Source organism: Salmo trutta, unplaced genomic scaffold (genome assembly GCF_901001165.1).
Source record: "Salmo trutta unplaced genomic scaffold, fSalTru1.1, whole genome shotgun sequence".
Taxonomy (NCBI): Eukaryota; Metazoa; Chordata; class Actinopteri; order Salmoniformes; family Salmonidae; genus Salmo; species Salmo trutta.
Genome location: NW_021823124.1, coordinates 1 through 56,116, shown reverse-complemented (window position 1 = coordinate 56,116; position 56,116 = coordinate 1). Strand labels below are relative to the sequence as shown.

General features: G+C 45.2%; 1 protein-coding gene across 1 annotated transcript; it reads left to right on the top strand.

Annotated features, from left to right (window-relative positions):
- The first annotated feature begins 25,884 nt into the window (after positions 1-25,884).
- LOC115189047 (tissue alpha-L-fucosidase) lies at positions 25,885-40,048 on the top strand. The gene is made up of 8 exons (XM_029747851.1): positions 25,885-26,532; positions 26,795-26,929; positions 33,706-33,843; positions 34,073-34,178; positions 34,830-35,030; positions 38,160-38,350; positions 38,905-39,010; positions 39,770-40,048. The coding sequence occupies exons 1-8, from the start codon at positions 26,171-26,173 to the stop codon at positions 39,899-39,901; spliced, it is 1,371 nt and encodes a 456-aa protein (XP_029603711.1). The 5' UTR covers positions 25,885-26,170; the 3' UTR covers positions 39,902-40,048.
- Positions 40,049-56,116: the final 16,068 nt, after the last annotated feature.

The window sequence follows — 56,116 nt, the reverse complement described above, 5'->3', positions numbered from 1 at the left end:
TTCCTCCCTCTCGTCCTCACCTCTCCTTCCTCCCTCTCCGTCCCTCCACCTCTCCTTCCCTCCCTCTCCGTCCCTCCACCTCTCCTTCCCTCCCTCTCCGTCCCTCCACCTCTCCATCTCCATCAGGTCAAGTTGCCAGGGATAGAGAGTTTGCCCACACACCAGTGGTGGTTTACACCGGGTTATATTAACCAATCAGCATTCAGGATTAGACCCAACCGTTGTATACCGGGTTATATTTAGGGTTATAAACTTGAATGGCGTTGTTATGGGGCTCCATAAATTTCATTTTCAATATGGAGGCCTGATGGACGCCTATTCAGCGGTTTCCTCAGGCCCACCACCAAGCCTTTGTGTGTGTGTGAGTGTGTGTGTGTGTGTGTGTGTATATGTGTCTGTATGTGTGTGCCTTTGTGTTCTGCCCAGTTTACCACAGGAAAATCTTTACAACAAATAAGAAGTCCCCCGCCCGTCGGGACTCGGACCCCTCGGTGTAAGACTTCAGAGGGTTTTCAGTGGATTAGGCTGAAAGGGTGCGGTCGGTGTTCCCTTGAAGGAACTACTTGTTTACTTTCGCTCTGTCCAACAAAAAGGGGGAACTAGTTTTACTCCGAAACAAAGGGCAAATAAACATGCATTCCTCAGAGGACAATGTGTGCAGGCGCATAGGAGGGTGCAAGGGAGGGCATGAGGGCTAGAGCTGTATGTGGTAGGTCCTGTCCAGAAACAACCCCTAGACCCTTGGTGTAGGTTTGAAAAGGAATTAATATACTTCAGCTTCCTAACTTATCTGAAAGGAATGGATAGAGTTTAGCTTCCTAATTTATCTGAAAGGAATGGATAGAGTTTAGCTTCCTAATTTATCTGAAAGGAATGGATTGAGTTTAGCTTCCTAACCCATAAGACAGTAAGGAGAAGCTATAATATATTACTATCTACCAACCGCTATCCAATTCCTTTGAATCTGAACAGCAGAGGGAATAGGGGAGAATAGGCCAGCTGCTCTAATTAAAAATAGTCTAGGTGCTCTACATTTGTGAACTGCAATAACTCAGTTTTCTGAATTGTAAACAATTTAAATGGAACAGACCGAATCCCTTATCCCCAAACAGGTTAGATGAAACACAGGCAAGCAACAATCCTCTCTGCACATAGAGGTTCATCACACGCCATCCTGTAGTGTAGGCAGAGGAAGAGCAGAAGTGAGAGTGATAACTTGGCCCAGAATCTGTCTTCTCCAGCAGATGGCGTTTATTTGATTTATGTTTTTGTTCAGCAGTGAGGAGTTTTGTATGATGGAGGGGGGGTCAATGAAGGTGTTGAATTTGGCTAGGAAGAAATATAATGGTTCATTTGCTACGTGTGTTTTTTTGTTGTTGTTGAGCGAATAGAAGTTTCGTAATGATTAGGTTGTTGTCAGTGTGCTGATATAATTAGGACACGTGGCATCCCGGCAGCTTTGCGAAAACCCACTTTATATCAGAGTTGTGCCTGGTCATCACTGGTTACCATAGCCACAAAGGCATAAACCCTGGCTATTTCGAAAATGTATTTTCTTAAAATGTGATTTTAATCATAAACCTAACCACACTGCTAATCTTATGCCGAACCCTAACCTTAAATGAAAACCCAAAAGCACATTTTTGTTTTCAGTAACAAAAAAATCATTTTATGATATAGACAATTTTGACTTTGTGGCTGTGGTAACTAGTGGAATCCGTTGTGACTGAAACGTCCGTATCTGCCCTCTCATTGGATATAATGGTCCCACGTGATCTGGCTTCCTTTCTGACTGCCTTCCATTTTTGAATACATTTATTTTCATTGTTTAGAGGGGCCACTGCAGTATCTGGTCAATATAATGGATAATCTGTGGTGTAGGCTTGGTGTACTTGGCTAACTCAGTGATGCCCTCTAGTGATGATAAAGAAATCTACAAGATAGAGACAAATACCAGAGGCCCACAAATAATTTGAAAACAAACCCAATTTTGATAAACTCCCATATCTATTAGGTGAAATACTACAGTGTGACATCACAGCAGCAATAATTGTGACCTGTTGCCACAAGAAAAGGGCAGCCAGTGAAGAACAAACACCATTGTAAATACAAACCATGTTTATGCTTATTTATGTTCCCTTTTATACTTTAACTATTTGCATAATGACATTTGTAATGTCTTTATTATTTTGGAACTTAATGTAAGTGTAATGTTTACTGTTCATTTGTATTGTTTATTTAACTTTTCTTTATGATCTATTTCACTTGCTTTGGCAATGTTAACATATATGTTTTCCATGCCAATAAAGCCCCTTAAATGTAATATTCCTTTAAAGGCGTGCACTAGTCTAGTTTTACATGATGTGATTGGCTCAGCGCCTCTTAGCCGCGCCCTAATATTTCTCTCGTCTCTCATTGGTCGAATCTTGTGTCTGTCACACAGAATATAGAAACGAGGAAATGGGCAGTGGTAGTTGGGTTGTCACTAGTTACCATAGCCACAACGTGATACACTCCGCCTATTTCTACAATTATCTTCTTAAATTTTTTATTTTAAACCTAACCCAAATCTTAAACACACTGCTAACCGTATGACAATCTCAAACTTTGAATTAAGACCAAAAAGATCATTTTTATTTTTATGATTTTTTCCGATAGGTAATTTTGGCTTTGTTGCTATAGTAACTAGTGAAAAGCTGGTTGTTGTTGTTAGCTAACTAGCTGCGGATGCTACAACAACATATCAACCTAGCTATGTGTTTACTTACGACAGCTCTCAACGTTTAGTCAGGTAACGTTTTTTTATACGAGTTTAAATGTGTATCTTGTATGTTCATTTGTACGGTATGTTTGGTAAATGTAATGCTAGCTATCTATCGATACGGAGGTTTTGCTCTAGCTAACGTTAGCTACATCTGTGATTCTACCAAAGAGACTGGAGTGGAGAAACACCTTTCTAGCTAGCTAGCTAGCTAGCTAGCTACTACAATATTTATATATTTAATTTAGAGCTTTTCCCCAGAGCCTTCCTATGATTATCAGTTGTGGATCTTCTCTTCAAGGCAGGGTGAGGGTAGTTGGTTGTAGACAGGGTCGCGTCTGGAGTTCTATCCTTTCTACATATCTCTGCTCACCCTCTCTCTTTCTTATCTCACGTTGCTCTCAATCCTTCACATGAGGTCCCTTACTCTCTCAATCCCTCTCACTCTCTTAATCCCTTTCATTCTGTCCCTCTTTCTCTAGTGCCCATAGAGCAGTGTTGGGAAAATGGAGGTGTCAGGTTACCAGTGCATACTGTTTTAACTCCTCCCTGGTTCCCATCCTCTCTCTCTCCCCCCAGCTCCAGAGGGGAGTTCCCATCTCATATTACTGGGGGCCTGAACCGCCCCCAACCCCCACGGACACGGGGACCATCTGATGAACCCCCTTTCCTCCTCAACCTCTGGGTTGACCTCTGAACTGGTGCTCCCCAAGATCGAGTACGACCCTGATGACGAGCCCGAGGAAGGGTCCCCCGATACCAAAGACCTGCCGTTGTTTATGGGACCCTCCCTCCACCACCACCACCACCACATCCATGAAAGACCGGCATCCTCCAGCCCTTCCCCCAACAACGAGCGTTCCTCCATGGGCTTCGGGGGCTGCCACGCCAGGCAGTTCATGGATGTGCTGTTGAGAGGTAGCTCCAGCCCCCAGAGGGACAGAGGGGAGCAGGGCCAGATGTTTGCCCAGGGAATGGGCCTCTGGGGTGGGGGAGGCAGGGTGGATGAAGGTCTGGGGATGGGTGGTTCCTCTATTATGGAGATACAGAGCAACTGGTACGGAGAGGACACAGGTAATTACAATCATTTAGTTTTAACTCTATAAGGCTTGATATTAAACTTTATTTTCATCTTGTTACTTCCTAAATATGGCATTTTTTTGTTACCACTATCAGGCTTTGACTTTTAGGGTTTTCTTTCTACTTTCAAGTATATTTGCTTTAAAAAAAAAAAAAAACATATAACATTGACTAAAGGACTAAATCATTTATCAATGCTGCCCCCTGCAGGAGATGGCTTGGTGGTGTCGGTTTGTACTGTATATTGATTGATTGATTGTTTAATTGACTTTCCTCCCCTGCAGGAGATGGCTTGGTGGTGCCGGTAAAGCTCCACAAGTGTCCGTTCTGCCGGTACACCGCCAAGCAGAAGGGCATCCTGAAGAGACACATCCGCTGTCACACTGGAGAGAGACCCTTCCCCTGTGAGACATGTGGCAAGAGGTTTACACGTCAGGAACACCTCCGCAGCCACTGACAGAGAGACAGAGAGAGAGAGAGAGAGAGAGAGAGAGAGAGAGAGAGAGAGAGAGAGAGAGAGAGAGAGAGAGAGAGAGAGAGACTCGTCTCGATCAATAATTTACTTCAGCCATAACCAGACAAATATGTAGCCACACGAAAATCATTAGAATCTGTTTATTAGGTCTGACCATCTCTCTGTCTGTCACTGGGTGTCTATTTGCTATTGGGTTCTTCATAATGAGGAATCAGACCATCATCCCCTCTGTGTTCTGCCTCTATCAGCCTGGTCCCTCTGTGTTCTGTAGTCTGCCTCTATCAGCCTGGTCCCTCTGTTCTGTAGTCTGCCTCTATCAGCCTGGTCCCTCTGTTCTGTAGTCTGTCTCTATCAGCCTGGTCCCTCTGTTCTGTAGTCTGCCTCTATCAGCCTGGTCCCTCTGTGTTCTGTAGTCTGCCTCTATCAGCCTGGTCCCTCTGTGTTCTGTAGTCTGTCTCTATCAGCCTGGTCCCTCTGTTCTGTAGTCTGTCTCTATCAGCCTGGTCCCTCTGTTCTGTAGTCTGTCTCTATCAGCCTGGTCACTCTGTGTTCTGTAGTCTGCCTCTATCAGCCTGGTCCCTCTGTGTTCTGTAGTCTGCCTCTATCAGCCTGGTCCCTCTGTGTTCTGTAGTCTGTCTCTATCAGCCTGGTCCCTCTGTTCTGTAGTCTGTCTCTATCAGCCTGGTCCCTCTGTTCTGTAGTCTGTCTCTATCAGCCTGGTCACTCTGTTCTGTAGTCTGCCTCTATCAGCCTGGTCCCTCTGTGTTCTGTAGTCTGCCTCTATCAGCCTGGTCCCTCTGTGTTCTGTAGTCTGTCTCTATCAGCCTGGTCCCTCTGTTCTGTAGTCTGTCTCTCTCAGCCTGGTCCCTCTGTGTTCTGTAGTCTGTCTCTCTCAGCCTGGTCTCTCTGTTCTGTAGTCTGCCTCTCTCAGCCTGGTCACTCTGTGTTCTGTAGTCTGTCTCTCTCAGCCTGGTCTCTCTGTTCTGTAGTCTGCCTCTCTCAGCCTGGTCACTCTGTGTTCTGTAGTCTGTCTCTCTCAGCCTGGTCTCTCTGTTCTGTAGTCTGCCTCTCTCAGCCTGGTCACTCTGTGTTCTGTAGTCTGTCTCTCTCAGCCTGGTCACTCTGTGTTCTGTAGTCTGCCTCTATCAGCCTGGTCCCTCTCTGTTCTGTAGTCTGCCTCTCTCAGCCTTGTCCCTCTGTTCTGTAGTCTGTCTCTCTCAGCCTGGTCCCTCTGTGTTCTGTAGTCTGTGTGTACTGATGGACATTGTGTGTGTATTGATGATGATGTTAACATGTGTTTGTCTATTGATACCCAGGTTCACCTCTCCAGTTGGCCCGTGGTGTGTAAAGGGTGCAGACGAAGCTTCGCCGGAGCCCTGTCCCACGGACTCAAACGCTTTGGCCTGTGTTACGACCACGGGTCACGATGACTCGCCTCCCGCCCACATCAACCTCGACGGCCAACCAGAGGCCATGGAACGCGGGGAAGGAGATGGTGATTGGCCCGTCTTCATGGATGATGCTGATGACATGTAGGCCGGGGGAGGGATTATAGAGGAACTGGGGGAGAAGGGAAAACCACACAGATGACTGTTAGAGATCCCATCCACAGTGGACACGAAGGAGAGGAGACAAGGAAAGGAAGAATTTAACTTTAGGATTAAAACTGGGTCCGATGTTTCCCTCGGTCTCCTCCCGGTGGTTTAAGAGGGGAACAATCCGAGACCGAGTTCCATGTCAACTTTGTCTTGGCTACTGTATGATCAAGAGATGGTTCTGAACTGGAGTGAATTATGTTTAGCACTAACAACAAGACGTCGTGTTGTCCCGGCGAGGAGGAAGACGTCGTGTTGTCCCGGGGAGGAGGAAGACGTCGTGTTGTCCCGGGGAGGAGGAAGACGTCGTGTTGTCCCCGGGGAGGAGGAAGACGTCGTGTTGTCCCCGGGGAGGAGGAAGACATCGTGTTGTCCCCGGGGAGGAGGAAGACGTCGTGTTGTCCCGGGGAGGAGGAAGACGTCGTGTTGTCCCGGCGGGGAGGAAGACGTCGTGTTGTCCCGGCGGGGAGGAAGACGTCGTGTTGTCCCGGCGGGGAGGAAGACGTCGTGTTTTCCCGGGGAGGAGGAAGACGTCGTGTTGTCCCCGGGGAGGAAGACGTCGTGTTGTCCCCGGGGAGGAGGAGGACGTCGTGTTGTCCCGGGGAGGAGGAAGATGTCGTGTTGTCCCCGGGGAGGAGGAAGATGTCGTGTTGTCCCCGGGGAGGAGGAAGATGTCGTGTTGTCCCCGGGGAGGAAGACGTCGTGTTGTCCCCGGGGAGGAAGACGTCGTGTTGTCCCCGGGGAGGAAGACGTCGTGTTGTCCCGGCGAGGAGGAAGACGTCGTGGTGTCCCCGGGGAGGAAGACGTCGTGTTGTCCCGGGGAGGAATACGTCGTGTTGTCCCGGCGAGGAGGAAGACGTCGTGTTGTCCCGGGGAGGAGGAAGATGTCATGTTGTCCCGGGGAGGAGGAAGACGTGGTGTTGACCCCGGGGAGGAGGAAGACGTCGTGTTGTCCCGGGGAGGAGGAAGACGTCGTGTTGTCCCTGGGGAGGAGGAAGACGTCGTGTTGTCCCGGGGAGGAGGAAGACGTCGTGTTGTCCCCAGGAGGAGGAAGACGTGGTGTTGCCCCCGGGGAGGAGGAAGACGTCGTGTTGCCCCCGGGGAGGAGGAAGACGTCGTGTTGTCCCGGGGAGGAGGAAGACGTCGTGTTGTCCCGGGGAGGAGGAAGACGTCGTGTTGCCCCCGGGGAGGAGGAAGACGTCGTGTTGCCCCCGGGGAGGAGGAAGACGTCGTGTTGTCCCGGGGAGGAGGAAGACGTCGTGTTGTCCCGGGGAGGAGGAAGACGTCGTGTTGTCCCGGCGAGGAGGAAGACGTCGTGTTGTCCCGGGGAGGAGGAAGACGTCGTGTTGTCCCGGCGAGGAGGAAGACGTCGTGTTGTCCCGGGGAGGAGGAAGACGTCGTGTTGTGCCCGGGGAGGAGGAAGACGTCGTGTTGTCCCGGCGAGGAGGAAGACGAGTACTCGGTCATGGTGGCTCAACGCACAAGGTGATTCATGCCATAACAGTCTGAAAAACTCCCAGCACTACAATATGTCCATCCGACTTTGTTGTAAAACGGAGACTGATTCTGTGTGTCGTTGTATTGTATTTGATGGCAGATTGACAAACTGCTTCATGGAAAATCTGAAAATGCAATATGAGATTATTTAATGAATTGATGTCTATGGTTTAGATAATGTTTTGTTCAGTATTAATAACAACGTGACATGTACAGTATTATTATTTACAGGCATACCGGTATGTCGTTATTGTGATAAAATCAATGTTATTTTTGCACTTTATTTTCTATATGCAACAAGCCAACAATATCTGTAGTCATACCTCTACCATGAAGACCAAATAAAAAATGATATATCTTGTGGCAGACCAGGGGGTTTGGTCAAGACGTTTACACATATCAGACACGGACAGAGATTAGCTCAGCTTCAAGGGTGTTTATTTAAATAATACATCAAAAAGAAAAGGATAGGTCTCCCCCATGAGACCCTCTCCGGGACACTGTCTTCTGGGCTCCGGGTCTTGCTGTATGTCTTCTGGGCTCCGGGGCATATATATATGTATGTATGTGTGTGTGTGTTTTAGTTCACAACAACATATATACTCTACCTGGAAATAAGTAATTAACGAGTGCTGATGATTTAGAGGCATTTCACATGCATGAGTTGGTAATAGCAGGCACCAGTGGAGGCTCCTCAGAACAGGAAGGGGAGGACCATCCTCCTCAGAACAGGAAGGGGAGGACCATCCTCCTCAGTACAGGAAGGGGAGGACCATCCTCCTCAGAACAGGAAGGGGAGGGCCATCCTCCTCAGAACAGGAAGGGGAGGACCATCCTCCCCAGAACAGGAAGGGGAGCGCCATCCTCCTCAGAACAGGAAGGGGAGGACCATCCTCCTCAGTGAATTTCATTAAAATAATAAAAGTTGTCCTTTTCAGATAAAACTACTAAATATATTCATGTCATCAAATAATTGATTAAAACACACTGTTTTGTAATGAAGGTTTACAGTAGCCTTAACAGCACTCTGTAGAGTAGCACCATGGTGTAGCTGGAGGACAGCTAGTTTCCGTCCTCCTCTGGGTACATAGACTTCAATACAAAACCTAGGAGGCTCATGGGTTTTCTCCCCCTTCCATAGACTTCCATAGTAATTTTTACAACTTGCAGAGGATGTTCTCCAACCTGTCAGAGCTCTAGCAGCATGAACTGACATGTTGTCCACCCAATCAAAGGATCAGAGAATGAATCTAGTACTGAAAGCATAAGCTACAGCTAGCTAGCACTGCAGTGCATAAAATGTGGTGAGTAGTTGACTCCGAGAAAGACAACAGTTGAACAGTTTTGAACAAATTAATGTATTTAAAAATGAAAAAGCACGCGAGAGAGAGCTAGCTATATTTCGTTGTATTTTTTTCTCACTTTCACTTAGCTAGTGAATGCAGCTAGCTAGTTTAGCCTTCTCATACACCTGGCTCAAACAGAGAGGGATGGTTATGTTAGCTAGCTGGCTATGACTATCCAACACTGGAACTCTTCCAAGTCAAGGTAAGCTTTTGGTTTTATTAATTTATTGCCACTGGGGCCTGCTAGTGTAACTGCTTGCTGAAAAAGTGAGAGGTGGAGAGCGCTTAGATGCAAGAAGAAATTATACAACGAGCAAAATGACCATGCTGTTTGTATGTGGCTGCTATGAATGGGATCATGCTGTTTGTATGTGGCTGCTATGAATGGGATCATGCTGTTTGTATGTGGCTGCTATGAATGGGATCATGCTGTTTGTATGTGGCTGCTATGAATGGGATCATGCTGTTTGTATGTGGCTGCTATGAATGGGATCATGCTGTTTGTATGTGGCTGCTATGAAAGGGATCATGCTGTTTGTACGTGGCTGCTATGGAAGTGAACAGTGTTTACATGTGATCATGGGTGTATTCATTCTGCCAATTCTGTTGAAAAACATTTCTTAAACGGAAGCAAATGGAACAAAATGGGGATAAGCACACCTGAATTTGTCCAATAGAATGTATAATTTGTAACGGTTGGTCTAATGATTACACCCTGGATCAACTCGGCTCCGGCAGGAGTGTGCAATTCAGAATTTAATGTGTCACTGTCTGTCACCTTGATTACTCCCAATGTTTCTCTCGTCCTGTGCACCTACATTGTAAAATTCATTCATAGGCTAGGTTGTAGCATCCTCAAGATGGGTATAGGGAACATGTGAGTATCGTGGAGTAGCCTAAACCTATGGATGCTACATTGAGCTGAATATTGTTGACTATCATCCAATATGCTGTAATAGAAATAAGGCCATGCTCATCTTAAACATCACCGAACCGTCACTGGTCTCCTCCCTCATGCTTGTGTACCCAAAATACCACCTCTTTTGGGTATTTTTCAGCAGGGCCTGTGGAAGGACTCCAGATAACCTGCGTTTTACAGTGAGAAAAGGGTTAGACTAAATTGATGATATGGTTTGGGAAGGTACTCTGGTCCTCAGGCTACCTTTTAACCACGTGTGTAACCCCATAACACAAACCAATTCATGTTTATGCCATGCTGAATGTGAATTTAGTTATCTTAGCTGTCAGCTTGTAAATATTTTTTGCCAAATTACCTTCACCTTTATGCAGAGTTTAGGGTTGGAATCAGATTATATACCACCTACAACAAAACACACAACACAACAATACACAATACACAACAAAACACACAACAATACACAATACACAACAATACACAACAATACACAACACACAATACACAACACAACACACAACAATACACAATACACAACAATACACAACAATACACAACACACAATACACAACAATGGGGTGGTCTGCGTATTTGTAAACAACAGCTGGTGCACGAAATCTAATGAAGATTTTGCTCGCCTGAAAGTAGAGTATCTTATGATGAGCTGTAGATCACACTATTTGCCAAGAGAGTTTCCATCTATACTTTTCGTGGCTGTTTATTTACCACCACAGATGGATGCCGGCACTAAGACCGCACTCAGTCAGCTGTATAAGGAAATAAGCAAACAGGAAACCGCTCACCCAGAGGCGGCGCTCCTAGTGGCCGGGGGATTTTAATGCAGGGAAACTTAAATCAGTTTTACCTAATTTCTATCAACGTGTTAAATGCGCAACCAGGGGGAAAACAATTCTAGATCACCTTTACTCCACACACAGAGACGAGTACAAAGCTCTCCCTCACCCTCCATTTGGTAAATCTGACCACAATTTTATCCTCCTGATTTCTGCTTACAAGCAAAGATTAAAGCAGGAAGCACCAGTGACTCGGGCTATAAAAAAGTGGTCAGATGAAGCAGATGCTAAACTTCAGGACTGTTTTGCTAGCACAGACTAGAACATGTTCCGGGATTCTTCCGATGGCATTGCGGAGTACACCACATCAGTCACTGGCTTTATCAATAAGTGCATCGAGGACGTCTTCCCCACAGTGACCGTACGTACATACCCCAACCAGAAGCCATGGATTACAGGCAACATCTGCACTGAGCTAAAGGGTAGAGCTGCTGCTTTCAAGGTGCGGGACTCCTATATTTGGTATTTTTTTTACCCCTTTTTTCTCCCCAATTTCGTGGTATCCAATTGGTAGTAGTTACAGTCTTGTCCGTACGGGAGTTGCAGCAAAGTCGCTAGTGCACGATGAGACAATGATATCCCTGCCGGCCAAACCCTCCCTAACCCGGACGACGCTAGGCCAATTGTGCGCCGCCCCATGAGTCTCCCGGTCACAGCCGGCTGCGACAGAGCCTGGACTCAAACCCAGAATCTCTGGTGGCACAGCTAGCACTGCAATGCAGTGCCTTAGACCACTGCACCAACCGGGAGGCCCCCATCGGAGCATCCTGACTGGTTGCATCACTGCCTGGTACGGCAACTGCTCGGCCTCCGACCGCAAGGCACTGCAGAGGGTAGTGCGTACGGCCCAGTGCATCTTGAACAAGTAATTAAAATGGCTACCCGGAGTATTTGCATTGTCCCCCCCAACCTATTTTTTACGCAGCTGCTACTCTCTGTTTATCATACATGCATAGTCCCTTTAACCATACCTACATGTACATACTACCTCAATCAGCCTGACTAACCGATGCCTGTATATAGCCTCGCTACTGCATATAGCCTCTCTACTGCATATAGCCTCTACTGTATATAGCCTCTACTGTATATAGCCTCGCTGCTGTTATTTTCACTGTGTTTTTACTGTTGTATTTATTTCTTTACTTATCTATTGTTCACCTAAACCTATTTTTTACTTAAAAATCGCACTGTTGGTAAGTAAGCATTTCACTGTAAGGTCTACACCTGTTGTATTCGACGCACGTGACAAACTATGATTTGATTTGAATTTAACCCCCCCACTAATTGTATTGATCTCTATTAGACTGGCTACGTTAGCATACCTAACATGGACATTTCAATATTGTCAGCTTGCTGTTAGCTAAATTGGCAGCAAGATTGCTAGCCAACTGAGAACCAACTAACCAACCATAGACAATTTATAGACATTCGTCATTACTACCCCGCACACCGATTGTGAGTAGACAATTCTATTCGTAATGGAGTGGTTTCCAGACAAGGGTGGAAAAGATGGCTACCAGATTGAGTTACTTTTATTTGCTAACGTTAGTCAAAGATAGAATGAAGAGACAAAACATGTTTACTCTGATGATGATAGCTACAAGTCTAGCAGTGACTACCATGGCATAGGCAAAATTGATTGACAGTTTGTATCTTAAAGATAGCCAGCGATATGATTTAGCTGATGGACACCACTTCAAATGATTGGATTCTGCTTTTTCTAGCCATACCGTTGTTGACAGGTGTATAAAATTGAGCACACAGCCATGCAATCTCCGTAGACACACATTGGCAGTAGAATGGTCTTAATGAAGAGCTCAGTGACTTTCAATGTGGCACCGTCATAGGATGCCACCTTTCCAACAAGTCAGTTCATCAAATTTCGGCCCTGCTAGACCTGCTCCGGTCAACTGTAAGTGCTGTTATTGTGAAGTTGAAATGTCTAGGAGCAACAACGGCTCAGCCACGAAGTGGTAGGCCACATAAGCTCACAGAACGGGACCTCAAAGTGCTGAAGCGGGTAATGCGTAACATTGTCTGTCCTCGGTGCAAAACTCGCTATCGAGTTCCAAACTGCCTCTGCAAGCAATATCAGCACAATAACTGTTCGTCAGGAACTTCAGGAAAAGGGTTTCCAAGGCCGAGCAGCCACACACAAGCCTAAGATCACCATGAGCAATGCCAAGTGTCGGTTGGAGTGGTGTAAAGCTCGCCGCCATTGGACTCTGGAGCAGTGGAAACACGTTCTCTGGAGTGATGAATCACGCTTCGCCATCTGGCAGTCTGACAGACGAATCTGGGTTTGGCTGATGCCAGGAGAACGCTACCTGCCCCAATGCATAGTGCCAACTGTAAAGTTTGGTGGAGGAGTAATAATGGTCTGGGGCTGTTTTTCATGGTTCAAGCCCCTTAGTTCCAGTGAAGGGAAATCTTAACACTACAGCATACAATGACATTATAGACGATTCTGTGCTTCCAACTATGTGGCAACAGTTTGGGTAAAGGTCTTTCCTGTTTCAGCATGACAATGCCCCCCCGTCCACAAAGCGTGGTCCATACAAAAATGGTTTGTTGAGATCAGTGTGGAAGAACTTGACTGGCCTGCGCAGAGCCCTGACCTCAACCCCATCGAGCACCTTTGGGATGAATTGGAACGCCGACTGCGAGCCAGGCCTAATCGCCCAACATCAGTGCCCGACCTCACTAATGCTCTTGTGGCTGAATGGAAGCAAGTCCCCGACAACAATGTTCCAACATCTAGTGGAAATCCTTCCCAGAAGAGTGGAGGCTGTTATAACAGCAAAGGGGGGACCAACTCCATATTAACATTTAAGTCATTAATGCCCATGATTTTGTAATGAGATGTTCGACGAGCAGGTGTCCAGCTAACGTTACGTTACTTCTAATCGAGAATCTTCCACTTTGTTGATTCCATATGTGTTATTTCATAGTTTTGATGTCTTCACTATTATTCTACAATTTAGAAAATAGTAAAAAAAAAATAAAGATAAACCCTAGAATGAATAGGTGTGTCCAAACGTTTGACTGGTACTGTAGGTATACATTCAGAATACATTTCAAAGATAAGAAAGATGCTCCCTGTCTTCCCTGTGGCGCAGTTTGTAGAGCATGGTGTTTGCAACGCCAGGGTTGTGGGTTCAATTCCCACGGGGGGCGAGTAAAAAAAAATAAAAAAATTCATGAAATGTATGCATTCACTACTGTAAGTTGCTCTGGATAAGAGCGTCTGGTAAAAAAAGATACAAAAAAATTGTATCTTAACTAAGAATGAATCAAGGATTGTTAATATTTTAGCTAGGCAAGAAAGTTTAGAAATAGGGCAATAATTATTTAGGTCACAAGGGTCACAACCTTTGTTAGGGGGGGAGTACACGGGTCGACCTTCCAAACATTGGGGATGGTACCAGATATAATCGTCAATTAAAATCAATGCATATACTCTTAAATTGTTCTGATGCCGGGGATATCCAATCCAGATTTCAAAAAGGCTAAAATGACCAACTCCAAGGACAGATATAATGCTTAACATGCTTAACACCCCGGCCATCCTACAATCTAAGCTTGATGCCCTCAATCTCACACAAATTATCAATGAACCTACCAGGTACAACCCCAAAGCCATAAACACGGGCACCCTCATAGATATCATCCTAACTAACTCGCCCTCCAAAATACACCTCTGCTGTTTTCAACCAAGATCTCAGCGATCACTGCCTCATTGCTTGCATCCGTTATGGGTCTGCGGTCAAACGACCACCCCTCATAACTATCAAATGCTCCCTAAAACACTTCAGTGAGCAGGTTTCCTTTCTAATCGACCTGGACGGGGTATCCTGGAATGACATTGACCTCATCCCGTCAGTAGATGATGCCTGGCTATTCTTTAAAAGTGCTTTCCTCACCATCTTAAATAAGCATGCCCCACTCCAAAAATATAGAACTAGGAATAGATATAGTCCTTGGTTCACTCCAGACCTGACTGCCCTTGACCAGCACAAAAACATCCTGTGGCGTTCTGCATTAGCATCGAATAGCCATCGTGATATGCAACTTTTCAGGGAAGTTAGGAACCAATATACACAGGCAGTCAGGAAAGCTAAGGCTAGCTTTTTCAAACAGAAATTTGCATCCTGTAGTACAAACTCAAAAAAGTTCTGGGACACTGTAAAGTCCATGGAGAATAAGAGCATGCATCTCTGATCAGTATGGTTATAACTCCCCGTTGACCTCTGATTAGTTATTAGCAGTATGGTTATAACTCCACCTTGACCTCTGATTAGTTATTAGCAGTGTGGTTATAACTCCACCTTGTCCTCTGATCAGTGTGGTTATAACTCCACCTTGTCCTCTGATCAGTGTGGTTATAACTCCCCCTTGACCTCTGATTAGTTATTAGCAGTGTGGTTATAACTCCACCTTGTCCTCTGATCAGTTATTAGCAATATGGTTATAACTCCACCTTGACCTCTGATTAGTTATTAGCAGTGTGGTTATAACTCCACCTTGTCCTCTGATTAGTTATAAGCAGTGTGGTTATAACTCCACCTCAACCTCTGATCAGTGTGGTTATAACTCCACCTTGTCCTCTGATCAGTGTGGTTATAACTCCAACTTGTCCTCTGATCAGTGTGGTTATAACTCCACCTTGACCTCTGATTAGTTATTAGCAGTGTGGTTATAACTCCACCTTGTCCTCTGATCAGTATGGTTATAACTCCACCTTGACCTCTGATTAGTTATTAGCAGTGCGGTTATAACTCCACCTTGACCTCTGATTAGTTATTAGCAGTGTGGTTATAACTCCACCTTGACCTCTGATCAGTATGGTTATAACTCCACCTTGACCTCTGATTAGTTATTAGCAGTGTGGTTATAACTCCACCTTGACCTCTGATTAGTTATTAGCAGTGTGGTTATAACTCCACCTTGTCCTCTGATCAGTGTGGTTATAACTCCACCTTGACCTCTGATTAGTTATTAGCAGTATGGTTATAACTCCACCTCGACCTCTGATTAGTTATTAGCAGTGTGGTTATAACTCCCCCTTGTCCTCTGATTAGTTATTAGCAGTGTGGTTATAACTCCACCTTGTCCTCTGATCAGTGTGGTTATAACTCCACCTTGTCCTCTGATCAGTGTGGTTATAACTCCCCCTTGTCCTCTGATTAGTTATTAGCAGTATGGTTATAACTCCACCTTGTCCTCTGATCAGTATGGTTATAACTCCACCTTGACCTCTGATTAGTTATTAGCAGTGTGGTTATAACTCTACCTTGACCTCTGATTAGTTATTAGCAGTGTGGTTATAACTCCACCTTGACCTCTGATTAGTTATTAGCAGTATGGTTATAACTCCACCTTGTCCTCTGATCAGTATGGTTATAACTCCACCTTGACCTCTGATTAGTTATTAGCAGTGTGGTTATAACTCCACCTTGACCTCTGATTAGTTATTAGCAGTGTGGTTATAACTCCACCTTGTCCTCTGATCAGTGTGGTTATAACTCCACCTTGACCTCTGATTAGTTATTAGCAGTGTGGTTATAACTCCACCTTGACCTCTGATCAGTTATTAGCAGTATGGTTATAACTCCACCTTGACCTCTGATCAGTTATTAGCAGTGTGGTTATAACTCCACCTTGTCCTCTGATCAGTATGGTTATAACTCCACCTTGACCTCTGATTAGTTATTAGCAGTGTGGTTATAACTCCACCTTGACCTCTGATCAGTGTGGTTATAACTCCACCTTGACCTCTGATTAGTTATTAGCAGTATGGTTATAACTCCCCTTGTCTTCTGATTAGTTATTAGCAGTGTGGTTATAACTCCCCCTTGTCCTCTGATCAGTTATTAGCAGTGTGGTTATAACTCCACCTTGACCTCTGATCAGTATGGTTATAACTCCACCTTGTCCTCTGATGAGTTATTAGCAGTGTGGTTATAACTCCACCTTGTCCTCTGATCAGTGTGGTTATAACTCCACCTTGTCCTCTGATCAGTGTGGTTATAACTCCCCCTTGACCTCTGATTAGTTATTAGCAGTGTGGTTATAACTCCACCTTGTCCTCTGATTAGTTATTAGCAGTGTGGTTATAACTCCACCTCGACCTCTGATCAGTGTGGTTATAACTCCACCTTGTCCTCTGATCAGTGTGGTTATAACTCCACCTTGACCTCTGATTACTTATTAGCAGTGTGGTTATAACTCCACCTTGACCTCTGATCAGTGTGGTTATAACTCCACCTTGACCTCTGATTAGTTATTAGCAGTGTGGTTATAACTCCACCTTGTCCTCTGATCAGTGTGGTTATAACTCCACCTTGACCTCTGATTAGTTATTAGCAGTATGGTTATAACTCCACCTCGACCTCTGATTAGTTATTAGCAGTGTGGTTATAACTCCCCCTTGTCCTCTGATTAGTTATTAGCAGTGTGGTTATAACTCCACCTTGTCCTCTGATCAGTGTGGTTATAACTCCACCTTGTCCTCTGATCAGTATGGTTATAACTCCACCTTGACCTCTGATTAGTTATTAGCAGTGTGGTTATAACTCCACCTTGACCTCTGATTAGTTATTAGCAGTGTTGTTATAACTCCACCTTGACCTCTGATTAGTTATTAGCAGTGTGGTTATAACTCCACCTTGACCTCTGATTAGTTATTAGCAGTGTGGTTATAACTCCACCTTGTCCTCTGATCAGTGTGGTTATAACCCCACCTTGTCCTCTGATCAGTGTGGTTATAACTCCACCTTGTCCTCTGATCAGTGTGGTTATAACTCTACCTTGACCTCTGATTAGTTATTAGCAGTATGGTTATAACTCCACCTTGTCCTCTGATCAGTATGGTTATAACTCCCCCTTGACCTCTGATTAGTTTTTAGCAGTGTGGTTATAACTCCACCTTGTCCTCTGATCAGTGTGGTTATAACTCCACCTTGTCCTCTGATCAGTGTGGTTATAACTCCACCTTGTCCTCTGATCAGTGTGGTTATAACTCCACCTTGTCCTCTGATCAGTTATTAGCAGTGTGGTTATAACTCCACCTCCACCTCGACCTCTGATTAGTTATTAGCAGTGTGGTTATAACTCCACCTCGACCTCTGATTAGTTATTAGCAGTGTGGTTATAACTCCACCTTGACCTCTGATTAGTTATTAGCAGTGTGGTTATAACTCCACCTTGACCTCTGATCAGTTATTAGCAGTGTGGTTATAACTTCACCTTGTCCTCTGATCAGTTATTAGCAGTGTGGTTATAACTCCACCTTGACCTCTGATCAGTGTGGTTATAACTCCACCTTGTCCTCTGATTAGTTATTAGCAGTGTGGTTATAACTCCACCTCGACCTCTGATCAGTGTGGTTATAACTCCTCCTTGTCGTCTGATCAGTTATTAGCAGTGTGGTTATAACTCCCCCTTGTCCTCTGATTAGTTATTAGCAGTGTGGTTATAACTCCACCTTGTCCTCTGATCAGTGTGGTTATAACTCCACCTTGTCCTCTGATTAGTTATTAGCAGTGTGGTTATAACTCCACCTTGTCCTCTGATTAGTTATTAGCAGTGTGGTTATAACTCCACCTTGTCCTCTGATCAGTGTGGTTATAACTCCACCTTGACCTCTGATCAGTTATTAGCAGTATGGTTATAACTCCACCTTGACCTCTGATTAGTTATTAGCAGTGTGGTTATAACTCCACCTTGTCCTCTGATTAGTTATTAGCAGTGTGGTTATAACTCCACCTTGACCTCTGATCAGTGGGGTTATAACTCCACCTTGACCTCTGATTAGTTATTAGCAGTATGGTTATAACTCCCCCTTGTCCTCTGATTAGTTATTAGCAGTGTGGTTATAACTCCCCCTTGTCCTCTGATCAGTTATTAGCAGTGTGGTTATAACTCCACCTTGACCTCTGATCAGTATGGTTATAACTCCACCTTGTCCTCTGATGAGTTATTAGCAGTATGGTTATAACTCCACCTTGTCCTCTGATCAGTGTGGTTATAACTCCACCTTGACCTGTGATCAGTGTCGTTATAACTCCACCTTGTCCTCTGATCAGTGTGGTTATAACTCCACCTTGACCTCTGATCAGTGTGGTTATAACTCCACCTTGTCCTCTGATCAGTGTGGTTATAGCTCCACCTTGTCCTCTGATGAGTTATTAGCAGTATGGTTATAACTCCACCTTGTCCTCTGATCAGTGTGGTTATAACTCCACCTTGACCTCTGATCAGTGTGGTTATAACTCCACCTTGTCCTCTGATCAGTATGGTTATAACTCCACCTTGTCCTCTGATCAGTTATTAGCAGTGTGGTTATAACTCCACCTCGACCTCTGATCAGTTATTAGCAGTGTGGTTATAACTCCACCTTGTCCTCTGATCAGTGTGGTTATAACTCCACCTTGTCCTCTGATCAGTGTGGTTATAACTCCACCTTGTCCTCTGATCAGTTATTAGCAGTGTGGTTATAACTCCACCTCCACCTCGACCTCTGATTAGTTATTAGCAGTGTGGTTATAACTCCACCTCGACCTCTGATTAGTTATTAGCAGTGTGGTTATAACTCCACCTTGACCTCTGATTAGTTATTAGCAGTGTGGTTATAACTCCACCTTGACCTCTGATCAGTTATTAGCAGTGTGGTTATAACTCCACCTTGTCCTCTGATCAGTTATTAGCAGTGTGGTTATAACTCCACCTTGAACTCTGATCAGTGTGGTTATAACTCCACCTTGTCCTCTGATTAGTTATTAGCAGTGTGGTTATAACTCCACCTCGACCTCTGATCAGTGTGGTTATAACTCCACCTTGTCCTCTGATCAGTTATTAGCAGTGTGGTTATAACTCCACCTTGTCCTCTGATTAGTTATTAGCAGTGTGGTTATAACTCCCCCTTGTCCTCTGATTAGTTATTAGCAGTGTGGTTATAACTCCACCTTGTCCTCTGATCAGTGTGGTTATAACTCCACCTTGTCCTCTGATTAGTTATTAGCAGTGTGGTTATAACTCCACCTTGACCTCTGATTAGTTATTAGCAGTGTGGTTATAACTCCACATTGACCTCTGATCAGTTATTAGCAGTGTGGTTATAACTCCACCTTGTCCTCTGATCAGTTATTAGCAGTGTGGTTATAACTCCACCTTGACCTCTGATCAGTGTGGTTATAACTCCACCTTGTCCTCTGATTAGTTATTAGCAGTGTGGTTATAACTCCACCTTGTCCACTGATCAGTGTGGTTATAACTCCACCTTGTCGTCTGATTAGTTATTAGCAGTGTGGTTATAACTCCACCTTGTCCTCTGATTAGTTATTAGCAGTGTGGTTATAACTCCACCTTGTCCTCTGATCAGTGTGGTTATAACTCCCCCTTGTCCTCTGATTAGTTATTAGCAGTGTGGTTATAACTCCACCTTGTCCTCTGATCAGTGTGGTTATAACTCCACCTTGACCTCTGATCAGTTATTAGCAGTATGGTTATAACTCCACCTTGACCTCTGATTAGTTATTAGCAGTGTGGTTATAACTCCACCTTGACCTCTGATCAGTGTGGTTATAACTCCACCTTGACCTCTGATTAGTTATTAGCAGTGTGGTTATAACTCCACCTTGACCTCTGATTAGTTATTAGCAGTGTGGTTATAACTCCACCTTGACCTCTGATTAGTTATTAGCAGTGTGGTTATAACTCCACCTTGACCTCTGATCAGTATGGTTATAACTCCACCTTGTCCTCTGATCAGTATGGTTATAACTCCACCTTGTCCTCTGATCAGTGTGGTTATAACTCCACCTTCTCCTCTGATCAGTATGGTTATAACTCCACCTTGTCCTCTGATCAGTATGGTTATAACTCCACCTTGTCCTCTGATCAGTATGGTTATAACTCCACCTTGACCTCTGATTAGTTATTAGCAGTGTGGTTATAACTCCACCTTGTCCTCTGATTAGTTATTAGCAGTGTGGTTATAACTCCACCTTGACCTCTGATCAGTATGGTTATAACTCCACCTTGACCTCTGCTCAGTATGGTTATAACTCCACCTTGTCCTCTGATTAGTTATTAGCAGTGTGGTTATAACTCCACCTTGTCCTCTGATTAGTTATTAGCAGTGTGGTTATAACTCCACCTTGTCCTCTGATCAGTGTGGTTATAACTCCCCCTTGTCCTCTGATTAGTTATTAGCAGTGTGGTTATAACTCCACCTTGTCCTCTGATCAGTGTGGTTATAACTCCACCTTGACCTCTGATCAGTTATTAGCAGTATGGTTATAACTCCACCTTGACCTCTGATCAGTTATTAGCAGTGTGGTTATAACTCCACCTTGTCCTCTGATTTGTTATTAGCAGTGTGGTTATAACTCCACCTTGACCTCTGATTAGTTATTAGCAGTGTGGTTATAACTCCACCTTGACCTCTGATTAGTTATTAGCAGTGTGGTTATAACTCCACCTTGACCTCTGATTAGTTATTAGCAGTGTGGTTATAACTCTACCTTGACCTCTGATCAGTATGGTTATAACTCCACCTTGTCCTCTGATCAGTATGGTTATAACTCCACCTTGTCCTCTGATCAGTGTGGTTATAACTCCACCTTCTCCTCTGATCAGTATGGTTATAACTCCACCTTGTCCTCTGATCAGTGTGGTTATAACTCCACCTTGACCTCTGATCAGTGTGGTTATACCTCCACCTTGACCTCTGATCAGTGTGGTTATAACTCCACCTTGTCCTCTGATCAGTATGGTTATAACTCCACCTTGTCCTCTGATCAGTGTGGTTATAACTCCACCTTGTCCTCTGATTAGTTATTAGCAGTGTGGTTATAACTCCACCTTGACCTCTGATCAGTATGGTTGTAACTCCACCTTGACCTCTGATCAGTATGGTTATAACTCCACCTTGACCTCTGCTCAGTATGGTTATAACTCCACCTTGACCTCTGATCAGTTATTAGCAGTGTGGTTATAACTCCACCTGGTAATAATGAAGGGTGACGGGACCAGACTGGTAATAATGAAGGGTGACGGGACCAGACTGGTAACAATGAAGGGTGACGGGACCAGACTGGTAATAATGAAGGGTGACGGGACCAGACTGGTAATAATGAAGGGTGACGGGACCAGACTGGTAATAATGAAGGGTGACGGGACCAGACTGGTAATAATGAAGGGTGACGGGACCAGACTGGTAATAATGAAGGGTAAAGGGACCAGACTGGTAATAATGAAGGGTGACGGGACCAGACTGGTAATAATGAAGGGTGACGGGACCAGACTGGTAATAATGAAGGGTGACGGGACCAGACTGGTAATAATGAAGGGTGAAGGGACCAGACTGGTAATAATGAAGGGTAAAGGGACCAGACTGGTAATAATGAAGGGTGACGGGACCAGACTGGTAATAATGAAGGCTGACGGGACCAGACTGGTAATAATGAAGGCTGACGGGACCAGACTGGTAATAATGAAGGGTGACGGGACCAGACTGGTAATAATGAAGGGTGACGGGACCAGACTGGTAATAATGAAGGGTGACGGGACCAGACTGGTAATAATGAAGGGTGACGGGACCAGACTGGTAATAATGAAGGGTGACGGGACCAGACTGGTGATAATGAAGGGTGACGGGACCAGACTGGTGATAATGAAGGGTGAAGGGACCAGACTGGTAATAATGAAGGGTAATGGGACCAGACTGGTAATAATGAAGGGTGACGGGACCAGACTGGTGATAATGAAGGGTGACGGGACCAGACTGGTGATAATGAAGGGTGACGGGACCAGACTGGTAATAATGAAGGGTGACGGGACCAGACTGGTAATAATGAAGGGTGACGGGACCAGACTGGTAATAATGAAGGGTAATGGGACCAGACTGGTAATAATGAAGGGTAATGGGACCAGACTGGTGATAATGAAGGGTAATGGGACCAGACTGGTAATAATGAAGGGTAATGGGACCAGACTGGTAATAATGAAGGGTGACGGGACCAGACTGGTGATAATGAAGGGTAATGGGACCAGACTGGTAATAATGAAGGGTAATGGGACCAGACTGGTAATAATGAAGGGTAAAGGGACCAGACTGGTAATGCAGTAAGGTGTGATAAGATTTCAGATGGTCATAATCTTTTATCTGTCTGATGAGAAGGCTGTAGAAATAGTATACCTAAAGCAGTCTATATTGAGATTATGGATTAAAAAAATGACCTGGGAACTAATACATTGATTTCTAAACTGAAACATGAAATAATTTATACAACTTGGAGAGGCCTGAGTCAAATGACTTCTTTATTGTAATATCTTGAATTACAACAGACTGGGCTTTTACTGCCATCTAGTGGAAAACTGTCATCCTAAATCTTAAAACAAGTCATATGACTGTATATATATCCATAGTTACACCTCGAAGAACAACACAGTCTATACCATACTGCTGGAATGGGCTTCCAAACTGCTGTTCTACCTCGCATCAGCCAAAACCTCTGAGGCCAGTAATGTAAGTATACCAGACATGATGCTATGGTTTTTAACTGTGTGTATTAATTTTATTTCTATATTGTTTTTCTTTAACCTTTTATTTAACTAGGCAAGTTAGTTAAGAACATTTAAGAACATTTTTATTTACAATGACGGCCTAATGGGGAACAGTCTTGTTCAGGGGCAGAACGATATACGGGGCAGAACGACAGATTTTTACCTTGTCAGCTCGGGGACTCAATCCAGCAACCTTTTGGTTACTAGTCCAACACTCTAACCACTAGGCTACCTGCTCTAACCACCAGGCTACCCGCTCTAACCACCAGGCTACCCGCTCTAACCACCAGGCTACCCGCTCTAACCACTAGGCTACCTGCTCTAACCACCAGGCTACCTGCTCTAACCACCAGGCTACCCGCTCTAACCACCAGGCTACCCGCTCTAACCACCAGGCTACCCGCTCTAACCACCAGGCTACCCGCTCTAACCACCAGGCTACCTGCTCTAACCACCAGGCTACCTGCTCTAACCACCAGGCTACCCGCTCTAACCACCAGGCTACCCGCTCTAACCACCAGGCTGAGGGAGATGCAGTATGTTCGACTTAGTGGTCCTGATACCAATATATTCAGCAATGTTAACATCAGAACCAGAAAAACATGGATTTTTTATAAACGGTGTAACGGATGTGAAATGGCTAGTTAGTTAGCGGTGGTGCGCGCTAATAGCGTTTCAATCGGCGACGTCACTTGCTCTGAGACCTTGAAGTAGTTGTTCCCCTTGCTCTGCAAGGGCCGCGGCTTTTGTGGAGCGATGGGTAACGATGCATCGAGGGTGGCTGTTGTCGATGTGTGCAGAGGGTCCCTGGTTCGAGCCCAGGTAGGGGCGAGGAGAGGGACGGAAGCTCAACTGTTACAATGGCACACCAAAAACAGTTATTTGTTCTCGGTAGAAATGTGCATTGCAACAGGGTATACAGAAAGCACAAAGTTGAATGTTCCACTTTTCATGACAATATCTCTGTGTTGTAGGCTACTTGTTCCTTTTTTGGTATGTGGACAATCTTTATATTGTGTAAACTGAAATGAAAATGCACTGTCATTATAGGCTATGTGAATTAATGATCATGTGTTTTGAAGTACTGTTAGCCAGTCTTTTTTTAATGCTAATTCTTCTGTAGATTGACATTGGGGAGTTGGTCTCTATAGCTATTTTTAAAGTCCTTATGTGTGACTTATCACAATAAAAAAGGTAGATCAACAATCAGTCTGCTTGTCTGCAAATCAATTATTTCTAGGATTTTTTTTGTTTTGTCTCTGCCAGATTCAGAAGGATTTCGTGATGATTCAGTAGACTAGAATGCTATTCTAAAGTTTTTCCCATGGGGCAGCGGGGCTGCGCACTTTTGAAAGAAGGTTGGAATGAGATAAGCAATGTGAATTTCATTGCCCCTTTGGCACAACCCACCCCTAGGAAAATCGTGCTGTTTTAAAGCTAATTTCCTGTAATTCTATGTATTTTTCCATGGCTTAAGCCAATGACCAGGGTGGGAAATAAAAACAATAAAAACCACAGGTCAGGTGTATACAGGATGCTTTGAACATTAAATGAACAGCAACAAAAAAAAGCTACGACTTTGAACTTTGAGGTTTTTTGGGGGGGGGGGGGGTGACATTGAAAGTTTCTTAAAAAAAAAAAAAAACACACATTTCTTTAGGTGGTTTGACACTTCATTCAGACAGTAATTAAATGAGATAGGGAGATGCTAGAGATAAGTAGGAATGTTGGAAGCAGTGACTGATACATGTTCTCAGGTGGAAAGTTGGATGTGACACATGCCAGGAGTGATACCACTGCTTAAACATGTTTTATTTAATGTTTCTTTAACTAGCCAAGTCGGTTAGGAACAAATTCTTATTTTCAACGCCGGCCAGTCTCCTTGCCCATAGACCGCAGTCTCCTTGCTATCATCTTAGAAAATATGCCTTTTATGAGTAGCCTGTCATGTGTAAATGAGAACTTGTTCTCAACTGGCCTACCTGGTTAAATAAAGGCGAAATAAATACAAATAAATGTGCATAATACTAAAATGTCAGATTATATCTGATTCCTGGAGCATTTCATACCCAACCCGTTTATTTGTATGACTTATTGAAAACTGACCACGAATGGCTGTTAAAAAAAATAAAATACATATTATCAAAGACACAAGTCGGCATTTCAGATTTCAGATGTGTTTTTACACTGGCAACTTTGAGAAGTGGAATAATAAAATACGGAAAATAACAGCAGTGTTCTTGCTGACAAGCGCAGAAATGACCCGCCAATGTTTAGCCCATTAAGAATGAGAAATGTTCCATTGATCAGAATAAAAGTAAATAGATAAAATCTCTGAATGACAACATTACAAATCTGCCCCTACACCCTAACCAACACACACACACACACACACACATATACATATACACACACACATATACATATATTCATTCCTAGAATCAAACGTACACTTTTCGGTTCACAATCTGTTTGCCAAAATTCTTTTCGTAGTTAGAAATGGCTAAAACCTAGTGTAGGTCTGTGTGCTGTTCGTTGTCAGAGCCTAAATGCCGACCACTGGGAATAATGCAAGTGTGGATTCAATGAATCGGCTTCAGTACATGCTGTCAAAAGGCTTCTGCAATAGATTCATGAACGGGAATAACATCAACCTCATTGTGTTGACAACATGTGAGATAAAACGTCACTACAGTGCTGCTCTTTATAACGTTTTCTAAACTAAGAGGAGATCGTGATGTTGAAACGCTTCTCTCACAGCTCGACCCGGAACAGTTTAACACAAGTCATATGACTACAGTCATGTGATAGTTTTACGGACCAGAGTGATCTACATTTACTGCACATAACGACATGGTCGTTTCTCCCTCCGTAATGTTTTACAGTACATTATGCCTGTAAACCGATATAAAACGTTACGGTTTAGTTTGATTGTTGATATCACCGCTTGTAGACGCAGCAGAAAGACCGCGCCGTCCCGCCCGGAATAACCTCATAGAATAACTACTTAACGTATAATTATTCTGTTAACTCTGCAACCTTCACATTGGTAAAGCCTCCGTTTGTTTCAACAGTAATGTTTGCTCAGGAAAGCTGGGTATTTCTCCTGCTCGCCGCTTGGTTCATATTAATACCAGCAAGCGGGACGCGATACCAAGCGAACTGGGAGAGTTTGGACGCAAGACCGCTTCCTACGTGGTACGATGAAGCCAAGTTCGGGATTTTCGTCCACTGGGGGGTGTTCTCCGTCCCCGGGTTCGAGAGCGAGTGGTTCTGGTGGCATTGGAAAGGCCAAAACCCACCTGATCAGAAGTGTGTTCAGTACATGCTGGATAACTACCCGCCCGGGTTCAGCTATCCAGATTTCGCGCCCCAGTTCCATGCCCAGTTCTTTGACCCGGATGACTGGGCTGACATATTCGAGGCTTCCGGTGCAAAGTAACGTCTTATTCAGTTTCTATACCTATATTTTTTATACCAATAGGCAACACAATCTGTAGTGATTAAAAAACGGTTGTAGGTATTAAACCAGCAACACTGCCTACTTAAATAAAGGTTAAATATATATTTTTAATAATAATAATTAAAATGGGGAAAGTGCACTACCGTAGTCTGGCAGAGACTGTAGTACAGTATTACAGCCTATAATTTAAAGGCTACAGGTCTTTCCCCAGTCTTTACCTGTCCCATGTATCTCCAGGTATGTGGTTCTGACAGCGAAGCACCATGAAGGATTCACTACCTGGCCCTCTTCCTACTCCTGGAATTGGAACTCTGTGGATACTGGACCACACAGAGACCTGGTGGGAGACCTGGCAGAGGCTGTACGCAACAGGTAGGCTAAACAAGGCACCCGATTGACAACAGAGAGAGAGAGAAGGGTTGAAGTTATCAATAGATGCTGATCTGAGGACAGTTTTCACCTAATTTGTATTGGATAATGTTATTGGTAGATGGGTGGTGTTCCTTTGCTCAGACTTTACATACATCAACCAATGGTTGCGTGCCACATCGTCGACCGTGTCGTTGGGCATCAGATTGCTATAACATAATGATGTGCTTAGCTAAATACGACAGGCGTTGTATGATCTAACCTGCTGTAATCTTAGGTAAGGCACCTAGAGAAGGGTTGAAACTGTCTATAGACACTGATCTGTGTTCAGTTTTGCGTAGAACTGTCCTAGTTGTTATCGGGGTGATTCTATGTGGGAGAGTAAGCTGTTATGTGCTGAAGCAAATTCTACTGAATGCAGGGATTGAATTGGAAGACATCTCTATTTGTCATAGATCTATTTTATATAGGTGTTTATAATAAGCCCAGGCTTGTAGCTGACAGCAGAAATAGTTCTGTATTCAATTAAATGTATTTTAGAAAGCCTTTTTTTTTTTTTTTTACAATAGCAGATGTCACAAATTGCTTTACAGATACCCAGCCTAAAACCCCTAAAGAGTAAGCAATGCAGATGCCCAGAGGACAGGACACACTCATAACAAGGCCATAAGGTTCAATGTTGACTTTCAACAGTTCCCTATCCCTCCCAGTATCAGCTGCTGTCTCTGGACAGTTCCCTATCCCTCCCAGTATCAGCTGCTGTCTCTGGACAGTTCCCTATCCCTCCCAGTATCAGCTGCTGTCTCCTGACAGTTCCCTATCCCTCCCAGTATCAGCTGCTGTCTCTGGACAGTTCCCTATACCTCCCAGTATCAGCTGCTGTCTCTGGACAGTTCCCTGTCCCTCCCAGTATCAGCTGCTGTCTCTGGACAGTTTCCTATCCCTCCCAGTATCAGCTGCTGTCTCTGGACAGTTCCCTATCCCTCCCAGTATCAGCTGCTGTCTCTGGACAGTTCCCTATCCCTCCCAGTATCAGCTGCTGTCTCTGGACAGTTCCCTATCCCTCCCAGTATCAGCTGCTGTATCTGGACAGTTCCCTATCCCTCCCAGTATCAGCTGCTGTCTCTGGACAGTTCCCTATCCCTCCCAGTATCAGCTGCTGTCTCTGGACAGTTCCCTATCCCTCCCAGTATCAGCTGCTGTCTCTGGACAGTTCCCTATCCCTCCCAGTATCAGCTGCTGTCTCTGGACAGTTTCCCTATCCCTCCCAGTATCAGCTGCTGTCTCTGGACAGTTCCCTATCCCTCCCAGTATCAGCTGCTGTCTCTGGACAGTTCCCTATCCCTCCCAGTATCAGCTGCTGTCTCTGGACAGTTCCCTATCCCTCCCAGTATCAGCTGCTGTCTCTGGACAGTTCCCTATCCCTCCCAGTATCAGCTGCTGTCTCTGGACAGTTCCCTATCCTCCCAGTATCAGCTGCTGTCTCCTGACAGTTCCCTATCCCTCCCAGTATCAGCTGCTGTCTCTGACAGTTCCCTAGTCCCTCCCAGTATCAGCTGCTGTCTCTGGACAGTTTCCCTATCCCTCCCAGTATCAGCTGCTGTCTCTGGACAGTTCCCTATCCCTCCCAGTATCAGCTGCTGTCTCTGACAGTTCCCTATCCCTCCCAGTATCAGCTGCTGTCTCTGGACAGTTCCTATCCCTCCCAGTATCAGCTGCTGTCTCTGGACAGTTCCCTATCCCTCCCAGTATCAGCTGCTGTCTCTGGACAGTTCCCTATCCCTCCCAGTATCAGCTGCTGTCTCTGGACAGTTCCCTATCCCTCCCAGTATCAGCTGCTGTCTCTGGACAGTTCCCTATCCCTCCCAGTATCAGCTGCTGTCTCTGGACAGTTCCCTATCCCTCGCAGTATCAGCTGCTGTCTCCTGACAGTTCCCTATCCCTCCCAGTATCAGCTGCTGTTTCCGGACAGTTCCCTATCCCTCCCAGTATCAGCTGCTGTCTCCTGACAGTTCCCTATCCCTCCCAGTATCAGCTGCTGTGTCCTGACAGTTCCCTATCCCTCCCAGTATCAGCTGCTGTATCCTGACAGTTCCCTATCCCTCCCAGTATCAGCTGCTGTCTCTGGACAGTTCCCTATCCCTCCCAGTATCAGCTGCTGTCTCTGGACAGTTCCCTATCCCTCCCAGTATCAGCTGCTGTCTCTGGACAGTTCCCTATCCCTCCCAGTATCAGCTGCTGTCTCTGGACAGTTCCCTATCCCTCCCAGTATCAGCTGCTGTCTCTGGACAGTTCCCTATCCCTCCCAGTATCAGCTGCTGTCTCTGGACAGTTCCCTATCCCTCCCAGTATCAGCTGCTGTCTCTGGACAGTTCCCTATCCCTCCCAGTATCAGCTACTGTCTCCTGACAGTTCCCTGTCCCTCCCAGTATCAGCTGCTGTCTCTGGACAGTTCCCTACCCCTCCCAGTATCAGCTGCTGTCTCCTGACAGTTCCCTATCCCTCCCAGTATCAGCTGCTGTATCCTGACAGTTCCCTATCCCTCCCAGTATCAGCTGCTGTATCCTGACAGTTCCCTATCCCTCCCAGTATCAGCTGCTGTCTCTGGACAGTTCCCTATCCCTCCCAGTATCAGCTGCTGTCTCTGGACAGTTCCCTATCCCTCCCAGTATCAGCTGCTGTCTCCTGACAGTTCCCTATCCCTCCCAGTATCAGCTGCTGTCTCTGGACAGTTCCCTATCCCTCCCAGTATCAGCTGCTGTCTCTGGACAGTTCCCTATCCCTCCCAGTATCAGCTGCTGTATCTGGACAGTTCCCTATCCCTCCCAGTATCAGCTGCTGTCTCTGGACAGTTCCCTATCCCTCCCAGTATCAGCTGCTGTCTCTGGACAGTTCCCTATCCCTCCCAGTATCAGCTGCTGTCTCTGGACAGTTCCCTATCCCTCCCAGTATCAGCTGCTGTCTCTGGACAGTTCCCTATCCCTCCCAGTATCAGCTGCTGTCTCTGGACAGTTCCCTATCCCTCCCAGTATCAGCTGCTGTCTCTGGACAGTTCCCTATCCCTCCCAGTATCAGCTGCTGTCTCTGGACAGTTCCCTATCCCTCCCAGTATCAGCTGCTGTCTCTGGACAGTTCCCTATCCCTCCCAGTATCAGCTGCTGTCTCTGGACAGTTCCCTATCCCTCCCAGTATCAGCTGCTGTCTCCTGACAGTTCCCTATCCCTCCCAGTATCAGCTGCTGTCTCTGGACAGTTCCCTGTCCCTCCCAGTATCAGCTGCTGTCTCTGGACAGTTTCCTGTCCCTCCCAGTATCAGCTGCTGTCTCTGGACAGTTCCCTATCCCTCCCAGTATCAGCTGCTGTCTCTGGACAGTTCCCTATCCCTCCCAGTATCAGCTGCTGTCTCTGGACAGTTCCCTATCCCTCCCAGTATCAGCTGCTGTCTCTGGACAGTTCCCTATCCCTCCCAGTATCAGCTGCTGTCTCTGGACAGTTCCCTATCCCTCCCAGTATCAGCTGCTGTCTCTGGACAGTTCCCTATCCCTCCCAGTATCAGCTGCTGTCTCTGGACAGTTCCCTATCCCTCCCAGTATCAGCTGCTGTCTCTGGACAGTTCCCTATCCCTCGCAGTATCAGCTGCTGTCTCCTGACAGTTCCCTATCCCTCCCAGTATCAGCTGCTGTTTCCGGACAGTTCCCTATCCCTCCCAGTATCAGCTGCTGTCTCCTGACAGTTCCCTATCCCTCCCAGTATCAGCTGCTGTGTCCTGACAGTTCCCTATCCCTCCCAGTATCAGCTGCTGTATCCTGACAGTTCCCTATCCCTCCCAGTATCAGCTGCTGTCTCTGGACAGTTCCCTATCCCTCCCAGTATCAGCTGCTGTCTCTGGACAGTTCCCTATCCCTCCCAGTATCAGCTGCTGTCTCTGGACAGTTCCCTATCCCTCCCAGTATCAGCTGCTGTCTCTGGACAGTTCCCTATCCCTCCCAGTATCAGCTGCTGTCTCTGGACAGTTCCCTATCCCTCCCAGTATCAGCTGCTGTCTCTGGACAGTTCCCTATCCCTCCCAGTATCAGCTGCTGTCTCTGGACAGTTCCCTATCCCTCCCAGTATCAGCTACTGTCTCCTGACAGTTCCCTGTCCCTCCCAGTATCAGCTGCTGTCTCTGGACAGTTCCCTACCCCTCCCAGTATCAGCTGCTGTCTCCTGACAGTTCCCTATCCCTCCCAGTATCAGCTGCTGTATCCTGACAGTTCCCTATCCCTCCCAGTATCAGCTGCTGTATCCTGACAGTTCCCTATCCCTCCCAGTATCAGCTGCTGTCTCTGGACAGTTCCCTATCCCTCCCAGTATCAGCTGCTGTCTCTGGACAGTTCCCTATCCCTCCCAGTATCAGCTGCTGTCTCCTGACAGTTCCCTATCCCTCCCAGTATCAGCTGTTGTCTCCTGACAGTTCCCTATCCCTCCCAGTATCAGCTGCTGTCTCCTGACAGTTCCCTATCCCTCCCAGTATCAGCTGCTGTCTCCTGACAGTTCCCTATCCCTCCCAGTATCAGCTGCTGTCTCTGGACAGTTCCCTATCCCTCCCAGTATCAGCTGCTGTCTCTGGACAGTTCCCTATCCCTCCCAGTATCAGCTGCTGTCTCTGGACAGTTCCCTATCCCTCCCAGTATCAGCTGCTGTCTCCTGACAGTTCCCTATCCCTCCCAGTATCAGCTGCTGTCTCTGGACAGTTCCCTATCCCTCCCAGTATTAGCTGCTGTCTCTGGACAGTTCCCTATCCCTCCCAGTATCAGCTGCTGTCTCCTGACAGTTCCCTATCCCTCCCAGTATCAGCTGCTGTCTCTCGACAGTTCCCTATCCCTCCCGGTATCAGCTGCTGTCTCTGGACAGTTCCCTATCCCTCCCGGTATCAGCTGCTGTCTCTGGACAGTTCCCTATCCCTCCCGGTATCAGCTGCTGTCTCTGGACAGTTCCCTATCCCTCCCAGTATCAGCTACTGTCTCCTGACAGTTCCCTGTCCCTCCCAGTATCAGCTGCTGTCTCTGGACAGTTCCCTTCCCCTCCCAGTATCAGCTGCTGTCTCCTGACAGTTCCCTATCCCTCCCAGTATCAGCTGCTGTATCCTGACAGTTCCCTATCCCTCCCAGTATCAGCTGCTGTATCCTGACAGTTCCCTATCCCTCCCAGTATCAGCTGCTGTCTCTGGACAGTTCCCTATCCCTCCCAGTATCAGCTGCTGTCTCTGGACAGTTCCCTATCCCTCCCAGTATCAGCTGCTGTCTCCTGACAGTTCCCTATCCCTCCCAGTATCAGCTGCTGTCTCCTGACAGTTCCCTATCCCTCCCAGTATCAGCTGCTGTCTCCTGACAGTTCCCTATCCCTCCCAGTATCAGCTGCTGTCTCCTGACAGTTCCCTATCCCTCCCAGTATCAGCTGCTGTCTCTGGACAGTTCCCTATCCCTCCCAGTATTAGCTGCTGTCTCTGGACAGTTCCCTATCCCTCCCAGTATCAGCTGCTGTCTCCTGACAGTTCCCTATCCCTCCCAGTATCAGCTGCTGTCTCTCAACAGTTCCCTATCCCTCCCGGTATCAGCTGCTGTCTCTGGACAGTTCCCTATCCCTCCCGGTATCAGCTGCTGTCTCTGGACAGTTCCCTATCCCTCCCGGTATCAGCTGCTGTCTCTGGACAGTTCCCTATCCCTCCCGGTATCAGCTGCTGTCTCTGGACAGTTCCCTATCCCTCCCAGTATCAGCTGCTGTCTCCTGACAGTTCCCTATCCCTCCCAGTATCAGCTCCTGTCTCTGGACAGTTCCCTATCCCTCCCAGTATCAGCTGCTGTCTCCTGACAGTTCCCTATCCCTCCCAGTATCAGCTGCTGTCTCCTGACAGTTCCCTATCCCTCCCAGTATCAGCTGCTGTCTCCTGACAGTTCCCTATCCCTCCCAGTATCAGCTGCTGTCTCTGGACAGTTCCCTGTCCCTCCCAGTATCAGCTGCTGTCTCTTGACAGTTCCCTATCCCTCCCAGTATCAGCTGCTGTCTCTGGACAGTTCCCTATCCCTCCCAGTATCAGCTGCTGTCTCTTGACAGTTCCCTATCCCTCCCAGGATCAGCTGCTGTCTCTGGACAGTTCCCTATCCCTCCCAGTATCAGCTGCTGTCTCTGGACAGTTCCCTATCCCTCCCAGTATCAGCTGCTGTCTCATGACAGTTCCCTATCCCTCCCAGTATCAGCTGCTGTCTCCTGACAGTTCCCTATCCCTCCCAGTATCAGCTGCTGTCTCTGGACAGTTCCCTATCCCTCCCAGTATCAGCTGCTGTCTCTGGACAGTTCCCTATCCCTCCCAGTATCAGCACTGTCTCTGGACAGTTCCCTATCCCTCTCAGTATCAGCTGCTGTTTCCTGACAGTTCCCTATCCCTCCCAGTATCAGCTGCTGTCTCTGGACAGTTCCCTATCCCTCCCAGTATCAGCTGCTGTCTCCTGACAGTTCCCTATCCCTCCCAGTATCAGCTGCTGTCTCTGGACAGTTCCCTATCCCTCCCAGTATCAGCTGCTGTCTCCTGACAGTTCCCTATCCCTCCCAGTATCAGCTGCTGTCTCTGGACAGTTCCCTATTCCTCCCAGTATCAGCTGCTGTCTCCTGACAGTTCCCTGTCCGTACCCAGTATCAGCTGTTGTTTTTGTGTTGTTTTTGTGTTGTCTGTTCGCAGGTCGCTGCACTATGGACTCTATCCCTCCCAGTATCAGCTGTTGTTTTTGTGTTGTCTGTTCACAGGTCGCTGCACTATGGACTCTATAACTCCCTGTATGAATGGTTCAACCCCCTCTACCTGGCGGACAAAAAGAACAACTTCACAACACAGGACTTTGTCTTGAAGAAACTGCTGCCTGAGCTTTATGACATGGTCCTAAGGTAATTTAGGCCAGAATAGGTCTACTGTGGATACTAAAAAACATGTTTTTTTTATTCTTATTATGGCTGAGATTGAGGTACAGTATACTAAATTGTAAGTCTATCTCCGTCATATATATTTAAAACAGGGCTAAAGGTCTTATAGCGGTGCTTAGACTACCACATGTGACACAAACATAGCTTTTGTTCAGACACCCATTTTCCCTCACCGGTCTCTCCTGTGGTCTAGCTACAAGCCAGAACTGATCTGGTCCGATGGGGATTGGGAAGCTCCTGATACCTACTGGAACTCAACAGAATTCCTGGCCTGGCTCTACAACGACAGTCCCGTTAAAGTGAGGACTTCCTACCCATCGTCACCTAGGTAGTTGCGTCCCATATGCAACCCTATTCCCTACATAGTGCACTACTATAGGGCTCTGGTCTAAAATAGTGCACTAGGACGGGAATAGGGATCCGTTTGGAACGTAGAAACCTATTGACTTCTAGGGCAGTGTTTTTTTTTTTACCAAGTCTGGACCTGGAGACCTACAGTAGTGGTGGCAGGTTTTCATTCCAACCCAGCTCATATTTCATTCAGTTAATCAAGGCTTTGATGATTAGTTGAATCAGGTATTTTAGTGTTAGACTGCTGACAAATTCATGTACACCCTGTAATTTGCAAGGGGTTACTGATATCCTGAACAAGGGTTTGGGGACTGGGAAACAACATATATTTTCAGTGTCCAGTCCAGTCTATGGATGAATTTGAATTAACAACCTCCATGAAATGTGTGTGTTATTTTACATTTACATTTTAGTCATTTAGCAGACGCGACTTACAGTAGTGAATGCATACATTTCATTTCATGCATTATTTTTTTTCTGTGCTGTTATAGTGACCGAATCTGAAAAAAGATACCAGTAAACATGCATGTGATCACTTCCTGTCTGTTCACTCATTTGTCTCTGATTGGCTGTCATTTGTATCCCCCCCCTCCCTCCAGGACGTGATTGTGACCAATGACAGGTGGGGGGCGGGGTGTTACTGTAAACACGGTGGCTACTATAACTGTGCAGACAAATACACCCCTGGGGAGCTGCCCAAACACAAGTGGGAGAAGTGTCAGTCTGTAGACACCCAGTCCTGGGGTTACCGCAGGACCATGAGGCTCTCTGAACTGATGGACCTGCCCAGTATCATACAGGTGAGAGAGAACACATACCTTACTGATTCACCCTCCTACACTAGTCAGGTAACCTGCCCAGTATCATACAGGTGAGAGAGAACACACACCTTACTGATTCACCCTCCTACACTAGTCAGGTAACCTGCCCAGTATCATACAGGTGAGAGAGAACACATACCTTACTGATTCACCCTCCTACACTAGTCAGGTAACCTGCCCAGTATCATACAGGTGAGAGAGAACACATACCTTACTGATTCACCCTCCTACACTAGTCAGGTAACCTGCCCAGTATCGTACAGGTGAGAGAGAACACATACCTTACTGATTCACCCTCCTACACTAGTCAGGTAACCTGCCCAGTATCGTACAGGTGAGAGAGAACACATACCTTACTGATTCACCCTCCTACACTAGTCAGGTAACCTGCCCAGTATCGTACAGGTGAGAGAGAACACATACCTTACTGATTCACCCTCCTACACTAGTCAGGTAACCTGCCCAGTATCGTACAGGTGAGAGAGAACACACACCTTACTGATTCACCCTCCTACACTAGTCAGGTAACCTGCCCAGTATCATACAGGTGAGAGAGAACACATACCTTACTGATTCACCCTCCTACACTAGTCAGGTAACCTGCCCAGTATCGTACAGGTGAGAGAGAACACATACCTTACTGATTCACCCTCCTACACTAGTCAGGTAACCTGCCCAGTATCATACAGGTGAGAGAGAACACATACCTTACTGATTCACCCTCCTACACTAGTCAGGTAACCTGCCCAGTATCATACAGGTGAGAGAGAACACATACCTTACTGATTCACCCTCCTACACTAGTCAGGTAACCTGCCCAGTATCATACAGGTGAGAGAGAACACATACCTTACTGATTCACCCTCCTACACTAGTCAGGTAACCTGCCCAGTATCGTACAGGTGAGAGAGAACACACACCTTACTGATTCACCCTCCTACACTAGTCAGGTAACCTGCCCAGTATCATACAGGTGAGAGAGAACACATACCTTACTGATTCACCCTCCTACACTAGTCAGGTAACCTGCCCAGTATCATACAGGTGAGAGAGAACACATACCTTACTGATTCACCCTCCTACACTAGTCAGGTAACCTGCCCAGTATCATACAGGTGAGAGAGAACACATACCTTACTGATTCACCCTCCTACACTAGTCAGGTAACCTGCCCAGTATCGTACAGGTGAGAGAGAACACATACCTTACTGATTCACCCTCCTACACTAGTCAGGTAACCTGCCCAGTATCGTACAGGTGAGAGAGAACACATACCTTACTGATTCACCCTCCTACACTAGTCAGGTAACCTGCCCAGTATCGTACAGGTGAGAGAGAACACATACCTTACTGATTCACCCTCCTACACTAGTCAGGTAACCTGCCCAGTATCATACAGGGGAGAGAGAACACATACCTTACTGATTCACCCTCCTACACTAGTCAGGTAACCTGCCCAGTATCATACAGGTGAGAGAGAACACATACCTTACTGATTCACCCTCCTACACTAGTCAGGTAACCTGCCCAGTATCATACAGGTGAGAGAGAACACATACCTTACTGATTCACCCTCCTACACTAGTCAGGTAACCTGCCCAGTATCATACAGGTTTGAGAGAACACATACCTTACTGATTCACCCTCCTACACTAGTCAGGTAACCTGCCCAGTATCATACAGGTGAGAGAGAACACATACCTTACTGATTCACCCTCCTACACTAGTCAGGTAACCTGCCCAGTATCATACAGGTGAGAGAGAACACATACCTTACTGATTCACCCTCCTACACTAGTCAGGTAACCTGCCCAGTATCATACAGGTGAGAGAGAACACACACCTTACTGATTCACCCTCCTACACTAGTCAGGTAACCTGCCCAGTATCATACAGGTGAGAGAGAACACATACCTTACTGATTCACCCTCCTACACTAGTCAGGTAACCTGCCCAGTATCATACAGGTGAGAGAGAACACATACCTTACTGATTCACCCTCCTACACTAGTCAGGTAACCTGCCCAGTATCATACAGGTGAGAGAGAACACATACCTTACTGATTCACCCTCCTACACTAGTCAGGTAACCTGCCCAGTATCATACAGGTGAGAGAGAACACATACCTTACTGATTCACCCTCCTACACTAGTCAGGTAACCTGCCCAGTATCATACAGGTGAGAGAGAACACATACCTTACTGATTCACCCTCCTACACTAGTCAGGTAACCTGCCCAGTATCGTACAGGTGAGAGAGAACACATACCTTACTGATTCACCCTCCTACACTAGTCAGGTAACCTGCCCAGTATCATACAGGTGAGAGAGAACACATACCTTACTGATTCACCCTCCTACACTAGTCAGGTAACCTGCCCAGTATCATACAGGTGAGAGAGAACACACACCTTACTGATTCACCCTCCTACACTAGTCAGGTAACCTGCCCAGTATCGTACAGGTGAGAGAGAACACACACCTTACTGATTCACCCTCCTACACTAGTCAGGTAACCTGCCCAGTATCGTACAGGTGAGAGAGAACACATACCTTACTGATTCACCCTCCTACACTAGTCAGGTAGCCTGCCCAGTATCGTACAGGTGAGAGAGAACACATACCTTACTGATTCACCCTCCTACACTAGTCAGGTAACCTGCCCAGTATCATACAGGTGAGAGAGAACACATACCTTACTGATTCACCCTCCTACACTAGTCAGGTAACCTGCCCAGTATCATACAGGTGAGAGAGAACACATACCTTACTGATTCACCCTCCTACACTAGTCAGGTAACCTGCCCAGTGAGGAAAGGACACTCATCTGTACAACTCTCTTAAAAATCCTTCTTTAACCCGTCTCGTTCCCTTCATCTACACTGATTTGAAGTGGATTTAAAATGTGACGTCAATAAGGGATCATAGATTTCACCTGGATTCACCTGGTCAGTCTATGTCATGGAAGGAGTATGTGTTCATAATGTTTTGTCCATTCTGTATGGTTGCAGTGATTTAGATATTTATAAATGATAGGACTAATATCAGTGGAACGTTCATCTGTCTGGGCCGACTGCATGTTCTGATCGTCCCTGTTCTCCTCTCCAGGACCTGGTCCAAACCGTGGCCATGGGGGGTAACTATCTGCTGAATGTGGGTCCTACCCCTGACGGTATGATCCCCCCAGTGTTTGAGGAGAGGTTGAGGGGCATTGGGGCCTGGCTGGAGGTCAACGGAGAGGCCATCTACTCCTCCAAACCCTGGAGGATCCAGACCGAGAATGCCACCGTGCCTGTCTGGTGAGGGAGGGAGGGAGGGAGGGAGGGAGGGAGAGGGAGGGAGGGGGAGAGAGAGAGAGGATGGGGCTTCTAGTGGTATTTGTTAAGGGATGCAGGATTTTGTTTCAGCCTGGCATTAACACATCTGATACACTGACTCCCAAGGTATCTCCTAAGCAGGGTTTTGAAAGTAATGTGTTGAATAGCTCCTGTCTCTCTCTCTCTCCTGTCTCTCTCTCTCCTGTCTCTCTCTCTCCTGTCTCTCTCTCTCCCGTCTCTCTCTCTCCCCTCTCTCTCTCTCCTGTCTCTCTCTCTCTCCTGTCTCTCTCTCTCTCTCCTGTCTCTCTCTCTCTCTCCTGTCTCTCTCTCTCTCCTGTCTCTCTCTCTCTCCTGTCTCTCTCTCTCCTGTCTCTCTCTCTCCCCTCTCTCTCTCCCCTCTCTCTCTCTCCTGTCTCGTTCCCCCCTTTCTCTCTCTCTCCTGTCTCTCTCTCTCCTGTCTCTCTCTCTCCTGTCTCTCTCTCTCCTGTCTCTCTCTCTCCCCTCTCTCTCGTTCCCCCCTTTCTCTCTTGTCGTAGGTACACCTCCAATTCCAAATACTCCAGTGTGTATGCTGTCTTCATGACGAAACCCACTGTGTACACATTCCACCTGTCTGAACCTGTTACAGCAGAGAGCACCACGGTGAGTGGAGTTGAGCCTATTACAGCAGAGAGCCCCACGGTGAGTGGAGTTGAACCTATTACAGTAGAGTAATAGGTTCAAAAGGCTACACTGATCCTAGATCTGCACTCCCACTGAGATCTTTCATACATATGGCCACAGACCTTATGAAGAATAATTTCAAGCGAAGCCTTAACCTAGCCACTGACTTGCGAATCTCTCTGCTCTCCTGTCCCCTGCTCTCCTTCTCTGCTCTCCTTCTCTGCTCTCCTTCTCTGCTCTCCTTCTCTGCTCTCCTTCTCTCCCCTGCTCTCCTTCTCTGCTCTCCTTCTCTCCCCTGCTCTCCTTCTCTGCTCTCCTTCTCTGCTCTCCTTCTGTCCCCTGCTCTCCTTCTCTGCTCTCCTTCTCTCCCCTGCTCTCCTTCTCTGCTCTCCTTCTCTCCCCTGCTCTCCTTCTCTGCTCTCCTTCTCTGCTCTCCTTCTGTCCCCTGCTCTCTTTCTCTGCTCTCCTTCTCTGCTCTCCTTCTCTCCCCTGCTCTCCTTCTCTGCTCTCCTTCTCTCCCCTGCTCTCCTTCTCTGCTCTCCTTCTCTCCCCTGCTCTCCTTCTCTGCTCTCCTTCTGTCCCCTGCTCTCCTTCTCTGCTCTCCTTCTGTCCCCTGCTCTCCTTCTCTGCTCTCCTTCTCTCCACTGCTCTCCTTCTCTGCTCTCCTTCTCTGCTCTCTTCTCTCCCCTGCTCTCCTTCTCTCCCCTGCTCTCCTTCTCTGCTCTCCCCTTGTCCCAGGTGACATTATTGGGGAACCCTGAGCCTCTGAGATGGGCTCCTCTCCACCCCCGGGGTCTGATCCTCCTCCTCCCTGAGTTACCCCAAACCCCGGCCCAGGCCTGGATCCTCAAACTGGATGGGGTCAAGTGATCTGGGGCGGTAACCATCCTCCTAAATAGGTCTTTAGCTACTGGTGAGCAGTAAAGATACTCCACGCGACTAGTTGGAATGAAATTTAATACATTTGCATTTTTAAAATGTTGGAAGATTTTTAGAATGACCCAGAATGACCAAAAATGACCCAGATGTGTGATGTGATATTAGTTAGGCTAAATTTGCTTGGGATTTAGAAGTGTAATTGGCGCCATGTTGGCACCAGATTTCAATGATACATTTGGGGCGGCAGGTAGCCTAGTGGTTAGAGTGTTGGACTTGTAACCGAAAGGTTGCAAGATCGAATCCCCGAGCTGACAAGGTAAAAAATCTGTCGTTCTGCCTCTGAACAAGGCAGTTAACCCACTGTTCCCCGGTAGGCCGTCATTGAAAATAAGAATTTGTTCTTAACTGACTTGCCTAGTTAAATAAAGGTTAAATTAAAAAATGAAACATTCTGTGGGGCAAAACCATTGTAAAGAATTCAGAACCTATGGGACAAGCTTTATGGATCAAACGAAACGAGTTGTCAAGGAGAAGGGAGAAAATCTGCCTATTTTTCCTGTGATTTGTATTTTGTTTCTACACGCTTTTGTGTTTGTGTTAGACTCTGCTGTTTATTGCCCTCCAGGTGATTTGATTTTAATTTATTTTTTTTATTCATTTGGACTGAATCATTGCCTTCGGAAAGTTTTCAGACCCTTTCCCTTTATCCACATTTTGTTATTCTAAAATTAATTAAATAGATTTTTTTTTGTCATCAATCTACACACAATACTCTATAATGACGAAGCGAAAAGAGGTTATTAGACATTTTCGCAAATGTATTAAAATAAAAAACAGAAATACCTTATTTACATAAGTATTCAGACCCTTTGATATGAGACTCTAAATTGAGCTCAGGTGCATCCTGTTTCCATTGATCATCCTTAAGATGTTTCTACAACTTGATTGGAGTCCACCTGTGGTAAATTAAATTGATTGGACATGATTTGGAAAGGCACACATCTGTTTATATAAGGTCCCACAGTTGACAGTGCATGTCAGAGCAAAAACCAAACCATGAGGTAGAAGGAATTGTCCGTAGAGCTCCGAGACAGGATTGTGTCGAGGCACAGATCTGGGGAAGGGTACCAAAACATTTCTGCGGCATTGAAGGTCCCCAAGAACACAGTGGCCTCCATCATTCTTAAATGGAAGAAGTTTGGAACCACCAAGACTCTTCCTAGAGCTGGCCGCCCGGCCAAACTGAGCAATTGGGGAAGAAGGACCTTGGAGAAGAGCCAGACTGGGGCGAAGGTTCACCTTCCAAAAGGACAACAACCCTAAGCACACAGCCACGACAACGCAGGAGTGGCTTCAGGACAAGTCTCAATGTCCTTGAGTGGCCCAGCCAGAGCCCGGACTTGAACCCGATCGAACATCTCTGGAGAGACCTGAAAATAGCTGTGTAGCGACGCTCCCCATCCAACCTGACAGAGCTGGAGAGGATCTGCAGAGAAGAATGGGAGAAACTCCCCAAATACAGGTGTGCCAAGCTTGTAGAGTCATTCTAAAGTACTGAGTAAAGGGTCTGAATACTTATGTAAATGTGATATCAGTTTTAAACATTTTATGCGTTTGTAAAAATGTCTAAAACCTGTTTTTGCTTTGTCAGTATTGGTTATTGTGTGTAGATTGAGGGGGAAAAACTATTTAATCATTTTTAGAATAAGGCTGTAAGTAACGTAACAAAATGTGAAAAAGTCAAGGGCTCTGAATACTTTCAGAATTAACTGTATGTTCCTCTCCTGAGGCTTGAAGATTTATTTGTGTCTGGCGAGCTTCTGTTTAAAGATGTCATATGATGATGAGGATGGAGGTGGGAAGTGAACAAAAGCCACTTTTTGTATTTTTGTATGTTTTTTATTTTATTTTTATGACTGAATAAAGAAAATAGTTGATTAACTGAAGTGTTTTCTTAACAGGAGACAAAAAGGAAGATGATTAATTAATAGCTATAATGATGATGAGAATGTTTATCTGAAGAATAAACATCTTACGTTTAAACAAATCAAAACTCACAAGAGAAGCTTGCATCCATTTTTCTAATTGAACAAACATGTTTAGTCATTTGGCGTGAACCCAACAGAGCGATTAGTAAACTCCCCAGGTTTGTTCTGATGGGGACACCTGCTAGATACTGGATGTGTTTACATCCTTGAAAAAGTATTCATCCCCCTTTGGCGTTTTTCCTATTTTGTTCCATTATAACCTGTAATTTAAATGTATTTTTATTTGGATTTCATGTAATGGACATACACAAAATAGTCCAAATTGGTGATGTGAAATGGAAAAAATTACTTGTTTAAAAAATATATATAAAAAAAAAAAATGGACAAGTGGTGCATACATCAACCCCCTTTGCTATGATGCCCTAAATAAGATCTGGTGCAACCAATTACCTTCAGAAGACACATAATTAGTTAAGTAAAGTCCACCTGTGTGCAATCTAAGTGACACATGATCTGTCACATGATCTCAGTATATATACACCTGTTCTGAAAGGCCCCAGATTCTGCAACACCACTAAGCAAGGGGCACCACCAAGCAAGCGGCAACATGAAGACCAAGGAGCTCTCCAAACAGGTCAGGGACAAAGTTGTGGAGAAATACAGATCAGGGTTGGGTTATAAAAAAAAAACATTTGAAACGTTGAACTTCCGACAGAGCATCATTAAATCCATTATTAAAACATGGAAAGAATATGGCACCATAACAAACCTACCAAGAGAGGGCCACCCTCCAAAACTCACGGACCAGGCAAGGAGGGCATTAATCAGAGAGGCAGCAAAGAGACCAAAGATGACCTTGAAGTACCTGCAAAGCTCCACAGCAGAGATTGGAGTATCTGACCATAGAACCACTTTAAGCCATAGAGCAATTGCTTAAAGAAAAAAATAAGCAAACAAGTTTGGTGTTCGCCATATGGAAGAAGGTACTCTGGTCAGATGAGAATAAAATGTAGCTTTTTGGCCATCAAGGAAAATGCTATGTCTGGCGCACACCCAACACCTCACGTCACCCCGAGAACACAATTTTCATCAGGCAGGGACTGGGAAACTGTTCAGAATTGAAGGAATGATGGATGGCGCTAAATACAGGGAAATTCTTGAGGGAAACCTGTTTCAGTCTTCCAGTGATTTGAGACTGGGACGGAGGTTCACATCCAGCAGGACAATGACCCTAAGCATAGTGCTAAAGCAACACTCGCGTGGTTTAAGGGGAAACATTTAAAAGGCTTGGAATGGCCAAGTCAAAGCCCAGACCTCAATCCAAATGAGAATCTCTGGTATGACTTTATTTATTTATTTATTTCACCTTTATTTAACCAGGTAGGCTAGTTGAGAACAAGTCCTTTATTTAACCAGGTAGGCTAGTTGAGAACAAGTCCTTTATTTAACCAGGTAGGCTAGTTGAGAACAAGTCCTTTATTTAACCAGGTAGGCTAGTTGAGAACAAGTTCTCATTTGCAACTGCGACCTGGCCAAGATAAAGGAATAAACAAAACATACACTCAATAATACAGTAGAACAAAAGAAAACAAAACGTCTATATACAGTGAGTGCAAATGAGGTAAGTTAAGGCAATAAATAGGCCATGGTGGCGAAGTAATTACAATATAGCAATCAAACACTGGAGTGATAGATGTGCAGAAGATGAATGTGCAAGTAGAGATACTGGGGTGCAAAGGAGCAAGATAAATAAATACAGTATGGGGATGAGGTAGGTAGATAGATGGGCTGTTTACAGATGGGCTATGTACAGGTGCAGTGATCTGTGAGCTGCTCTGACAGCTGGTGCTTAAAGCTAGTGAGGGAGATATGAGTCTCCAGCTTCAGAGATTACTGTACACCAGCAGGAATCCATCCAACTTGAAGGAGCTGGAGCAGTTTTGCTTTGAAGAATGGGCAAAAATTGCTGCAAAAGGTGACTCTACAAAGTATTGACTTTCGGGATGTGAATAGTTATGCACGCTGAAGTTTTCTGTTTTTTTGTCTTATTTCTTGATTGTTTCACAATAAAAAATATTTTCCATCTTCAAAGTGGTAGGCATGTTGTGCAAATCACATGATACAACCCCCCCAAAAATGTATTTTAATTCCAGGTTGTAAGGCAACAAAATAGGAAAAATGCCAAGGGGGTGACTTTCGCAAGCCTCTGTATATCTGCTGTGTGTTCCTATCTTTCCTTCTAGCCATGTGTTCTCCGCTCGCTCTCTCTTTCTCACCTGCTAGCTGTGTGTTCCTCTCTTTCTCTCTCTCACTCTCTCTCTCTCTCTCTCTCTCTCTCTCTCTCTCTCTCTCCTGCTAGCTGTGTGTTCCTCTCTCTCTCTCTCTCTCTCTCTCTCTCTCTCTCTCTCTCCTGCTAGCTGTGTTGCTTCCTTTCTTCCTCTCCTGCTAGCTGTTTCTGTCTGTTTCTCACTCTGATAACCTGAGTGTGTTCCCTTCAGAGGGAATGAGTAGAAAGAAACAGAGAGAGAGAATGGACACAGAAGTTCAACCCGGAAAACGGCATAGCCTTACATAAAGCTCCCATAGAGCCATGTACTGTATGAGGTGGAGTGTCCATGATTGGTGTCACAGGGGTGTAAAGAGATATACACACACACACAGGGATTGATTCAATCCGTATTGTGGAAGTTCAGGGCTATAGCGCAATTGAAAATGTATTTTCCATTGAGCTAACATCGTTTACTTTGAATGCGGGTCTCAGCAAACCCAGGAACATTTGCCTAGGTTAAATTTCAATCGTGCTATACCACTGAACTTCTGCGATACGGATTGAATCGAGCCCAAGGCTTAGTCTATTGGGAAGGTGAAGTCATGATGGAGACATGATCTTCGGGAAACTCACAAGACCTCACCTGGTTCTTAACAGTTCACCTGTACTTGGTCAGTAGACCTGCTCCTTTTAAAATCCACACAAAGAAAGACACAGAGACGCGTAGTTTTTTGTTATTTTTTATATATTTCACTCGCTAAAAATAGCTTTATAATAATTATAATAGTATTAATAGTATTAGCCATTAGAAAATGTTTACAAGGTGGACTGTGTTACATTCTGTGTTGGGTAAACCACTTCACAGTGTGCCATCTCTCAGGGATTAGCGCTAGGCTAGCTAGACATGTAGCTTTACACATCTGTCAGAGATCAGTTCTAGGCTAGCTAAACGTGTAGCTCTACACATCTATTAGAGATCAGCGCTAGGCTAGCTAAACGTGTAGCTCTACACATCTATCAGAGATCAGCGCTAGGCTAGCTAAACGTGTAGCTTACACATCTATCAGAGATCAGCGCTAGGCTAGCTAGACGTGTAGCTTTACACATCTATCAGAGATCAACGCTAGGCTAGCTAGACGTGTAGCTCTACACATCTATTAGAGATCAGCGCTAGGCTAGCTAAACGTGTAGCTTTACACATCTATAGAGATCAGCGCTAGGCTAGCTAGACGTGTAGCTCTACACATCTATCAGAGATCAGTGCTAGGCTAGCTAGACGTGTAGCTTTACACATCTATCTCATCTATCTATCACATCTATCTATCTATACAGTGTATTTTAAAACACAAATAAATTAAAACACAACTTAAAAAAAAAAACAAAAAAAACAACACAATCAAACAAAAACATGATTTTATAGTTATACTTTCACTGTGCAACACCCTTGCCCCATTAGTTGGTTGGCACATATTTGGCTCCACCCAATCATCTTGTCTCATCCAATTGGGGAGGGTGTTTTCATGAATCTGTGTACCCATTGGTGCGATGAACGAATGGGTGTGTGTTATTTTTCTATGGGGACGTCGCTATTGCTATTTGCTCCAGTCAGTCAAAACACACATCAATGTACAGATCAAAACCACCATCATGATTATTCGTTTGAAATGAAAACAAAATAGATTTTCAGCTCATCAGTGTATAATATTGTATGTACCATGGCACTGTATAAAACAATCGTCTGTATAAAAACAACAAAATGGAACAAGAATACAGCAGTTTAAATAAGTGGTGGAAAAGAAAGGCTGTCTGTCTGTCTGTGAGATAATCACCACCAGAGAAAGAAAGATGAAGAGAGGAGAAAAAAGGGACTTTTTTTTCCCTGCTACATTACAGAGTATAATACGTATGAAATGTCTGCATTAGATTATTAAGTACAGTAGTTTGTTCGGTCTCCTCGGAGAGAGGCGACAGAAAGAGAAAACCAAGAGTTCAAAGTAGAATATAATAATATGTTGTAGCGAATTCAGGAGGGGGGGGGGGGGGGTGGTAACCCCAACTGGGACTCGACCTTGGATCCAACGACTGTCGATCCAACATTATGACGCTAAGAGTTCTTAACCCCTTGATGAGGTTGCTAGGTGTTTGTTGCTAGGTGTTTGTTGCTAGGTGTTTGGTTAATAAGGTCGCTACAATATCCATGGAAGAGCTATGTTGGTCTTCAACAAGAACCCTCTGTCTTTATCCATTTGTTGTTTTTTTTGTCACTATCCATCCTTCTGTTTGTTCATCGGTCTATCCGTTTGTCCTTCCGTCCATTTTGGAATTTCTCAAGCAACTACCAGAGGAGACCAGATGGAGAATGAGAGAATCACTCACTTTTTTGTTCCAAAATATGTCCTCGTCTCATCTTTGTTCAGATCAGCTGCTCGGCTACGGTAGCATTAACAAGAGAATCTTCTAGATTGACAGTTTTATTTGATTTCACTTTACAAACTCGCCCTTGAATACAGAATAGTGTTACCCCCCACAGCTATAATCGAAGTAACAAACACTATTGATTATAATGACAGTGATTATAATAATCCACAGTAATGTTACAGTAATAATCATAATCATAATAATAATAATAGTAATAATCGTAATAATAATTGTAATAATAATAATAGTAATAATAATAATAATAATCATAATAATCATAATAATCATAATAATAATCGTAATAATAATAATAGTAATAATAATCGTAATAATAATTGTAATAATAATAATAGTAATAATAATAATAATTATAATTATTATAATAATCATAATTATTATACTAATAATAACCATAAAAATCATACTAATCATAATAATAATAATAATAATCGTAATAATAATAATAGTAATAATAATTGTAATAATAATAATAATAATAATAATTATTATAATAATCATAATAATCATAATTATTATAATAATAATAACCATAAAAATCATACTAATCATAATAATCATAATAATGATAATAATCATAATAATTATAATAATCATAATAATCATAATAATTATCGTAATAATAATAATAATAATAATCATCATAATTGTAATAATAATAATTATAATAATCATAATCATCATAATAGTCATTATAATAACAGTACATATAAGATTAATGAGAGTAATTGGAGAGATATTTACATGTAGTTAATGTGGTAGTGGTAGGCAGGGTATTTAACGTGGTAGGCAGGGTATTAACGTGGTAGGCAGGGTGTTAACGTGGTAGACAGGGTATTAACATGGTAGGCAGGGTATTAACGTGGTAGGCAGGGTATTAACATGGTAGGCAGGGTATTAACATGGTAGGCAGGGTATTAACGTGGTAGGCAGGGTGTTAACGTGGTAGGCAGGGTGTTAACGTGGTAGGGTGGGCAGGGTATTAATGTGGTAGGCAGGGTATTAACGTGGTAGGCAGGGTATTAACGTGGTAGTGGTAGGCAGGGTATTAACGTGGTAGGGAGGGTATTAACGTGGTAGGTATGGGTATTAACATGGTAGGGTAGGCAGGGTATTAACATGGTAGGCAGGGTATTAACGTGGTAGGTAGGGTATTAACATGGTAGGGTAGGCAGGGTATTAACATGGTAGGCAGGGTATTAACGTGGTAGGCAGGGTATTAACATGGTAGGGTAGGGAGGGTATTAATGTGGTATGCAGGGTATTAACATGGTAGGCAGGGTATTAACGTGGTAGGCAGGGTATTAACATGGTAGGCAGGGTATTAACATGGTAGGCAGGGTATTAACATGGTAGGCAGGGTATTAACATGGTAGGCAGGGTACTAACGTGGTAGGCAGGGTATTAACATGGTAGGCAGGGTACTAACGTGGTAGGCAGGGTATTAACATGGTAGGCAGGGTACCAACGTGGTAGGCAGGGTATTAACGTGGTAGGCAGGGTATAAACGTGGTAGGCTGGGTACTAACATGGTAGGGTAGGCAGGGTATTAACGTGGTAGGCAGGGTATTAACGTGGTAGGCAGGGTATTAACATGGTAGGCAGGGTATTAACGTGGTAGGCAGGGTACTAACGTGGTAGGGATATGGAGGGTACTAACGTGGTAGGGGTAGGGAGGGTATTAACATGGTAGGGGTAGGCAGGGTGTTAATGTGGTAGGCAGGGTGTTAACCTGGTAGGGTAGGCAGGGTATTTGTTACACAGTAATTGCTCAGTAATCTCTGACCCATGTCATGATGGTTTCGAGGTCATTGAGCCTGCTAGAGGTGGACGTCACACACACACACACACACACACACACACACACACACACACACACACACACACACACACACACACACACACACACACACACACACACACAGCTACAAGCTCTTCAGTGCTACCAGGACACAAACCCTCCTCCCAGGGCTGCTGTGCCATCTATCTGTCTGTGATTGTAGGGGTGGTACCTGTACTCTGAAACCAGGTGACCAGGTAGACCCAGTAGAAGGTTCCGATTCAGTTCAACAGGTAGGAACAGAACAGTCGGGTCACTGTGACCTCCCTTCTTATTGTGGAGAGCGGAACATGTTCTTGTTAACTCCTTGTTGAAAACGTTCTTCGGGCTTCACCATTGTATTTCCAGAAACTCCTAAACACGTGTGACTAAGGTCAAGGTTCAAGATACTGCTAGAAATTGAGGTACTGGTAGTTCGATCATCCGTCTGAATGATATTTGCACATTTGTAGGAGGTGAAACTGGCCACTTGTTTGTCCTTGTGCTGTATCCAGAATTGGCGATTGACCCAGTGTGAACCTGGAGGTAAGACCCAGGCCCATTGTTCAAGAGGGATTCTCAGTCTGGCTGAACTCAGGCCCATTGTTCAAAAGGGAGTCTCAGTCTGGATGAACTCAGGCCCATTGTTAAAGAGGGAGTCTCAGTCTGGTTGAACCCAGGAAGGTCCAGCAAATCAAACGTACAGTAGAGGAGTTGACTGTCTATCCCAGAGAGTAGAGGAGGTGACTGTCTATCCCACAGAGTAGAGGAGTTGACTGTCTATCCCACAGAGTAGAGGAGGTGACTGTCTATCCCAGAGTAGAGGAGTTGACTGTCTATCCCACAGAGTAGAGGAGGTGACTGTCTATCCCACAGAGTAGAGGAGTTGACTGTCTATCCCACAGAGTAGAGGAGTTGACTGTCTATCCCACAGAGTAGAGGTGACTGTCTATCCCACAGAGTAGAGGAGGTGACTGTCTATCCCACAGAGTAGAGGAGTTGACTGTCTATCCCAGAGAGTAGAGGAGGTGACTGTCTATCCCAGAGAGTAGAGGAGGTGACTGTCTATCCCACAGAGTAGAGGAGGTGACTGTCTATCCCAGAGAGTAGAGGAGGTGACTGTCTATCCCACAGAGTAGAGGAGGTGACTGTCTATCCCACAGAGTAGAGGAGTTGACTGTCTATCCCACAGAGTAGAGGAGGTGACTGTCTATCCCACAGAGTAGAGGAGGTGACTGTCTATCCCACAGAGTAGAGGAGGTGACTGTCTATCCCACAGAGTAGAGGAGGTGACTGTCTATCCCACAGAGTAGAGGAGGTGACTGTCTATCCCAGAGTAGAGGAGGTGACTGTCTATCCCAGAGAGTAGAGGAGGTGACTGTCTATCCCACAGAGTAGAGGAGGTGACTGTCTATCCCAGAGAGTAGAGGAGGTGACTGTCTATCCCAGAGAGTAGAGGAGTTGACTGTCTATCCCACAGAGTAGAGGAGGTGACTGTCTATCCCACAGAGTAGAGGAGTTGACTGTCTATCCCACAGAGTAGAGGAGTTGACTATCTATCCCAGAGAGTAGAGGAGTTGACTGTCTATCCCACAGAGTAGAGGAGTTGACTGTCTATCCCAGAGTAGAGGAGGTGACTGTCTATGGCAGTTGCACCGATCAGCAGAAAAGGTGTTTTTAACAGACCTGTTAAAAGGCAAGAAGGCCAGGTTATACTATGATTCATTTCGACGTTGTTACTTCCTTTGAAAGAATAGCCAGAGGGATGAAAGTAAGGTGGTGAAATATGATGAGGCTGTTTCGAGGCTGAGTGAAATGTCCCTCCATGTGTAGTGCTTGTGCACCTCTTACATCTACACGTTCCGCTAGCGGAACGTCTGCTCCAATATCCAATGATGGGCGGGGCGCGAAATTCAAACTCCTCTAAATCCGAAAACTTACACTTTTCAAACATATGACTATGTTACAGCTATTTAAAGACAAGACTCTCCTTTATCTAACCAAACTGTCCGATTTCAAAAAGGCTTTACAGCGAAAGCAAAACATTAGATTATGTCAGCAGAGTACCCAGCCAGGAATAATCACACAGCCATTTTTCAAGCTAGCATATCATGTCACATAAACCCAAACCATATCTAAATGCAGCACTAACCTTTGATGATCTTCATCAGATGACACACCTAGGACATTGTGTTATACAATACATGCATGTCTGTTCAATCAAGTTCATATTTATATCAAAAACCAGCTTTTTACATTAGCATGTGACGTTCAGAACTAGCATTCCCACCGAACACTTCCGGTGATTTTACTAAATTACTCACGATAAACGTTCACAAAAAGCATAACAATTATTTTAAGAATTATAGATACAGAACTCCTCTATGCACTCGATATGTCCGATTTTAAAATAGCTTTTCGGATGAAGCACATTTTGCAATAATGTAAGTACATAGCCCGGCGTTACAGGGCTAGCTATTTAGACACCCACCCAGTGTAGCCTTCACCAAAATCACATTTCCTATAAGAAAAATGTTCTTACCTTGCTTGTTCTTCATCAGAATACACTGCCAGGACTTCTACTTCAATAACAAATGTAGGTTTGGTCCCAAATAATCCATCGTTATATCCAAACAGCGACGTTTTGTTCGTGCGTTCTAGACACTATCCCAACGCTAAATCTCGGCCACGAGCATGACGCAAAATATGACAAAAAATTTCGAAATATTCCATTACCGTACTTCGAAGCATGTCAACCGCTGTTTAAAAACCAATATTTATGCAATTTATCTCGTAGAGAAGCGATAATATTCCGACCGGGAATCTGCCTGTCTGTAAACTGAGGAAAAAACCGAAAGCCGGGGGCGGGGCGTGTCACGCGCCTAAGGCTTAGTCCATTGACTGACCACTCAGCATTTGCTCTCGTGTGCTTCAGCCAGGGCTTTGAATGACATCATTCCTGTTTTTCCCGGGCTGTGAGACTCCATTGTTGACGTGAGAAGTGTCACGTAAGAGCAGAGATCCTTTGTAAACGATAGAGAGAATCAAGAAGGGCAAGAAATGTTCAGACAGGGTACTTCCTGAACAGAAGCATCTCAGGTTTTTGCCTGCCATAGGAGTTCTGTTATACTCACAGACACCATTCAAACAGTTTCAGAAACTTTGGAGTGTTTTCTCTCCAAAGCTAATAATTATATGCATATTCCAGTTTCTGGGCAGGACTAATAATCAGATTAAATCGGGTACGTTTTTTATCCAGCCGTGAAATTACTGCCCCCTAGATGTAAGAGGAGTAGATAATCCTTAGGAAAAAATTGTCTTCAGGTTTGGAGAATCGTTGACAGTGGAAAGAGGAGAGGTGATTTCTGTCTTTGTGCTTGTTTGTCTTGAGAGGTTTCAACACTAACATAATATCTTAGGATGCAGGGGAACGTTTTAAAACTCAGGTGGAATTCAATCCGCGTTTGGGGGTTACAAGCATTGCAGCTTTTTTAATAAAGGACATTTCCTATCGAGCCAACATATGCCGCATTTACTGTGAATGGAATCTCTGCGAACGTGGGATCATTGGCTTTAAAAGCCTCGATGCCTATAATCCGTGATCGGATTTGAATCCCGGCCAAAACCAGCTGTGGTAGGTTATTCAGTGGAGAAATAAAAGTATTCAATTTAATGATATTTGAAGTTTCTCCAAAATGGGAAAAAGGCCCTGAGATATATATATCAGTCTGGTTTGTGGTTAAACTAACAGGGGGAAAGAGAGACAGAGATCTGGGCGTCCTAAAAAACATGCAAGGACTTCAGCGATATCCAAAGGGAAGATAGACCTCTGCCTAACTCAACTAAACCACATACTGTTCTATAATAGATATTTTCAGTATATTTACATATTTGTGTATAAACCTTTAGTACGTTACAAGAAAAACCCCACATCTAGCTGGTTAGGCACATGGAGTTGGGAAGAGAGAGAGATAGAGAGACAGCAAGAGAGAGAGAAAGAAAGAGAAAGAGAGAGAGAGAGAGACAGAGAGACCGAGAGAGACAGAGAGAGACAGAGAGAGAGAGAGAGAGAGAGAGAGACAGATCGATCGAGAGAGAGAGAGAGAGAGATACAGACAGAGAGAGAGAGAGACAGATAGAGAGACCGAGAGAGAGAGAGAGAGAGAGAGAGAGAGAGAGAGAGAAAGAAAGAGAGAGAGAGACAGATAGAGAGACCGAGAGAGACAGAGAGAGAGGGGTTGGACTATTGATATAAAGAGCATATTTGTTAAATAACAAATACCATTTATACCCTGTGAATTGGACCATACCACTTCTACATGTTAATTAATCAGTTATACCCTGTGAATTGGACCATACCACTTCTACACGTTAATTAATCAGTTATACCCTGTGATTTGGACCATACCACTTCTACATGTTAATTAATCAGTTATACCCTGTGAATTGGACCATACCACTTCTACATGTTAATTAATCACATTTAAAAAAAGACTTCTGTATAATGCCAAATAGCCGTAATATTACACAATGCTATAGTTTATAATACTGTATTCCGCATCTTTCTATGTGTATTTTCTTTACATCTCTACTAATCTAGAAATGTAGGTAAATAACATACTAAAATATACATCTCGCATTAAATATTACATTTTCAGCTCATTACATTTTCTGATTATATAAAAAAGAAAAGCCAGGTCATGCTAACAGAATCATCTCACAATTGGGCTTCAAGTATATCGCTCAAAAACACTAGTCAACACACACACACACTGCAAAACGCAGCCCTTGTTCATCACAAAATGTCACCCATAATTGCAAGTGCAAACACACGGCTTGGAGGGAAATCATATTTTTTCTTTTTTTTGTCTCTTAAATTTAAATGTTTTTTTCAAATCCATAGTTTTCAGAGCCCCTTGAGTATTTTGTAGGGCAAAAAAACTCATAAAAAATTCCTTTGTTCCTGGAGACAGACCATGTGACCCACAGAGCATCCACCCAGCCTACTGTATGGTACTGTGCCTTCTCTCTGTTTCCGTCCCTCGTTTCCAACCCTCTTTTTAGAGGGGAAAAGAGAAGGGACATTGAATTAGGTCTTAAAAGATTCTGGAGAGGAAGGTTTTAGTTACATTAGAGTGGATTTCACTGTATAGGCAACACATGACAAGGCTTCTGAGAGACAGGGAGAGAGAGGAAGACAGGAAGAGAGAGAGAGAGAGAGAGAGAGGGGGAGAGGAAGAGAGAGAGAAAGGAGGGCAAAGAGTTAATCCCTCTCTCAGCCGGAGGGATGGGTCTTCGACACCCCTGAAGAGAACATTGGGCTGAAGTTACATAGAGGGAGGAGGAGGCTGACAGGCAGAGAAATCGTCTGGGGCCCTTGGCAGCTCTTGGATTCATTTTGTCATTTTGCTTTGGCGATCCAATCTTGAAAAAGCATTTTTGTTGGAAATTGAATAAATATATCTAAAAAAAAAGTACATGGACCTTTTTGCTACATAAGTCTCTGTTTTTATGAGGCCAAAATTCCCCAGTCCCACACACCCTTCTCCTCAGACAAAGTGATTCTGTGATTCTCCTGTGGCCACCAGGGGGTGCCATTGTCTCACAGTGAAAAAGGATCCCCATGTTGTGAAATTTCAATATTCTGCAAAACTCGACAACTCAACTCAACAACAACAACAAAAATCCTACCACCCACCCACTGCCAAACCTTTTACACTTCAGAAGGAATATCTAAAAAAAAGAAAACAGCTTCAAAAGTTTTTTGTTTGTTTGTGATGTTCTCTGGCTGTCAAGTATACCGTGCCACACTAGAAAGCTGGTGAATAGCATCGTTCAAAACGATGTACAAAAAAAAAACAAAAAACATACAAACTCTTCTTCAAACAGTACACTGCTACCCAGACAGCTGGTAGATTGATGGATGCTCGGGCCAAGAGAAAGGAGTCGTGAGAGAATGAAACCTTAGGAGAATGAGTGTTGACTGAGTCTTGTGTAGGAGGCATGTAGGTTAAATGACATCCATAGTTGAATGTTGAGTGAGTGTGTATTAAACGCAGTCTTCAGAGGATGTAGCCAACTAGCCAAATGGCGTCGAACGGTAGCTAGTTGACATTGAGATTACCTTATAGAGCGTTGGGTGATGTTGAGCGGCCATTTAGAGGGAGAATCTGCTCCATGCCCACAAGAGTGGTTGAGATTTGTGCCGGTGAAGCCCTTATTTCCTGTGAAGATGGAAGCTAGGCTAAGAAGCTGAGATGGGCTAAGAGGCTGAGATGGGCTAAGAGGCTAAGATGGGCTAAGAGGCTAAGAGGCTAAGATGGGCTAAGAAGCTGAGATGGGCTAAGAGGCTAAGATAGGCTAAGAGGCTAAGATGGGCTAAGAGGCTAAGAGGCTAAGAGGGGATAAGAGGCTAAGAGGCTAAGATGGGCTAAGAGGCTAAGAGGCTAAGAGGGGATAAGAGGCTAAGATGGGCTAAGAGGCTAAGAGGCTAAGATGGGCTAAGAGGCTAAGATGGGCTAAGATGGGCTAAGAGGCTAAGATGGGCTAAGATGGGCTAAGAGGCTAAGATAGGCTAGGCTATTCCAGGCTTGGCTAGGCTACGCTATAGGTGGACAGGCATGCACAGACATGCTTCTTTTGCATGACTGCACCCTTTCAGTGACTGTATTTAAACAACAGTGATACTTCTTTCTACTTTACAGTTCTATATCTCTCTCCGACTAAATGTGAGTGGAGCCACCTGTGATCCTGTCCCCACCAATCTGGCTCCAGATTGTTCTGTTTGTTTATTGGGGATTCAAAGTTCCAGGGCAACAAATGGCCACCACTTGCTCAGCCCTTCTGTCTTGCCTTGTCCTGGAATAGCATGATGATGAGACCCAGCATCCCAGCAGTGAAGGCTTAAGAAAGTCAGTATGGCCTCTATCGTCATTGAGGTGGGTTCAGTGTATGGAACTTGGGAGAGTTTTGGTTGATTTAGGATCCTCAGAAAATAGGTTTTATCTCTACGTTTAGACAGTTCCCGTGTTCAGAACCGGGTCCGAGTTGGTTCTGTTCACTGGGATAAAGGGCTGTATCTCCGTGTTCAGAGCCGGGTCTGAGCCTCTGGGATGTAAATCTCGATGCTGTCCGCGCTCTCCGTGGCCGAGTTCTGTCTGAAGGAAGCGGACCTCTTGGTCTGTAGCAGTCTTCTGCGTGCCTCAGTCCTCTGTCTGTCCCCCAGGTCTAAGGACTTCTCCCGGACAGGCACGGCCCGTCCCACACCCCCGCTACGGGCCATCACCAGCACCCCTCCGCCTCCTCCTACCCCTCGTTCCACTGAGGGGTCGCTGACGCTGTCGGCACGGAGGCTGCCGCTCACTCCCCCTGCTGGCTTCTTTGGTAGTGGGGGAGGAAGCTTCTTGTCGTCCTGAGGGGGATGTGGGGAAGGGAGGGATGAGGGGAGGGGGGATGAGGGGGATGAGGGGAGGGGGGGATGAGGGAGGGGGGATGAGGGGAGGGGGGATGAGGGGAGGGAGGATGAGGGGAGGGAGGGATGAGGGGAAGGGAGGGATGAGGGGAGGGGGATGAGGGGAGGGGGGATGAGGGGAGGGGGGATGAGGGGGAAGGGGGATGAGGGGAGGGGGGGACTGAGGGGGAGGGGGGATGAGGTTAGAGGGAGGGATGAGGGGCGAAGGGGAGGGGGATGAGGG

Excerpts from the sequence above, each read along its gene's own strand:
- LOC115189047 (XM_029747851.1), top strand. The coding sequence starts at position 26,171 with ATGTTTGCTCAGGAAAGCTGGGTATTTCTCCTGCTCGCCGCTTGGTTC. Across the intron at positions 33,844-34,072 it reads CTTTATGACATGGTCCTAAG|CTACAAGCCAGAACTGATCT; the intron begins GTAATTTAGGCC and ends CCTGTGGTCTAG. Across the intron at positions 34,179-34,829 it reads ACAACGACAGTCCCGTTAAA|GACGTGATTGTGACCAATGA; the intron begins GTGAGGACTTCC and ends CCCTCCCTCCAG.